The sequence below is a fragment of the Trachurus trachurus genome, assembly GCF_905171665.1.
Source record: "Trachurus trachurus genome assembly, chromosome: 19".
In the NCBI taxonomy this organism is placed as follows: Eukaryota; Metazoa; Chordata; class Actinopteri; order Carangiformes; family Carangidae; genus Trachurus; species Trachurus trachurus.
Genome location: NC_139913.1, coordinates 917,811 through 989,899, shown reverse-complemented (window position 1 = coordinate 989,899; position 72,089 = coordinate 917,811). Strand labels below are relative to the sequence as shown.

The 72,089-nt window shown below is 44.5% G+C and overlaps 3 protein-coding genes across 3 annotated transcripts; all 3 read right to left on the bottom strand.

Moving 5' to 3' along the window:
* Nucleotides 1-15,153: 15,153 nt before the first annotated feature.
* Nucleotides 15,154-25,326, bottom strand: LOC311003111 (uncharacterized protein; the record flags this gene model as incomplete). Its single annotated transcript, XM_083994796.1, has 10 exons — nucleotides 15,154-15,204; nucleotides 16,514-16,612; nucleotides 16,721-16,819; nucleotides 16,984-17,082; nucleotides 17,922-18,020; nucleotides 18,242-18,349; nucleotides 18,886-19,017; nucleotides 20,755-20,823; nucleotides 25,122-25,182; nucleotides 25,313-25,326. The coding sequence occupies 10 exons, from the start codon at nucleotides 25,324-25,326 to the stop codon at nucleotides 15,154-15,156; spliced, it is 831 nt and encodes a 276-aa protein (XP_083850922.1).
* A 5,328-nt stretch (nucleotides 25,327-30,654) lies between these two features.
* LOC311002582 (protein phosphatase 1 regulatory subunit 3C-B-like) lies at nucleotides 30,655-42,409 on the bottom strand. Its single transcript, XM_083993987.1, has 3 exons — nucleotides 42,248-42,409; nucleotides 34,775-35,184; nucleotides 30,655-32,648 (listed from the first exon to the last, which is right to left on the bottom strand). Exons 1-3 carry the CDS (start codon nucleotides 42,259-42,261, stop codon nucleotides 32,062-32,064), a joined length of 1,011 nt encoding a protein of 336 aa, XP_083850113.1. The 5' UTR covers nucleotides 42,262-42,409; the 3' UTR covers nucleotides 30,655-32,061.
* A 3,194-nt stretch (nucleotides 42,410-45,603) lies between these two features.
* Nucleotides 45,604-67,569, bottom strand: syde1 (synapse defective Rho GTPase homolog 1). Its single transcript, XM_083994444.1, has 14 exons — nucleotides 67,346-67,569; nucleotides 61,615-61,769; nucleotides 59,573-60,068; nucleotides 58,152-58,496; nucleotides 57,829-58,024; nucleotides 56,086-56,249; nucleotides 53,701-53,787; nucleotides 53,530-53,618; nucleotides 50,843-50,980; nucleotides 50,068-50,194; nucleotides 48,946-49,112; nucleotides 47,926-48,214; nucleotides 47,053-47,369; nucleotides 45,604-45,821 (listed from the first exon to the last, which is right to left on the bottom strand). The coding sequence occupies exons 1-14, from the start codon at nucleotides 67,428-67,430 to the stop codon at nucleotides 45,609-45,611; spliced, it is 2,868 nt and encodes a 955-aa protein (XP_083850570.1). The 5' UTR covers nucleotides 67,431-67,569; the 3' UTR covers nucleotides 45,604-45,608.
* Between the last annotated feature and the right edge of the window lie 4,520 nt (nucleotides 67,570-72,089).

Here is a 72,089-nt window from a genome sequence, read left to right as displayed (position 1 = left end):
TTCTACAGTCCAGGAGAGCTGACTCATGGCCTCCACACTGGAACTCTTTGGTCCACATTGGAGCCTCCACTGCTCCATAGAGCGCCCCCTGGAGGACTGAAGGAGCCCCACAGCCAAGCTCCCTACAGACCACCTCTGCATCCTGCTGGTCAAAGTCATCTTCACACACTGAGGACCACCACTGGTCAGACTGGTTGGACTTGACCTCCAGTCTGCCTGAACACACACTGGTCCCATTCACCAGCCTGACAGAGTCTGCAGAGAGAGACACAACATTTAAACTTTGATCCTGACCTTTACCATTACCATTAAAGAAACTCACAGTCCAGCTCTTGAGTCAAAGACTTGAGTCAACCAACGTCTGGACTTCAATTTAAATTTTAAAATTGTATCAAAATTCGGACTTAGCGCAGCTTCCGCATTGTTCCTTTCTGGGTCAGAGAACACAACAGTAGAGGGACTCTGAGGTGTTTGTCCTCTGACCCGGAAAGGAACAATGCGGAAGCTGTTCACCGTTAAATGGAGAGGAACGACAGTGAGAGAGTAAGATGACTCACTACAGTGAAGGCTTCCTATAGGACATAGAGCTTTCTTCATTATTTAACATACATGTGATCAGGGAGCTGCCTACACCTGTACATGCAGGAAGACCATGGTCTGTGTGTGTGTGTGTGTGTGTATGTGTGTGTGCGTGTCAAAATCGATGTCAAAACAACCGGAAAGACGCGCAGCTACGTGTGTGTGCACGCATGGTTACTTTGTTACGCGTGCGCGCGTGCGTTGTTACGCGCAGGTTGTATTTCACGCGTGATAAAAACTGCGTACGTATGAAGCAGCATGTGCACGTCTGTCAGTCACTGTTTGAGTAATTATGTTACGCGTTCACACACACGTGCGGTCGCAGATGTTGTTGTTGCGCAGCAGGAAGTTGATCTGCACCGTGTGCACCACTCCGCGTAACTTGACGTGTAGTGTTGACTAAAATGAGGCAGCAGTGAGCCAGACTTTGCCTGCCGGACCGGAAATTCAAAAGAAGAAGAAGAAGAAGCAGGAGGAGGAGGAGGAGAAGGAGAAGGAGAAAGGAAAAGACCCATGAGATAATTATATTATAGACAGGAGGAGGCTCAGTGATGTCATGTCTTTTTATGCTCCATGGTTGACACTGATTCTGTATTGATATTTCAATTTCAACCTTCCTGATGGCTCGACAGTTTTGTTACAGTATGTATATAATTATTAATAAAGTGTAAAAAAAAGTGTGTTGCAGCTATTCAGGTGCACAAACCTAACGCACATCTCCAGCTGTCCCAGCAGTTGTCAATGAACTGATTACGTGCGGGGGGCGTGGTTAACTTACAAATGTTTGTATTCATTTGTGTCTGCAGGCCATGTGTAAGCAAAGTAAAAGAAACAGAAACAGAACTCTTTCGTTTTTCCGTTTCAAAACCAAAAAAAACAAAAAAACAACGTTGTTTTTCTGTTATTCTGTTTTAAAGCAAAAACAGAATAACGTGGAAAATTAAGTCTTTGACTATTGATTGATTATGATATTTGGAAACTCCCGGAGCAACTCTCTCCACACCCCCGCTTGCGTATGCTCACCCCCACCCCCCACCCCCCAGCCGGAGCTCCGTGGTCCATATGCCATCCCTGCACCAGAGTTCCCCGGGTCACGGGCAGCTCGCAGCGGCCTCCTCCTACAGCGGATCGCTCCGTCCCGGACCGGGGAGCGACGTCGCCGCAGCCGCCACTGCTGCTGTGGAGCGCTGGAGGAGGAGGTGCAACACAAAATGATTTTAACGGCACATTAATGCGGGCCACTCCGTAGTTTTGGAAAACAGAGAGGCTGCTTCTCTCCAGACGTTGTGTGTGTGCATGCGTGCGTGTGTGTGTGTGTGTGTGAGTTACTACGGGAGGTGCGCCATCTTGTTACAGAAAACCTGCATGTTTTTTCTCCTCATGTCCTACACTAGAGAACTTGTTCTTCTCATCACCAAACGAGGCTGCTCTCTCTCTGACAGCTGATTTTTAAATACCATAAAGCATAACATGTATGGAGGAGAGACGCCCACTTGTTTATATCTGATATGCTCCGCCACTGGCTCCATCTAGTGGCCGAATTAAGAATTTGGATTTGCGTTAATGCTCCTTTAATCGACAGGAGTATCTAAAGAGTCATGTGATGTGATTTGCTGCCACAGATGAAATAAATTCATGAGGAGTCTCTGACGTCTTTACAGCAGAAATAAACCAGAGAGAAATCTGTCAAACTCTAAAGAATGAGATCTGTCAGAGATGATGAGCTCAAAGAGACTGAAGTGTTAAAACTGTTGATGTTAAAGAAAATAATGATGGAGGAACGACAGTGAGAGAGTAAGAAGACTCACTACAGTGAAGGCTTCCTATAGGACATAGAGCTTTCTTCATTATTTAACATACATGTGATCAGGGAGCTGCCTACACCTGTACATGCAGGAAGACCATGGTCTGTGTGTGTGTGTGTGTGAGTGTGTGTGTGTGTGTGTGTGTGTGTGTGTGTGTGTGGAGGAGAGGAAGGAAGACACTAAACCTGACTGTCACTGATGATGTCACTGATGGACTTACCTGAACAGGTGATCTCCACGGTGGAGGAAGAGGAATCTGATGATGATGAACACTTCCTCAGCGTAGATCCAGACTGAACACAGTTAGTGTTGATCCTCCACACAGACCTCTTTGAGGACTCCTCTCTTCTTCTTGTTGAAACAGCAGAGCCACAGTCCAGATCTCTACAGAATACAGATGCTGCCTTCAGGTTCCAGTCGTAGAAGAAGCCACCGGCCTCCACTGGTCTCCACTCTCCTAGTTTCAGCTGCAGTTCACCTCCACAGCGACTGGCTCCTCCCACCAACCTGACAGACTCTGAACACAGAGAAGAGAGTGAAGAGTAAAAGAAGTGAGTTTGATTCCAACAGAAATGAAGCAAATCCAAACTGTAGCTCCACTTGTACCTGAGCAGGTGAGTCCAACAGCTTTGCCAGGTGAGCAGCTGGTTCTAGTTGAGCCTGAGCTTCTACAGTCCAGGAGAGCTGACTCATGGCCTCCACACTGGAACTCTTTGGTCCACATTGGAGCCTCCACTGCTCCATAGAGCGCCCCCTGGAGGACTGAAGGAGCCCCACAGCCAAGCTCCCTACAGACCACCTCTGCATCCTGCTGGTCAAAGTCATCTTCACACACTGAGGACCACCACTGGTCAGACTGGTTGGACTTGACCTCCAGTCTGCCTGAACACAGACTGGTCCCATTCACCAGCCTGACAGAGTCTGCAGAGAGAGACACAACATTTAAACTTTGATCCTGACCTTTATTTACTGTCATATCAACTTTAAAGTCATCAGCATGTGTCCAGAAATGAGTTCCTTCTCTGTCCTCAACACAACCATTAAAGAAACTCACAGTCCAGCTCTTGAGTCAAAGACTCGAGTCAACCAACGGTCTGGACTTCAACATCTTCACAGAAACAACTTTAACATCATTAGTCAAGCGACCTCGTTAGTCCACTTTTTTCCACTTTTCTGTTTTACAATTAAATTAAATCAAAATTCAGACTTACCGTGGCTTCTGCATTGTTCCGTTCTGGGTCAGAGAACACAACAGTAGAGGGACTCTGAGGTGTTTGTCCTCTGACCGGAAAGGAACAATGCGGAAGCTGCGGTTAGTCCGAATTTTGATTAAATTTAATTGTAAAGCTAATTTTTTAATTCAAATGATGGTCAAAATGACATTACTTGTGACCACAGAACAATTTTAAAATTAGTCCAGAGCCCATTAACTCATTGAGTGCCGCGCTCCTTTCCAAAGTTTTAGTCAAGTGTACCGGCAATTTAGACCATTTTTGACTTTTTATGTAGAGCCACAGTGTATTCTATATTATTGCCACCAACACATACTGTAGCTCAATTGAAAGGTGTAACTTTATGCTTCAAATGGCCACAAACCGTTTGTTTCTACGTGCCTCCGTTCCTGAGAAAAGTCAAGCTAAACATGGCTGGGTTTCACCAAAATCCCTCCTTTTTTTCTAGAAAAGGAGATAGAGCGTCTTTTATGAAAGGTGCGCTGTTTGTGTCTGTCGCTCTTCTGACACTCGCATTTCTGGATCAAAGGGCTCGTATAAGATAAATATATACAACAATTGTTGTTCTATTCACAAAACCACCATCGGGGGCGGGGGGGGGCGCCACTAAACAACAATAACACAGACGCACCGTGCCGTGCCACAGCCTCTCCCCGCGGAGCGTGAGGGTCAGTCGGCCACCGCGGCTCGGGAAGACCGGTCCCGCCGGTGGTCGCGGTCCTTCTGTGGTACGGGTCGGTAATGCCGGTCTGCTTTGGCCCAGAGACCATCAGATTTTACCGCGGGAGGACTTTGGGGAGGACACGGTGTTGCTCGAGGTGAAGACCGGGCGGGACAGTCGGCTGAGAGCTTCCTGGTTCAGCTCCCAGCTGCTGCAGCAGCGCGGGTGAGTGCGGAGCAGCTGCGCTGCATCTGCGCTGCATCTGCATGCAGAACTCGTTTGCAGAAGCCGAGTTATGATAAAAACTTCCAGATCATGAGCTGTCATGTGACTTTGATCGTCATCTATTTCAGTTCTCCTCGTCGTAGAGTCCCCAAATTTACATATAATGTGTATTAAAGTGTCTATTTTCATAATTTAAAAAAAAAGCAAAAAACGTAAAATTACGTTTTTGGCACTCAACGCATGGGAACGAAAAACGAGAAATTACGTGGTTGGCACTCAATGAGTTAATGAACACTGAAAAAATGATCCTTGAACAGAAACGAATATAAACGTCCACACGCTGCAGTTGGGAGCATGGATGGTATGAAATGAACTGATCATAGGAGACCTGATATCTGAGGTAAACATTGATTACGACTGGAAATGCCCTTTAACATCATCAGTCAAGCAACCTTGTTAGTCCACTTTAAAGGAGCATTAACGCAAATACAGCAGTAATAGCATAAAATAAGCTGAAATATGCAAAAGATAGGTCGGGGGAAGCCATAACTAAATTTACAAAGAAAATAGCCAACAGTGTAGTGTTGTGATATTTACCATAAAGTCATATATTGCTATAATGTTTGGGATATTGACATTTGCCTTAGACATATGATAAGCTTGTGACAATCAGTTTAATAATGAAGCATATAATCAACTTTTATATATATAATTGGTGTAATTACTGTGTTTTGCTCTTACAGCCCAGAGAATGACACATGACAGGGGGAATCAATTTGTGGTGAATATCGCTAGTATATAGATTTTTTTTTTTTTTTGAAGACGTTAGTTTAGGCGGCGGCCCTTTTGTTGTTAAGGCAGAAACCCTGGCGTTAACACAAAATGATTTTAACGGCACATTAATGAGGGCCACTCCGTAGTTTTGGAAAACAGAGAGGCTGCTTCTCTCCAGACGGTGTGTGTGTGTGTGTGTGTGTGTGTGTGTGTGTGTGTGTGTGTGTGTGTGTGTGTGTGTGTGTGTGTGTGTGTGTGTGTGTGTGTGTGTGTGTGTGTGTGTGTGTGTGTGTGTGAGTTACTACGGGGGGTGTACCATCTTGTTACAGAAAACCTGCATGTTTTTTCTCCTCATGTCCTACACTAGAGAACTTGTTCTTCTCATCACCAAACGAGGCTGCTCTCTCTCTGACAGCTGATTTCTAAATACCATAAAGCATAACATGTATGGAGGAGAGACGCCCACTTGTTTATATCTGATATGCTCCGCCACTGGCTCCATCTAGTGGCCGAATTAAGAATTTGGATTTGCGTTAATGCTCCTTTAATCGACAGGAGTATCTAAAGAGTCATGTGATGTGATTTGCTGCCACAGATGAAATAAATTCATGAGGAGTCTCTGACGTCTTTACAGCAGAAATAAACCAGAGAGAAATCTGTCAAACTCTAAAGAATGAGATCTGTCAGAGACGATGAGCTCAAAGAGACTGAAGTGTTAAAACTGTTGATGTTAAAGAAAATAATGATGGAGGAACGACAGTGAGAGAGTAAGATGACTCACTACAGTGAAGGCTTCCTATAGGACATAGAGCTTTCTTCATTATTTAACATACATGTATCAGGGAGTTGCCTACACCTGTACATGCAGGAAGACCATGGTCTGTGTGTGTGTGTGTGTGTGTGTGTGTGTGTGTGTGTGTGTGTGTGTGTGTGTGTGTGTGTGTGTGTGTGTGTGTGTGTGTGTGTGTGTGTGTGTGTGTGTGTGTGTGTGTGTGTGTGTGTGGAGGAGAGGAAGGAAGACACTAAACCTGACTGTCACTGATGATGTCACTGATGGACTTACCTGAACAGGTGATCTCCACGGTGGAGGAAGAGGAACCTGGTGATGAACACTCCCTCAGTGTAGATCCAGACCAAACACAGACAGTGTCGATCCACCACACAGACCTCTCTGAGGACTCCTTTCTTCTTCTTGTTGAAACAGCAGAGCCACAGTCCAGCTCTCTACAGGCTACAGATGCTGCCTTCAGGTTCCAGTTCCAGTTGTCCACTGGTCTCCACTCTCCTCGTTTCAGCTGCAGTTCACCTGCACAGCGACTGGCTCCTCCCACCAACCTGACAGGCTCTGAACACAGAGAAGAGAGTGAAGAGTAAAAGAAGTGCGTTTGATTCAAACAGAAATGAAGCAAATCCAAACTGTAGCTCCACTTGTACCTGAGCAGGTGAGTCCAACAGCTTTGCCAGGTGAGCAGCTGGTTCTAGTTGAGCCTGAGCTTCTACAGTCCAGGAGAGCTGACTCGTTGCCTCCACACTGGAACTCTTTGGTCCACATTGGAGCCTCCACTGCTCCATAGAGCGCCCCCTGGAGGACTGAAGGAGCCCCACAGCCAAGCTCCCTACAGACCACCTCTGCATCCTGCTGGTCAAAGTCATCTTCACACACTGAGGACCACCACTGGTCAGACTGGTTGGACTTGACCTCCAGTCTGCCTGAACACACATTGGTCCCATTCACCAGCCTGACAGAGTCTGCAGAGAGAGACACAACATTTAAACTTTGATCCTGACCTTTATTTACTGTCATATCAACTTTAAAGTCATCAGCATGTGTCCAGAAATGAGTTCCTTCTCTGTCCCCAACACAACCATTAAAGAAACTCACAGTCCAGCTCTTGAGTCAAAGACTCGAGTCAACCAACGGTCTGGACTTCAACATGAATGAATGAATGAATGAATGAATGAATGAATGAATGAATGAATGAATGAAAATGTGTTTATTTCAGTCAGGTCATTCAAAATTTTCACAGAAACAACTTTAAAGGGCATTTCCAGTCGTAATCAATGTCTATCTCAGATATCAGGTCACCTATGATCAGTTCATTTTATACCATCCATGCTCCCAACTGCAGCGTGTGGACGTTTATATTCTATCATTTTTTCAATGTTCATTAATGGACTCCGGAGTAATTTTAAACTTGTTCTGTGGTCGCAAGTAACGTCCTTTTTGTTTAACAATTAAATTAAATCAAAATTCAGACTTGCCGTGGCTTCGGCATTGTTCTGTTCTGGGTCAGAGAACACAACAGTAGAGGGACTCTGAGGTGTTTGTCCTCTGACCCGGAAAGGAACAATGCGGAAGCTGCGGTAAGTCTGAATTTTGATTAAATTTAATTGTAAAGCTAATTTCTTAATTCAAATGATGGTCAAAATGACATTACTTGTGACCACAGAACAATTTTAAAATTAGTCCAGACTCTGGACTCCAGAGCCCATTAATGAACATTGAAAAAATGATCCTTGAACAAAAACGAATATAAACGTCCACACGCTGCAGTTGGGAGCATGGATGGTATGAAATGAACTGATCATAGGAAACCTGGTATCTGAGGTAAATATTGATTACGACTGTAAATGCCCTTTAACATCATCAGTCAAGCAACCTTGTTAGTCCACTTTAAAGGAGCATTAACGCAAATACAGCAGTAATAGCATAAAATAAGCTGAAATATGCAAAAGATAGGTCGGGGGGAGCCATAACTAAATTTACAAAGAAAATAGTCAACAGTGTAGTGTTGTGATATTTACCCCAAAGTCATATATTGCTATAATGTTTGGGATATTGACATTTGCCTTAGACATATGATAAGCTCGTGACAATCAGTTTAATAATGAAGCATCTAATCAACTTTTATATATATAATTGGTGTAATTACTGTGTTTTGCTCTTACAGCCCAGAGAATGACACATGACAGGGGGAATCGATTTGTGGTGAATATCGCTAGTATATAGATTTTTTTTTCTTTTTCTTTTTTTTGAAGACGTTTGTTTAGGCGGCGGCCCTTTTGTTGTTAAGGCAGAAACCCTGGCGTTAAAACAAAATGATTTTAACAGAGTTACTACGGGGGTGCGCCATCTTGTTACAGAAAACCTGCATGTTTTTTCTCCTCATGTCCTACACTAGAGAACTTGTTCTTCTCATCACCAAACGAGGCTGCTCTCTCTCTGACAGCTGATTTTTAAATACCATAAAGCATAACATGTATGGAGGAGAGACGCCCACTTGGGTATATCTGATATGCTCCGCCACTGGCTCCATCTAGTGGCCGAATTAAGAATTTGGATTTGCGTGAATGCTCCTTTAATCGACAGGAGTATCTAAAGAGTCATGTGATGTGATTTGCTGCCACAGATTAAATAAATGAAGTGAAGTGTTAAAACTGTTGATGTTAAAGAAAATAATGATGGAGGAACGACAGTGAGAGAGTAAGATGACTCACTACAGTGAAGGCTTCCTATAGGACATAGAGCTTTCTTCATTATTTAACATACATGTGATCAGGGAGCTGCCTACACCTGTACATGCAGGAAGACCATGGTCTGTGTGTGTGTGTGTGTGTGTGTGTGTGTGTGTGTGTGTGTGTGTGTGTGTGTGTGTGTGTGTGTGTGTGTGTGTGGAGGAGAGGAAGGAAGACACTAAACCTGACTGTCACTGATGATGTCACTGATGGACTTACCTGAACAGGTGATCTCCACGGTGAAGGAAGAGGAACCTGGTGATGATGAACACTCCCTCAGGGTAGATCCAGACAGAACACAGCCAGTCTTGATCCACCACACAGACCTCTTTGAGGACTCCTCTCTTCTTTCTCTTATTGAAACAGCAGAGCCACAGTCCAGATCTCTACAGGCTACAGATGCTGCCATCAGGTTCCAGTTGAAGCCGTTCACTGGTGTCCACTCTCCTAGTTTCATCTGCAGTTCACCTGCACAACGACTGGCTCCTCCCACCAACCTGAAAGACTCTGAACACAGAGAAGAGAGTGAAGAGTAAAAGAAGTGAGTTTGATTCAAACAGAAATGAAGCAAATCCAAACTGTAGCTCCACTTGTACCTGAGCAGGTGAAGATTAATTACTTTGGCTCCATCTTGTGGTAGCATGAAGAATGACACTGATATAAAAACATGAGAGAATGAAACCTTGATGTGCTGATGGAACAAACTCTTCGATCTGTTGGAGATGTTAATAAAGTAAATTCCACTTCCTACTCTCAAGTTCACTCTATTGCAGGACCTTCACTAACCCTAAACTATCCTCATTGAAACAGTTCTACTTTTTTACTTTTTCACTCTATAAACTAATTGTAAATATAAACAAGATTATTTGTGACCAGGGAGGTGAAGGACCATCAGCTGATGACCAGGGGACAGTGAAATCATGTAGTCATGCTCATTTCAGTGTTGAGACAAAGACACTCATCCATCCACCAGCACCTTCATGTGTCCTCATCCTCTCTGTTTACCTGTGGAGCTGTGGCTTCCTTCAGCCCAGAGTCCTGAGGAGAAAACCAGAAAGGAAACATCAGTGAGATCTGTGAAGACAGCGACGTCACTAAGAAGCAGAAACAGTCGCACCATCATACAGGTCAGGAACAATGAAATGAATCCCCAACACATCCATCACAGCAGCTTCAGCTCCCACAATCCTCTGCACTGAGCTCCATATATCTGCTCTTTATCTCCCATGATGCTCAGGGTGATGGGAGTGTTTCTGTCTGTTTCTGTTCAGTTGTTTTTATCAGTCCATCTTCTCCAGCTGGTTTGGATGAAAACCAGCTTGTAGCCCATTGTAGACGTTACTGCAGTAGTGATGAGGCGTCGCCAAAGATATTCAATAAATGGAAAGATCCTCCATGAGCGGCTGCTCCAATGATATGAAATGGTATACACTTCCTGTCTCTCTAAATGGGCGTGGCCAACCGTCACCCCACCTCGTCTGTGAACGTGTGTGTGGATTTATACAATTTTTAGGTAGATGAAAGTGAGATATTTATATTTTCTTATGATAACATTAAATATTTGCACTACTAACAGTAATATTTAGCATGACAAAAATAATTTAAATCATTTTCACGGGAGTTCGTGGCCGTTTGTTTGACGTTGCCTAGGAGATTGGTGCCAAATCTGGCGAGAGTGTGTCGTAGAGACAGAGACAGGTCTGGAACAAAGTGGATTTTCTCCGTCTGAAAATTACCATTTTGGTGTCAAACTGTTCAGAAGAGATGTGGCTTGTGAAAAATGAGTCCAAAATTTGCTTCAGTGACCGTGGGGAGAAAGGCCCGACCATAATCGGTGTTCACATTAAATTGTCCCATAGGAATCAATACACTCCAAGCTGCCTCTGGTCTCTCTAAAGGGGCGTGGCCGTGCAGAAGCCCACGTGACATGCATACAGGAAGCTGACTCTCATGAAAGGTCTTGGTTTATAAACCGTCTTTGGCGTCGCTGTGTCACTAAAGGAGAATCTGCTCGTCTCAACCCAAATATGAAGTAAAACTGGATCAAATCAAATGTAAATGAGCCACGTTCCTCAGTTTACTCTCATGTCCAGTTTACTATTCTCCACTCTCTGTTTCCTCGTTCAAACAGGAGGTTCAAGATTTCACATGTAACATGTTAGAACACTATAAATGTTCTGTTTGTAGAACATGATCAGTTTTTTAATGCAAAAATATAATGTTGTGATAGTAAAGTGAAATGTTGTACCTCAGTGTTTTTCCTCTATGGGTCTGAACCTGTCTCATGTCTATGGAGGTGTTGTGGTATCCATATCTAGATTTGCAAGTGAAGACCAATCTGCAACTGTGTGCAAAGATCTGTGAATGCATCCACAGATCTGTAAGTGCACAAATCCGTAAATGTGTATGTAAATCCATGAAGGTGTAAAGACATGTATAAATACGTAGATAGATCTGTAAGAGTCTGTCATCAGTTATGCACTTATGCACACTTCTGCTGTGGCAGATCCACAAATGCGTGCAGCGATCTGTAATAAAGATTTTTGTGTAACCGTTCGTTTGCCCTGAGCTCAGTCTCACAGGCTTGTTTACGATTTTATGTTTCGTTCATGAACATGCACTGTCCCACCTCAAATAAATTGAATTGAATTGACAAGGCGGACTATGGGATCTCGATTATTTGAGTTCATGTTTTAGTATTAACTCAGTTGAAGTGTTATTGCTGAGCTTTATCAGGGTTACACAGACACTTTAGCTTTAGAGCTAAATCTGGCATATTTACATACATACATGAAATTACATGACACAGACACCTGATGCTGTGCTGATGCCGTGTCCCCCCCCCCCCCCCCCCCCCTGCTCTAAAGGAGGGCGCTGCCTGGCTGTTATCCTCCCCCTGCTCTAAAGGAGGGGGCTGCCTGGCTGTTATCCTCCCTCTGCTCTAAAGGAGGGGGCTGCCTGGCTGTTATCCTCCCTCTGCTCTAAAGGAGGGGGCTGCCTGGCTGTTATCCTCCCTCTGCTCTAAAGGAGGGGGCTGCCTGGCTGTTATCCTCCATCTGCTCTAAAGGAGGGGGCTGCCTGGGTGTTATCCTCCCTCTGCTCTAAAGGAGGGGGCAGCCTGGCTGTTATCCTCCCTCTGCTCTAAAGGAGGGGGCTGCCTGGCTGTTATCCTCCCTGTACTTCACTGTAGTCTGCCTGGTCTTAGATGTGAGTTCTCAACAGACTGGCCGACCCGACCAACTGGCGTCCGGTCTGGTTGATTGTAGATTTGTTCAGCCTGACAGCTGAGTACCATCGGCTCCACGCTGCTTCATGTAAACAGTAACGTTACCTGCCACAGATGCAGCGAAATGTTGCAATATAGGCTAAGTGACATGTTCACCAGGAGGGAGGGTCAGTCAAAAACGCTATAGCTTTCAATCACCGTCACTACCGCAGACTTTGTATCTCACAGAGAGTTAGTGGAAGTCACATGCGCCGCCCAAGCCCCCTCCACACACACACACACACACACACACACACACACACACACACACACACACACACACACACACACACACACACACACACACACACACACACACACACACACACACACACACACACACACACACACACACACACACACACAGGCACACGGCCCGACAATCAATCCAGAACACCTAGAGATAAATGAAAAATATGAATTTGTTGCATAATGTTTGAGCCACTACAGGATAGTTTATACATGCTGAAATAATAAATCATAATTAAATACAGCTAGCTTTTTTGTTTAGGCTGCAGCTTTGTGGCAGTTTTCTTTATTGTAATTCTGCACCATAAATGATAGTTTGACTATATCATTATAATATAGCCTATACAAGCTCTATATAGTACCACTATAAACTTTATCGGCTGTATTCACAGACACCTGTCTTTCCGGGTTGTGTGTGCAATCATTAATAATATAAAATCAATCAATGTGTATCCTATGGCTGCTGTCCTCATGAGTTTTTGAGGATTCACCCATTGCTATAACATTTGAAAACAGGGTTTTCAATGAAAATCATATATTCAAATAACTTATTGGTCACTCCGAAATTTCTTTTAACTATCAAATAGTGTTAGAATACACAACTAGAGGTATGGTGGTCTGCATGAGAAGGGTGGCCTGGAATGGCATCAAATTCCCGGCCTGAATTATTGTCCCAGTCCGCCACTGATAAAGTATGTCCCTCAGTCCTACCTGAGCTCCACAGCAGCAGCAGCAGCAGCAGCAGGTGATCCATGTCCATGTAGACGTCTGTCTTCGTCTCTGTCTCCTCTCTGACTGCTGGACTCGTCCTCTGCTCCTCTGTTAAACTCAGGTTTTATCTCTTCATCTACGTGTGCTGTGTACATCCTATTTACTGTAACATGGCATGACTTGTTATTTCCTGAATGACAGTTTCGCAGAAACACATCTGTGGCTTTATCATGACACCATCTCAACTCAATGTATATATAGTTCACCTGCTGCATAGAGTCACAGATCTGACCTTTGTATGAGGATTTTAACTCAAAGAAATCCAGATGTAAATGGACTGAAGTCTGTTTTCATCTACTTAAAACCCCAGAGAGACTGCCACACAACCTGCTGCTGGTTTGTTGGGAGAGAAAACATGAAGCTGGTGCTGTTGGAGTTTCTTTGTCCCTTCTCTGGTCGGACAAATCAGCCAAGAAGAAGACATGGTCCTGGTGGACCACAGGGACACATGGATCTACCTGTTGCTGAGCCAAAGTCTGGGGCTGATCGCTGGTCTCTGCAGGTGGAGAAACCACTTTCACCCGATCGACTAAAACAGCAGGTGTGTGTTGTTACGATGCCCAGACGCTAAGGGTCCATGTTGGTTAAACACCAGCCCTGACCTCAGGTTTGATCCTCAAATACTTTTATTTTAACTCTACATGAATAATAGTGACATTGAAACAACAGTAATAAAACACCTACATGCCCCCCCCCCCCCCCCCCCTCCTCTCAGAGGTTGAGCTGCTGCCTGTTGCTGAGCGACTGACGTCAGATCTCTGTGGTTTCTGTCACTGAGACCGACCTGATAACACCTGCTGCTGAAAGGACTTTCCACGGAAATGTTTTTTCCTTCTTATTAGTTGATGTTGCAATATTGTGGCCCCTTAAACGATAAGATCAGTTTCAACTGCTTTAACGGGGGGGTGGGGGGCATGTGTAACTCTGTGTGCAGGGTTTTATAGTCCAGGTTCACTGTGGCTAACACACTGACTCAGAGGCAACATGTCACTCACTTAAATCTCTCTAAGCATCATGGGAACTGTAGTCCCAAAGCTCAGAGCATGGTCGACCCAGAGAGAAGAAAAAGGACGACAACATCCACTAATATTCACTTGTTTATTACTTGTGATGTGTTATCAACATGTGTCCAGGTGTGTGTGTGTGTGTGTGTGTGTGTGTGTGTGTGTGTGTGTGTGTGTGTGTGTGTGTGTGTGTGTGTGTGTGTGTGTGTGTGTGTGTGTGTGTGTGTGTGTGTGTGTGTGTGTGTGTGTGTGTGTGTGTGCAGAGCTGCTGGTTATAACGGGACAGGTTTGGTGCCTCGTCCTCGTCTGATCAGACAAACACAGCGGGGGCGGGACTCTCTTCTGGGTTGCCGTGGTGACGGTGTAATCTGTACTCTGGATCAGCCTCTGATCGGTTAGCGTGTCCTCAGAAGACGTCAAACTCAGACGTGTTGCGTGTGTGTGTGTGTGTGTGTGTCTGAGCCGAGGCCTCACTGCAAAAACTCAAAATCTTTCCAAGAATATTTGTCTTATTTCTAGTCAAAATGTCTCAATTTTAGTCAAAACTAACCTCTTTCCACTTAAAATAAGACTCATCACCTAAAAATTAACTTGTTTTTAGATATTTTTTACTTGTTTCAAACTAATTTTCAATTGAAATAAGTAGAAAAATCTGCCAGTGAAAGCAAGTTTTTTGTGCTTGTAATAAGAAAGAGAAACTTGCTCCACTATCAGATTTTTCTACTTATTTCAACTGAAAATATGCTTGAAAAAAGTAAAAAGTGTCTAAAAACAAGCTACTTTTAATGTGATGAGTCTGATTTTAAGTATAATTAGATTTGTTTTGACTAGAAATAAGACAAATATTCTTGGTAAGATATTTGAGTTTTTGCAGTGCAGCAAGAATAAAATGCAGTGTAAGACACAACAAAACAAAGTTAAGATACAACAACTTTCACTTCAAGAGACCAGCAACTCAAAGGAAAACCAACAAAGCCAGTCAGTCAATAATCTTTTTTTTTTTTTTTTTTCAAAACTTTATTTAAACAGTCAGTCAATAATCAATAATGATGATGATAGAGAGCTGATGACATCACTTCCTGTGGTTCTGCTCCATGAGGAGAGTCTTGGCTTCGCTCTGCCACTGGAGGACCGAGGACAGAGGACAGAGTCCAGACTGAGGGGCAGACACAGAGGGTTAGTGTGTGTGTGTGTGTGTGTGTGTGTGTGTGTGTGTGTGTGTGTGTCCGTGTCCGTGTCCGTGTGTGTGTGTTAGGGCTGGGACGATATGCTTTTCTCCCGATTCGATTCTTCTACGATTTTTTGGATGGTGATTCGATTTAAATTGTGATTCTACGATATTGCCGATTCTCTCTATGATTTTTAGTCTTCAGCATTTTTAACATTTATCTGCACACAAACACTGTAGAAGCCTATAAATGAACATATAACTCCATTATAAAGTGAACTTAAACCCTTTTCAAAACCTGGACTCTCTGGATGTAAAAAAAGGCGAACAAATGCACAGTGCACAATAGGGTTGTGCCGATCGTCCTTCCAATCGTCTATCGCCGATTGGAAGGACGATCGGCGATGTTTTGTTTTCTTGCCGATTTTACACACACACACACACTCGCTACTTTTTTTTATTGATCCAATGCGCGACCTGTTTGTTTTGTTTTAATGAAGCCGCTTCTCTGGCTGCTTCCAACAGATACTCTGTCAAATGACAGTGTTTCACCAATCAAATGCAGCCACTGGCGACGTCCAATCAGACGGAGCCAGGTAGTCATATGACCGCACACAACATCTCTGTGGTAAACAGGATGGCCACTCCGCCTCAAATTAGAGGAAACACGTTTAGCTGGTGTTGTGGCTGTGACTAGGCTGCCAACGCCAGCTCTGTGATGTCATAGCCCAACCAGGTGTTCACTGTACGCCACAAATAAATTACGTCCGCCATGAATAGATTTTTCGGCTTTCGGCAACGCAATATCGTTCCGTTCATTGATCATAGTGCTCTTTCTCTGTTATTAGCCCTCACACACACACACACACACAGAGAGAGAAGAGCGCATGCATGACAGCATGACAGCATGACAGCAGGGCACAGTAAAAGCTAAACTCATACCCACGTGGAACGACCCCCCCCCGGACCCCGGCGGATAGATAGGTCTATCGGCGATCTCCAGGGAGGGCGATTGGGACGATCTGAGAATGTCAAAATCGCCCAACACTAGTGCACAATATTTTAAAAATATTCAAAAAAGTTAAAAAAAAATAAAATCGATTTAAAAATCGTCTCCCACCCCTAGTGTGTGTGTTACCTGGTGTGTGTGTGTGTGTGTGTGTGTGTGTGTTACCTGGTGTGTGTGTGTGTGTGTGTGTGTGTGTGTGTGTGTGTGTGTGTGTGTGTGTGTGTGTGTGTGTGTGTGTGTGTGTGTGTGTGTTACCTGGTTGCTGGTGTGTGTGTTAGCTCCGTGCTGTAGCAGCAGCTGGATGATTCTGATGCTGTTGAGTCGAACGGCGTCATGAAGAGGAGTGTCTCCTTCCTGCAACACACGGTACTGCTGTAGCACTGACAGCGTGTGTGTGTGTGTGTGTGTGTGTGTGTGTGTGTGTGTGTGTGTGTGTGTGTGTGTGTGTGTGTGTTGACTCACTCTGTCCTGTGTGTTGACGTCGGCTCCACAGTGAATCAGATGTTCAGCACAGTCGATGTGTCCGATCCTCACAGAGACATGAAGAGGAGTACTGTCCAACTGACACACACACACACACACACACACACACACACACACACACACACACACACACACACACACACACACACACACACACACACACACACACACACAGTCAGTACTAGAGTCAGTACTACAGTACACTTGTGTACTTCTGTAGTACTGCTGCAGTGTTTTCCTACCTTGTCCGTTGCGGTGATGTCGGCTCCGTGGCTCAGCAGCAGCTTGAGGACGGACAGATGTCCTCCTCTACAGGCACAGTGGACACATGTGGACCACAGCTGGAGGAAGCACAACCAAGACCCATGCTGGATTAAACTGGTTCTGACTGGATTAAATTGATTAAACTGGTTCTAACTGGATTAAACTGGTTCTAACTGGATTAAACTGGTTCTGACTGGATTAAACTGGTTCTAACTGGATTAAACTGGTTCTGACTGGATTAAACTGGTTCTGACTGGATTAAACTGGTTCTAAATGGATTAATGTTGTTCTAGGTGGTTCTGACTGGATTAAACTGGTTCTAGGTGGATTAAACTGATTCTAACTGGATTAAACAGGTGTTCTGACTGGATCAGACTGGTTCTAACCGGATTAAACTGGTTCTGACTGGATCAGACTGGTTCTGACTGGATTAAACTGGTTCTGACTGGATTAAACAGGTGTTCTGACTGGATTAAACTGGTGTTCTGACTGGATTAAACTGGTTCTAACTGTATTAAACTGATTCTAATTGGATTAAACTGGTTCTAACTGGATTTAACTGGTTCGGACTCGATTAAAATGGTGTTCTGACTGGATCAGACTGGTTCTGACCGGATTAAACTGGTGTTCTGACTGGATTAAACTGGTTCTAGGGCATTAAACTGGTTCTAACTGGATTAAACTGGTGTTTTCACTGGATTAAACTGGTTCTGACTGGATTAAACTGGTGTTCTGACTGGATTAAACTAGTTCTGACTGGATTAAACTGGTGTTTTCACTGGATTAAACTGGTTCTGACTGGATTAAACTGGTTCTAACTGGATTAAACTGGTTCTGACTGGATTAAACTGGTTCTAACTGGATTAAACTGGTTCTAACTGGATTAAACTGGTTCTAACTGGATTCAACTGGTTACCTTGTCTTTGCTGTGGACGTCGGCTCCAGACTCCAACAGTTTTCCGACGACCTCGGTGTGACCGTGAGAGCTGGCTCTGTGGAGACCGGTCCTCTGAAACTACACACACATTAACACATTAACACACATTAACTCACATTAACACATTAACACACATTAACACACACCAACACACATTAACTCACATTACCACACATTAACACATTAACACACATTTACACACATTAACTCACATTAACACATTAACACACACCAACACACATTAACACATTAACACATTAACACACACCAACACACGCATCAACAAGTGTGTGACTCACGGTATCGCGGGCATCGATGTCTCCACCTGTGGACAGGTACCTGTCAATCACCAGCTGCTGGCCCTGGTCACAGGCCTTAAAGAAGTCGTCCTCATCTACATAATAAGGCTGAGACACACACACACACACACACACACACACACACACACACACACACACACACACACACACACACACACACACACACACACACACACACACACACAGCAGTGTAGGAGATGTGAGGTTTAATAATTTTTAACTGAATTTTTCTCAAGATTCTCAAGATTCTTTATTTGTCACATGCATAGTTAAAGTGTTTAAACACTTACAACAAGCAGTGAAATGAAATCCTGACTACACCCCCCAGACTGTGCTGTCCCTCGTATAAACACATGTTAAAAGAAATTGTAAATATAAATAACATTAGATAATAATAACAACAACAAGATAAGGTTAGAAAATAATTTCATTAGTGCAGCAAGTAGGCATTTCAATATAAAAACATCCAAGTTTAAAATGCAATTTGACTTGCTCTGCTTTATGATTTTTAAAGTGTAAAGTGTCTTTGAGCATTTGTAAAAGCGCTTATAAATAAAATGTATTATTATTATTATTATAGTGACGGCTCAGACGTGTGCTGTGGTGTGTGTGTGACGTGTTACCACGGTGACGGTAGCAGGGGGCGGGGCAGCTGGTCTCCTCCCTGCAGCTCGCTGCTGTCGCTTCCTCCTCAGCAGCAGCAGGTTCTCAAGGTCGGCCGGAGTCTCCAGCAGCAGACGACCTGAGCCGTCGGTCTGGACCGGGACCAGAACCGGGACCGGGACCGGGACCAGGACCAGGACCAGGACCAGAACCAGGACCAGGACCAGAACCAGGACCAGGACCAGGACCGGGACCAGGACAGAAGGACAGAACCATCAGGCCTGATATCACACTGCAAAAACTCAAAATCTTTCCAAGAATATTTGTCTTATTTCTTGTCAAAATGTCTCATTTCTAGTCCAAACTAATCTCTTTCCACTTAAAATAAGACTCATCACCTAAAAATGAACTTTTTCAAACTAGTTTTCACTTGAAATAAGTAGAAAAATCTGCCAGTGAAAGCAAGTTTTTTGTGTTTGTAATAAGAAAGAAAAACTTGCTCCACTATCAGATTTTTCTACTTATTTCAAGTGAAAATATCATTGAAAGAAGTAAAAAGTGTCTAAAAACAAGCTGCTTTTTAATGTGATGAGTCTTATTTTAAGTAGAATGAGATTTGTTTTGACTAGAAATAAGACAAATATTCTTGGTAAGATATTTGAGTTTTTGCAGTGCAGCAAGAATAAAATGCAGTGTAAGACACAACAAAACAAAGTTAAGATACAACACTAAAAAGATTGCAAGATAGTGAGCTAATGTTTGAATTTATAGTTGGTGGTGCATGATAAACGATGATTTTATCTTAGATTTAAAAGCAGTAAATGTCCAAATGTCTCTGATATCGTTTGGTGCTGAGTTGTAGTAATTAGTGGCTCTGACAGAGAAGACTCAGTACATCTGTGCTGCACAGTGACCTCTGCTGGTAGCTGCTGCCCTGCAAAAAGCTCATGGGGATCTAACTGTAATAAAAAAAAAAACTAAAAAAAAACACAATTTATTTTCTACAATCAGTTTCATAATGTTTTAACCTGTAAAGCATCAGCATCAGCATCAGCATCAGCATCAGCATCAGCATCAGCATCAGCATCAGCATCAGCCTCCACAATCCAGAACCGTTTCATCACAATTTAAGATTTCCAGATTCACTTCACTCACTCACACACAACAATCATTCATTAAAAATATTCTAGCTGACCATATTTTTAGTGAATGATTGTTGTGTGTGTGTGTGCCTTGAGTATTTATCTGTCTATTTTAATATTATGTATTTGCTTTTTATTGTTGTGTGCTGCTGGGACAAACAAATTTCCCTCCTGCGGGATTAATAAAGTTAATTCAATTCAATTCAATTCAATTAACTTCCTCCCCACTCTCCTAATCTCTCCCAATCAGGTCTTAATCAAGAACTGAATATTTAGTTTTAACTTTCCTTTCTTCATCGTTACTAATCTTTCTGTTTGCTTCATCTCCTCTCTCTGATCTTGTGCTCTGTGTGTTTTTAGATCAGTCTGTTACTGTTGTGATCATACACTTTGTTTTATCTCCTTTACTGTTGATCACATGCTCTGTGTTTTTAGAACAGCCGCCTATAGATGCTGTTGACCATTATCATGTGTGCAAGCATCTAGTCCGTCCACTAGAACAGTTTGAATATATCTCTGATGTCATATCAAATGAAATAAACATAACATAACATCTTGATGTGTTTGTGTCTGATCAGTGTGTTCAACTGTGAGTTATTCTTGAGGATGTGTGTGTCGTGTATATTATCTTACATTCCTATCCGAGCCCCTTCCTTCCATGTCTGCTGTGTATAATGTTTGTTTTATTTTATTTCATTGTATAGTTATTGTATAACCTTGACCATGTGATAACATCAAATCAGCTACCTTGACGTGGACCGGATCGGCGTCCTGCTTCTCCTCAGAGACCGACAACTCGTAGCCTCCGTCCTGCACCTGCTGGACACACATGGACACACATGGACACACATGGACACCTGGACAGGTCACATGACTGCCCCCCCCCATCCCCCCGGAACACAAATAACTTTATAGAGATGCAGCTCACAGCAGGACACACGACCTCTGGCTCCTCTATTATAAAACTTTATTAGCAGCTTTAAAATTAAATAAGTCGATATTTCAAGCTTGTTTTGTAGCGGAAGCTTCTTGAAGCTCCTCTTCCTGGTTCGTCCAAATTTGGACTTGTTAAATTTTTTTCGGGACAATTTCTCATGTTGGGGCTTCAATACAAGACGGACATTACATAGGAGCAGCATGGAGGTAAGACAGTTGGTATCCATTTGCAACCGTTATATAATAATAATAATAATAATAATACATTTTATTTGTTGGCGCCTTTCAAAAACCCAAGTTCACCTTACATGTAAGAAATGAGACAGAAACAAGAAACAAAACAGGTATAAATACAATGGCACATAAATTAAAGCAGAAGTAAGCGATATTTTTCACTTCTATAGAGTGTTTGGTCTGAAACACGGGTCTGTCAGTCACTCTGCTCTGCTCTGAGCCCAGGAGAAACTTTCCTTGTATCCTACAACCTTTATCCAATGAGGAGAGAGAACGGCATAAAGGGGCAGTCCTCCCTGTGTGTGCAGCCAAGGGATGCGCCTGAATGTGGTGACGTAGGGACGAGGACTGTTATGGTGCGTTCAAGGCAACCCGTAACTCGTGTTTTATCCGACCTGTGAAGTCGTACCAGTTCGATCTGGTACGAGTTCACGGGTCAGAAGTTACGAGTGGCCGTTATAGTGACTTTCACAGGTAAAACAGGTCGGAGAAACACGAGTGGGTTGCCTGGAACGCTACAAAGTCGTAAGTCGTGACTTGAAGCTGTAATTTACGGTTTCAAAAGCCTGCCTGGAACGCAGCATTAGCCAAAACCACCGGATCGCTTACTTCTGCTTTAACACATACAAAGAAAATACCATGTGGCTAGAAAAATAGATAAGGTGGATAAAATGGTTAGGGGACAGAGTGTTATATAGGGAGCAGGATAACTTGAAAAGGTGTGTCTTGAGGTGGGATTTGAAGGTGTCGACGGAGTTATATGGACATGCACTGCTACACCGAGACCCCCTGTAAGCCACATTTCAATTCTGGGTGAACTATCCCTTTAAGGTCAGAGCAGACAGGGTCGTTCCTGTTGACGTGGTAACTGTAATCAATTGGGATATGATATCCTGATCAGAACAGTGACCCCCCCCCACCCCCCATCCCAACTCCAACAGGCTGAACACAAATAACTTTATTGAGATGCAGCTCACAGCCGGACACACGACCTCTGGCTCCTCCATTATAAAACTTTATTAGCAGCTTAAAGAGGAACAGCAGCCTCAGCTTAAAGCCGCGCGCGCGTGTGTGTGTGTCTATGTGTGTGTGTGTGTGTGTGTTGGACATGACCTTCTCTGGTGTCACTTTATTAGCCAGTAACTCCCCAGAGTGGGGGGGTCAGAGGTCAGAGGAGGTCATGTGATCTCTGAGCGAGAAGAAGAAACAAACAGACAAACACTGATGGGTCTGTTAGAGAGAGAGAGGGGACCTGTGTGTGTGTGTGTGTGTGTGTGTGTGTGTGTGTGTGTGTGTGTGTGTGTGTGTGTGTGTGTGTGTGTGTGTGTGTGTGTGTGTGTCAGCTGACAGACTGTTACCATGACGGCGACAGGTGGACTGGAGCCAATCGTTAACCTACTTCTGATGCACTTTATTATCCACCAATCACATGTCAGAGGTCACAGAACACACACACACACACACACACACACACACACACACACACACAGACACACACACACACACACACACACGATTTAAATTGAAACTTTAAATGACTCTTTAGCTTTTGGGTTTCCATGGAAACTGTTTGTTTCCTCTTTCTGACTGAGTGATGCATGTTTTTACTGTCTCCATCTGATCTGGTGTTTACATGATCCGTGTGTCCGACGCTGCGTGTTGTTAACGGTCCGACCGGATCAACATGCAGTCAGTATTCAGGTTAAAGGGATAGTTCACCCATAATTGAAATTTCATTATCTCATTATCTCCTCCTCCCTCTCATGTGGACTAAGGGCTGGGAGAAGTTTCAGAGTCCTCCGTGGCTTCTCTGAGTTACAGGGGGTCTCGGCGTAGCAGTGCATGTCCACATGACGGTTGCAAATGGATACCAACTGTCTTTGTAACAAAAAGACACACCAAAAAACATCCAGATACCTCCATGCTGCTCGTATGTAATGTCCCTCTTGTATTGAAGCCCCGACATGAGAAATTGTCCCGAAAAAAATGTAATAAGTCTATATTTCAAGCTTGTTTGTAGCGGAAGCTCCTCTTAGATTAGATTAAATATAGACTTATTTAATTTTTTTTGGGACAATTTCTCATGTCGGGGCTTCAATACCAGAGGGACATTACATACGAGCAGCATGGAGGTATTTGGATGTTTTTTGGTGTGTCTTTTTGTTACAAAGACAGTTGGTATCCATTTGCAACCGTCATATGGACATGCACTGCTACGCCGAGACCCCCTGTAACTCAGAGAAGCCACGGAGGACTCTGAAACTTCTCCCAGCCCTTAGTCCACATGAGGGGGAGGAGATCATGAGGGAAATTTAAATTTTGGGTGAACTATCCCTTTAAGGTCAGAGCAGACAGGGTCATTCCTGGTTACGTGGTCACTGTAATCACTTGGGATATCCTGATCAAAAACAGTGACATACGGACAAACTGGAATATGAACATATTCCAGTTTTTAAAAAGGGTTCTTGGTGTTTACATGGTCGTGCACAACCTGGTTATTGGTAATATTCTGGTTATGAAAGAGTTAATGACTGCATGTGAACGTGGTCGATGACTTTGGGTCGAGTCCGGTCGGGTCAGGGCCGAGAGTCAACGCTCTGAGCCACGTCGAGTCCAGTCTGGTTTTAATGTTCAGGCCCGTGGAGAACTACATGTACAGCTGCATCGCAATGAATTAGAATCTTGGAAAAGTTCATTTATGTCAGTAATTCAATTCAGCAAGTAAAACTAATACATTATATATCATTGATTCTAATGATTATGGTTTATATTTAATGAAGACCTCAAATTCAGTATCTCAAAAAAATGTAATATTACAAAAGACCGATTAAAGAAAGCATTTGTAATATGGAAACATTGGTCTAATGAAAAGTCTGTCGATTTATATGAACTCAATACTTGGACTATTTGGGACTATTTGACTTGAACTACTGCAAATGGACTTTTACATAATATTCTAATTCATTGAGATGCACGTAAACCCAAACATCCTGTGACTGATCCCAGATCAGATCTATGACTATGGTCAGTAGTTGTTCTTTGTTTTAACTCTTTCATTCAAACATTTACAAGTGAAGAAACGTTGCTACGCATTCACGTCGACACGGAGCAGAAAGAACGGAACGAGACGACATTCAGTTTCACCGACACGATATTCATTTCTTTCAGTTTAAGAAAAGGGTCATTCCACCACTTTTATTCAGTTTTATTCAGTTATTTTATTCAGTTTGGACTCAAAACTGATTCTAATCAGGTTATTGGGCTCCATGTAAAGGAACTTTTAGATCTGGTCGATGAGGTCGTATCAGACTGAATGACGTCAGATGTTCCGTACGCTCTGCTTCGCTGTGTTCAGGTATATATTTATATAGGTGTATTATGTAGTTAGGATATCTGTGTAGTTACAAATTGAAGAGTAGTTAAAAAGGGGTTGGAAATTAAAAAAGTATTGTACTTCTTCCCACTCCTTTTTCGAACAATGTGCCGTGTTTTGTTATGTCTCAGCTCTTTATGGTAACACTTTACAACAAGGGTCCCTTAATTAATGTTAGTTAGTACATTATTAAGCATTAATATATAAGCTAATGTGTTAATTAATGCTGAGTAATGCATACATAATGATAACTAATTACATTATTCAACTTTTAAATGTATTAACTAACTTTGAGTAGTAAACATTAATTAACAGCTAATGTGTTTCCTAATTCTATAAGTAATACATAATAATGATTGTTAATATGTCTGTAAACAGTTAATTAATGCTTAATAATGTACTAAATAACGTTAATTAAGGGACCCTTATTGTAAAGTGTTACGCTCTTTATTTTATTGTATTTTTTTAATTTCTCTTTTTCTTTCTTTTGTATAAATTGTTTTTCTTTTTATACATATTTCGAAAATAAAATTCATTGATAGAACATGACCAGAACATGACGTCTGCTCACCATCGCCAGGCTGCGCTCCTCCTCATCCTCCTCTTCGTCCTCCCAGCTGATCAGCTCCGATCTGAAACTCACACGTCAGGGGACTTTTATTTTGAAGGTTCAGTGGAAACGCAAGACGATCAATAATCAATAATCAATAATCAATGATCAATGATAATCGATCCAGTGTTAAGGGAGGAGGATCGGCTCACCTCTGCAGCTCCATGTTCACAGCAGCTCACCGACGTTAGAGGGGGAGCTCCGTCCATCCTCTTATATAGACACACACACACACACACACACACACACACACACACACACACACACACACACACACAGACACACACACACACACACACACACACACACACACACACACACACACACACACACACACACACACACCGGTGAGTGACCTTTGACCCCAGTTGAACCAGCAGGAGACGACTGTCGACCTGTCTGACCCCGAAGCAACCAGAGAAGAAGTTCCTCAGGTTTAATGGTGTGTGTGTGTGTGTGTGTGTGTGTGTGTGTGTGTGTGTGTGTGTGTGTGTGTGTGTGTGTGTGTGTGTGTGTGGTAACATGTGACTGTCCAGTGTTATGAACTCTGATCCTCTCACTGATGATGAGTCGATGGAGAGATGAAGGTTTGATCCCAGCTGTTCTCCAACAGCTAATACCAATAATAACATCAATAAAAAATATTGATACTAATAATAATATCAATAATATCAATATCAATAATAACACCAATACTAATAATAATATCAATACTAATACAGTTTTTCTCGATTGTTTACACACATTTTCTGAAAGCATGCCTCATACTCTCACAACTCTACACACAAATCCAAAAACACACACAACGGGCAAAACCCCTCACTGCTCCTGCAAAATGAAACTTTACATTCAAAACAATGTTACTTCTTCTCAAAATGGTATTTTAGTCTCAAATGACACAAACCATCATATGACTAGACATTTATAAGAAGCAGTTGAACACTGATGTGCTCAGTGTAAAACACTAGGATGAATGGAAAACACTTCTACTCCATTCCTCATAATGACTCAGGCTTTTCTTTTTTTTTTTTTTTTTACAGTAACTACAGACAGTATGTAAATGTGTTGTAAAATTTTAGAATATTGTTTTTATACTCAGAACACACGGTAACAAATGAAATGCGTGAAGACGCGACCGAGGTGGTCGTGTGACGATGCAGCAGCGCTGATCTGACCACAAAAGAAAAAAGAGTTGGTCGGGGTCAGCTGGTTTACGGCCGAACAATTTTGAAAGAGTGAATACATCATTTTGACAAGATGAGACTGTAACATGTGGCTCACCTAGTAGAGCAGCTCTCTGTGTAGTTAAAGACTTTGTTCTAGTCTAGGTTCAAATCCCTCTATCAACATGCAATTTTGGTGATCAATGCATTTTCTTTTGTCATCATCATTATGATCACTGCTATATACTGTATATGTGTGTGTGTGTTTGTGTTGTGTGGCCTCTCTCTGTTTGGTTTCTCTCTGTTTGGTGTCAGTTCATCACTGCCTGTTTCCATTTTTTGCTAAAGCTCTGATTGCTAATTGTAAAACTGTGTGACAGGTGTTTACCCATGTGATGAGTCAGTGTGCATAGTAGGGATTCTAGGGAAACTAACTTTAGAGTTTTGAATAACAGTGAGTTACTCGTGAAAACAAGAGATTTTCTTCATGAAAATTGAGCCAAATGCAGAGAATTGTGTGTAGTGTTTTGAAAAAAGTGTGTTATAGAACTGCAAATTGAGTGTAAAGCAGGAATTGTGCTTGTAGTTGAGCAGACTTGGTTCAGGGGGTCGGTGCATGAGTTAGATGTTGAGGCCGTTGTGTCTCAAGAACCAGAAATTGTGTGTAAACAATCGAGAAAAACTGTAATATCAATAATAACATAAATATCAATAATAATATAATATCAATATCAATAATAATATCAGTATCAATAATGTCATTAATATCAATAATATCAATACAAATAATAATATCAATATCTATCAATATCAATAATAACATCAATATTAATAATAGCCTAATATCAAAACCAATAATAACATATTATTATTATTATTATGATTATTATATTATTATAATAACCTTTATTTAACCAGGTTTGAGATCTAAGATCTTTTGACCACAAAGTTTCAACACATTGACACATGAGTCAATAATAACATCAATACCCATAATGCCGCTGGTCTGGGATCAGACTGAACCCAGAGCTCAGTCCTGTTACACAATCACCTCCATGACGACCGTCTCCATGGCGATAATCTCTGTAATCTGCGGTGGAAACAGCAGCTGGACGGGGGGAGTCTGTCGCTGACTCGACATCTGCAGCTGACACATCTGGATGATGATAATAAATAATAATAATAATAGTGAAGCTGCTTGAACAAAACAACATCAACCAATAAAAAACTATATTTATCAAAAACATAAAACAGGTGAAAAACCATAAAAGAATAACAATCATACACATGAAAGCCAGAGTTAAAACAAGTTAAAAACAGATAGAATTTTTATTGTGTTTTAATAGTTGCCATTCTCAGATTCCTGACCAAACACTTTATTAAAATGAAAGGTTTTAAGTTTAGAGGACGATGACAGAAACAAGTGTTAATAATCATAATCTTAATTTGTGAAACAGTCTGGCTATGACCTCATAGGTTTCTGTTAACTAACAAGGTCGAACAGATTTCCTCTAAAATGCTTTTTACCCGAATAATCGTTATCTATCTACAGAGGCTCAAGAATGACGCTGATGTGAACTGAGCCCACTGTGACTCTGTTAGTCTTTATTCTGGTCTGGCCCACACACCAGTTTACTGTTATGTTAACTAAATCCAACGTTTTATTTGTATAATTTGTGAATTATTGAATCCAGATTTCACATACGTAGCCCACACAAATCTACATTTACAGACAGGAAGCCAGATTTAAAAACATATGATCTAAAAATATTCACTGAATAAGTTTTTCTTTTCTTTTTTCCTGTCTTGCTGTCAACCCCTTGGTGTGTTTATGTTTGTGTATTAATGTTGTATACACTTATCTTTGTTTGTATACATTCATGTGTATACTCCTGTGTTGTTGTCAGTAAAGAGAAGAACAGTGATTTCTGCTGTTAGTACATTTTAGTTTAGTTTTATTTTGGTGACGTGAAAGAAAACACCAACAGAAGTGGCTTTGGACACTATAAATATTAGACTTTTATTTTGAAAGGACATATAAAAAGGAACAGTACAGTAAAGGTACAGTACGGCTCTCCCTGCTTCAACACCACATCATGACATCATCTTACACTGCACTTTACATCACAGTCTCTGGCTGCCACACACACACACACACACACAAACACACACACACATTCTCTCTCTCTGTAAAGGTGTATTTCACTGTAAAATCCGACAGGATCTGAACGCATCACGAGACCAAAAACACAGTTTCAGTCAGAGCGACAGTCTGACAACAAACTCGCACATTCAGTGTCAATGTTAACACTTTAGCCTACAGTTTACTTCCATCTCCAACGTGCACACACATGCACACACACACACACACACACACACACATGCACACGCACACACACACAGACAGGGTAAGAGCACTGGAAGTGGACTTTAAAGGCTTTAGACTGGTGTGCTTACTCGGGCTGGTAGGAAGTGCAGGTTTGGTTTAGACCACACGGCAAAAACTCAAAATCTTTCCAAGAATATTTGTCTTATTTCTTGTAAAAAATGTCTCATTTCTAGTCAAAACTAAACTCTATAAGACTCGTCACCTAAAAGTTAACTTGTTTTTAGATCATTTTCACTTGTTTCAAACTAATTTTCACTTGAAATAAGTAGAAAAATCTGCCAGTGAAAGCAAGTTTTTTGTGCTTGTAATAAGAAAGAAAAACTTGCTCCACTATCAGATTTTTCTACTTATTTCAAGTGAAAATCTGCTTGAAAGAAGTAAAAAGTGTCTAAAAACAAGCTGCTTTTAATGTGATGAGTCTTATTTTAAGTAGAATGAGATTAGTTTTGACTAGAAATGAGACAAATATTCTTGGTAAGATTTTGAGTTTTTTGCAGTGCACGGCCCGTTTACAGCAGTTACCATGACAACAAGACTACAGTACAGTAGGATCATAATCTGCCTAGCAACAGCAGGAAGAACTCAGGTTGTTGTTGTGCAGCTACTTTGTACCGGTACACAAAGTTAGCGTCTCTTAGGACGATCTACAGCGGGGACAGCGTTGTGTGTCTGGTCCAACCTGTAAACAACCGTCCTGTTGTGCTCCGGTTGCCACGGCGACGACGGTGACAGGTCGTCGTCATCACGTGTGTGAATGTTCGTCGACTGAAACTCAACAGTCCAGAAACAAACTTCAGTCTTTTTGCTTCGGACCCTGAGACGGGAAACGGTCCGTTCAACTCCTCTAGTGTCTGTTCAACCCTCATACTGTCCTGCTGGGGGGAGGGAGGAGGGAGGGAGGAAGGGAGGAAGGAAGGAAGGAAGGAAGGAAGGAAGGGAGGGAGGGAGGGAGGGAGGGAGGAAGGAAGGAAGGAAGGAAGGAAGGAAGGAAGGAAGGAAGGGAAAATGGAAGGAAAGAAAGATGGAGGGAGGGAACAGATTCGTTCAAAGAAGGAAGGAAGAAGGGAAAGAAAGAAGGGAAAAGGGAAGGAAAGAAAGATGGAAGGAGGGAGGGAACAGATTTGTTCAGGGAAGGAAGAAGAAGGAAGGAAGAAGGGAAAAAAGGAAGGAAAAGGGGAAGGAAAGAAAGATGGAGGGAGGGAACAGATTGGGTCAATTGGATCAAAATAGGAAGGAAGAAGAAGTAAAGACGAAGGAAAGAAGGAAGGGAGGAAGGGAGAAAAGAAGGAAGGGAACAGAAGGACGACAGGAGGGTTTTAAGAACCTGAGAAGTCAAATATGAATCACTGCTCTCTCTCCAGAAAGCAACAAGACGACTGTCGGGGCTTACACCCGGACTGAGCCAGGCCGGGTTTCTGGGTTTCTGGGTTTCTGGGTTTCTGGGTTTGGATGTTGAAGGTCAGAGTTGGACTCAGAAGGCTGAAGGCATCGAGGTTTAACAGGAACAGGACTTTGGGACAGTATCGGCTAAATGTTGGACAGTTTCAGGCACAGTGTTTCAGGGCTCGAGTCTCCACTGACAGCTGCACTGCAAAAACCAAAAATGTCTCATTTCTAGTCAAAACAATCTCATTCTACTTAAAATAAGACTCATCACATTAAAAGCAGCTTGTTTTTAGACACTTTTTACTTCTTTCAAGCAGATTTTCACTTGAAATAAGTAGAAAAATCTGACAGTGGAGCAAGTTTTTCTTTCTTATTACAAACACAAAAAACCTGCTTTCACTGGCAGATTTTTCTACTTATTTCAAGTGAAGATTAGTTTGAAACAAGTGAAAATGATCTAAAAACAAGTTCATTTTTAGGTGACGAGTCTTATAGAGTTTAGTTTTGATTAGAAATAAGACTTTTTTTTACAAGAAATAAGACAAATATTCTTGGAAAGATTCAGAGTTTTTGCAGTGTGGTTCAGGTTTGTGTTGAGCTGGTGTGAAGGTGTGGGAGGTCTGAATGGAAGAGGCGGCTGCAGGAGCTTTAGGAACATGTCCCTTACTTCCATCAACAGAAGCTTCAATCCAACGTCTTCCACCAACATCGTGTGAAGTTTACTGAGCGCTGTGGAGCTGGTGTCAGGGTGTAAATAATAAAACCGTGTGGAGCTTTGTGAGGCACAGGTAGGAATCTTTGGGGAGTTTAAGGAGAAGTCGTACATTTAGAGGCTCATCTGAAGCCTCCAGACCGTCAGACCGACAAATCCTTCAGGGCTTTTAAAAAGTCTTTGTGACTAATTCTAATAATCTTCATTGTTGCATATTCTTTAAAAGCAGAGAAGCCTCTCTCTCTCTCTCTCTCTCTCTCTCTCTCTCTCTCTCTCTTCACGTCTTTCAGAAAGCTAAACTAAATCCCTGTGCATCTTTTCCCACGGGACCGGCCCAGCTGAGCCGCCACGGTCCAGCACCAGAACTCCAGACATGATATGAGCCGGGTCTGGTGCTGGACCAGATGATGGACCTCTGATACCTCTTTTCCACCGAGCTAGTTCTGGTGCTGGTTCCACTGGTTAGGAGCCAAGAGCCACACTCCCCATCTCTCTGCTGCTGCTACAGTTAGAAACAGACCTGTTAGCCGCTAACAGCCTAGCTAACAGCGGCTAACAGACCAGAACATTAAAACCAGGTCTGACCTGCGGGTGTTGAACACCGAACCCGACGTGGAAGCACAGACTAGGCTTTTAATTAACGATAACTCTCATTCTAAACCCGGCTAAAACAAAAGAAGCAGCCGTCTTCGCCGTAATCGCAGCGACCGGCGACTACGTTTTGACGGCGTTATGTTTTGATCTGAGCGTTAGCTGCTGTTAGCCACCGCCTGTAGCTCAGCTAGTTAGCTTCAACTGTGTTTACATTGATAAACTAATTTGATACGTAGCGATAACGTGTCTGTATATCTTAGCGCTGGTCTTGTTGCTAAGGTAACCCTGCTGGTCTTGTTGCTAAGGTAACCCTGCTGCCAGGTGGCCCAGAAAGGAGTTGGTGCTGGTCTGGAACCAGTTTTTTAAGAACAAAGAACCGGTGCTAAGCAGGAACTAGCTCTGAACCAGCACCGGAACCAGTTTGGTGGAAAAGAGGTATCAGAGGGTTCCAGAAACGGATTCTGGTTCGGCTCCAACTCGGCCGGTCCTGGTACTTCATTCAACCTGAGTCTGGGAGGAACCCAGGAGATAAAATCTGTCTTTCATGAAGTCATAAAGTGATTTTGTTTTTGGTCGCTAAAGTGACTCGAGTAGAAGCGGTCCAGCACAGTGCATCTGGATCAGCTGGTAGGTAGGTGCTGGTCCTGCTGCTGCGTCTCACCAGTAGGGGGCAGCAGTTTCCACGCGGCTCCAGCTCTGCCACTCGGGGAAGATCCCTGCTGAAGTCCTGGGACTCCCAAACGGACCGAACTCCGTCTGGCTCGGCTCTCCTCCACCTCCACCGCCGCCGTGGTCTCCCTGGATCTCCGTGTTGTTCTCCGAGCCGTCGGCCGCCACCAGCCGGTAGTTGTTCCCGCGGTTGTTGTCCCAGAAGACCCGGTCCTCGGTCTGGAACTGAACGCAGAACTCGACTCCGCTGCTGACGGAGGATTCGAGACGCTCCTCCTCCTCGGGCAGCGACACGGAGAAGGAGAAGGTGTCGGTGTCGGTGCAGCCGTACACGTTGTTCAGGTAGCGACACGGAGCGTCGTGGAAGGAGCGCCAGCGGTCGAAGGTGATCCGGACGGACACGGACTTCCTGAAGCAGACGTTCCGGACCTGCACGGTGCCGGAGAGCAGGCGGTCCCGGAGCGAACAGGTCTCCAGACACACCTGCTGCGCTTTCAGCCGGTTCCTCAGGTCCAGGTAGTCTGCAGCCGGCTGGGGGAAGTCCAGAACCAGAGCCGGACCGCAGTCTGTGAGATCTGACAGAAGAGCAGAAACAACGGCACAGACGATCGGTCAAAACCAGTTTGTATCATCGATTATTACCAAGGCTGTGACGATGCACTCAGACGATATTTTCACTTTACTTTCAAAGGGATAGCTCAACACTTTGTCAAACTAGAGCTCTGTAAAAGAGAGTAAGGACAGCATTGGTCCAATGGCAGCGCCTCCTGGTGGAGGAATATGGGTTTTACAAAAGCGCCCAAGAACTGACATCTCTGCATTGTTGGTGAATGAGCAGTGTGGTGTTTTCAATAATTTAAGGACATTTATAGATCACCCACGTTAATAGCATCATTGAGGATCCTTTACAGATAAATATTAACACATAGGCCAGTAAAAAAACAAAAAAAACAACAAAAAAACTGTTTTCTACATGAATGTTAAAAAACACACGGCCGTTTTCATCAATTTACAAGCAAGTGGGCAACACACATACATTGGAGTGAATGGGTTTTCTGGGCGCTTTTGCAATACCCATATCCTGCCACTAGGGGCGCAAAACCCTTATTACCACGGGAGTCAATGGTGGTGTCGTTACTCTCTTTTCCAGTGCTCTATGTCAAATTGGCCCATTGCCATAATCCCTATAGTCATAGCAGTAGGTTCGTTACCTTTAACTCATTGAGTGCCAGACCTTTTATAAAATGGTCAGTGCCAGGTGCCAGCGTTTTGGGGCATTTTGAGTAATATGTCAAGACCCAGAGAATATTTTGTACTATGACTCTGAAAACACCAAACAGCTCAAAGGAAAGAGGAGACTCTCTATATAACTAGGGAAAAACCATTTGTTTGTACCTTGTTCCATTCTTGATTTATCTTAAGTTGAATAGAGCCTGTTTGCACCAAAAAGACCACTTTTTTTCTAGAAAGCTGAGAAAAAAGCATTTTTGTGAAAAAGAGTCTCTCAAGAAAAATAGTGATTTATCCGTTTTAATTTTGGCTTCAAAAACATGTAAGACATTTGAAAATTTAATTTCACATGTTTTTTCATTGACCCCCCCCCCCCCCCCCCCAAAAAAAAAAAATGACAAAACAAAACAACAACAACAACTAAAATACAACAAGTACGAGCGGTTGCTGCCCCCTCAGCCTCTCCTACGCCCCCCTCCCCCTCCCCCCCCTCTCCCTCCCCTCTCCTCTCCTCCTTCCCCTCCTGCTGCATCGTCTCTGAAGTAGAGAGGGAGACGTCGTGGCGTCTTCAGCCTCTGTGCTGGACGCGGCCGCGGCAGCGACGCACCGCGCTGATCTCTCGGTTCGTCGTCACGTCGGTTAGACAGCAACTGGTGAAACTGACTCCGCAATCCGCTTTCTGGTGCTGATCATCTAGATGAGTTTACCTTTCCTGCCTCCTCTGATCACTTCATGCTGGAGCTATGCTAATAGCATCCGTGGCTAAGCTTTCCTCCAGCTCCACGTTACACTTGTTCCAGGCTCTGCCCGTCGTTTTTCTCTAGAAATAGAAACTTTTTCCGACTTTTTTATCTCTGTACCGATCGCGCTCGTCTTCTCCCCCGTCTTCACTTCTTGCTCTGATCTACAGTCTTCTTCGTTCTACACATCCCAGAAGTCCCAAAATCACTCACAGTATGCGCAACAGCGTCCCCATTTACCAGCCGCAGAAAAGTGCATTTGACGTCTATGGACGTCAATGGCACTCAAGCGTTGGATTTTGATTGACGTCCATAGACGTCAATGGCACTCAATGAGTTAATTGTCGGTGCAAGCTATTTTTAGAACAGCGGAGCAGAGCCGTGAGCTGCTCAGAGCTACGCTACGGAGGCTCATTATTGGATTTCTTGGTTTCCCTCATCAAACTCATCAAATACACAATCCAACAACTCCACAACGCTCTGGTGGACAAGTTGTGAGCTGCACATTCACCACGCTATGAGATAATAACACAACGTTACCACACAGAGTTGTTTTAGAGGGAAATACAGAGACTGTTGATGAAAAACTGTCCCTGAAGGCAACGTGCATCAGAGGTTTTACATGAATTTCCCTCTAAAACAACTCTGTGTGGTAACGTTGTGTTATTATCTCATAGCGTGGTGAATGTGTCATCAGTCTGAATCTCGTCACTCTCTCTCTTGTTCCTCACCGTTGTTTCCTCCCAGCTGCAGCGCGGCGGTGGCGCCCTCTATCTCCGTCAGGTGGAACTGCAGCTCGCTCAGCGCGTCGTCCTCTGATTGGTCGAAGACGTGGACGGCAGTGAGCGCCAAACCCTGCGAGTCTGCAAACACCACCTTCTTCTTCTTCTTCCTCCTCCTCATCCTCCCCGAGCCGCCGTCGATCTCTGGGGCAGCTGACGGAGAGGTTTTGGTTTCCATGGTGACGTGGCTGCTGAGGCACGGCCGCAGCAGCTCGCAGCGTCGCAGCAGAGCGGCCGCCGATGATGGAGAGCAGCGGTCGTCGTAGTTACCGAGGAAGGAGCGCAGCGGAGGAGAGCCGCTCAGGCAGATCCTCACGGCCATGTCGACGGGCATGATGGGAGCAAGCAGCTGGAGAACCCTGAGGACACACAACAACACAACGCTTCATGCATTAGAGACAAGCAGCTGTCCGTTAGGGATGCACATGATTAACCGTTTAACCGTTAACCGATAACAAGAACTTTGACCGATTAATACTATCGGTTATTTTTTATTATTATTAGGTCCTTATGTCGTCAACTCATGGGGGCGTGTCGACACGTGCAGAGTTCACTGCCTTCAGTCATATTTCGCAGCAACAAGTTACACAGGAGGACTGACATTATGTGCAGCAGCCCCCATGAAGGAAGGTCAGACAATAAATGTAGCTACACACATGGACGAAATTTTGATTTTAGAAGTGGGGGGGACATATTTTTAATAAAACCCAAACTCTTTCAGTTTCTTACAGTTTTCTAGCAGTTCTTTTAGTTTTCTACTAGGGATGCACAGATACCATAAAACAATGACTGAACAATGACTATGGCTGTGACTATGAACACTAGAACCGCCAACTGCCGTTCATTGGACGACTTTGATTTTCATTTGTGCATAACTTTATTTAAAAAATACATTGAAGTCCACCAGTCTGTGACTTTTCCTAAAATGATGTTGGGCAGCACCCCGTTTTGTTAAATACAATCAATATTACTCACACAAAAAAATATCGATCATGTTTTCTCATTTTTACCTATAACCGCCACGTTCGTTCATTGGACGACCAGAGAATTCACCGATTTGCGCCGGCATTATTGGGCTTATGCGCTCCCCCCCCCCCCCCCCCCCCCCCCCCCCTCTCTCTGTGTGTGTGTGTGTGTGTGTGTGTGTGTGTGTGTGTGTGCGTGCGTGCGTGCGTGCGTGCGTGCGTGTTAATGTGTATCTCTGTGTGTACACGTGCGCAGGCTGCGCAGATGCACACTCACGTCCACACACACGCACGGTGCAGAAATTATTTTCCAGACTGGACAGACTAGTTGTAGAAGAGGTGTAGCCACATTCAGGGGGGAAATATCAATATGATATCAAAAGAAAACGAAATTCGTTTTATAAAGCCAGTATTTAGGAGCAAACTAGTGTAAAAACAGAGTCGCTGTGCTCTTCATGTAAAGCGCCGACGTGAGCGCACGCGGGGGGGGGGCAATCTTGCGTCGGTATGATGGGCAGCTCCACCTGACATATCAAACAAAGAACACTAAGGACTATGGATGTTGCCGTAAAAGAGAGAGAGAGAAAAAAAAAAGGTTGTTTATACGGTGGAAACCTGGCTTTACAGGCGGGGGCGGGGTTCCTACGGTATGCCCCCCCCCCGCCCCCCCTGCCTCGCGGAGGCTGCGGGGTGCAGCCTACTTCATGGCCCAGAGTAGCTGTTAAAAGACTACGACAAATGTAACACCTATACAGCTCTAATTAACGCTTTATTACAGTTCGTCCAATGAACTACTCATGGCGGTTATAGGTATATAGTGTGCAATGGCGGTGCTAGTGTTAATACAGTGTAACATTGTTTGTGGACGGTAAAAACAGCGGGGGACAAAAACGGCGTTTTGAAAAAGTGGGGGGGACATGTCCCCTGCGTCCCCCCCTAAAATTACGTCCGTGGCTACACAGACATAGATGTGAATCACCTGTAACTACGGCGCTGAGAAAAAAAAAAGCCGGTTCACCTGCAGCTCTCCTGCAGCTCCACAGAGGAGCTGTCAGAGGAGCTCTGCTGCTCCTTCAGCCTGGTGTTTGGCTGCACTCTGTATAAAAACAGTTCTACATTGGACGATCTAACCTCCATATGAGCGCGATCAGCTGAGACAGAGAACAGTGGATGTGGCGCTGCTCTGTCGCAGCGCACGTGTGTATTTAACGGCCAAAAAAATAAATAAAAAAATGGAGCGATATTTTTTTTTTTTTTTGCCGTGCGCCGCAAGCATCTTAATCTTATCGGTTAACGGTTAATAATCGGTTAACGAGCGTCGGTTATCGGTCAGAAAAAAAAATCTAAATGTGCATCCCTACTGTCAATCAAACAAACACATCAACACAATCTGTCCATCCTGACCCCAAGTGTCCACGGGACCCGTCTCCGCTCCGTTACGACTAGAGATGCACCGATTGCAAAATTCTTGGCCGATACCGATTTCCGGTTTCTAAGGAGGTCTGACCTGCCAAAACCGTTTTTTCCGATACCGATTTTCTATCTAAGAAATAATTATAATCATACATCAGACACCATATTTGTTTGGCTTGAGTACCCTTTCCCAAATTTAATACAAGTATCCCAAGATTTTGCTTATATAACTGCAATTAAAACCACAACTAGTGGTAGGATATGATGCTATCATAACCCCCCTTTTCAAGAATAAAAAGAGAGAAACAAGCACTTTTGCCCCTCAGCTCTGTGTGTGTGTGTGTGTGTTCGTTCATCTCTCGCGCTCTGTTTAGATTAAGTCAGTGAGAATTAGAGGTAGAACAGTTTGCGGTCTTGGCTACTCATTTTTACACCAGCAGCAGACATGACGAGACGTATGAGTGTCGGGGAGGCTCTTGCTGTAATTTTACATCATGAAGAGAGTGAGGAGGACACTACCCTGGAAGATGACAATGGGGAAGATTCCAGTGACAGCCAGGAGGAATCAGATGAGGAACTAGAAGGCAGCACAGAGGAGGAGGAGGAGGAGGAGGAAGAAGAAGATGCAGAAAATGAAGTGGATTCGGAGAGTCCATGGATGTCAAGGAATGGGAAACTCCAGTGGTTTCCCACACATGAAAACACTGTGCAATACCTCCCACGTCCAGTGTTGACCCCAGGACCAACTCATTTCGCCAATGCCAGGACTAACAGCCCTGAGTCAGCATTTCACCTTTTTTTCTCCAAGGAAATTCTGCAGCTGATCCGGCATTTTTCAAACCTGCACGGGAGGAGGTTTCTGCCCGGGTGGAGAGATATTGAAGAGGAGGAGTTGCAGCCATACTTGGGGCTTCTGATTCTGGCAGGAATGTACCGGTCCCAGCACGAGTCCACCAAGAGCCTGTGGAACGGAGAAACCGGGCGTCCTTTGTTCATCGGCACCATGTCGCAGAAGCAATTCCTGCAAATAAATCTGGCCATTCGGTTTGACGATAAACTCAAACGGCCAGAGCGCCACAGGAGAGACAAGCTGTGGCCAATCAAAGAGCTCTGGAGCCTGTGGAGCAGCCGTCCCCCGAAAATGTTCAACCCTGGGAGAGAGATACTGTATGTGTTGATGAACAGCTGGTCCCTTTTCGGGGCCGCTGTTCTTTCAAGCAATACATGCCCTCCAAGCCAGGGAAATATGGTGTCAAAGTCTGGGCCCTTTGTGACGTGAAGACTTCATACGCATGGCGGCTGCAAGTCTACACCGGGAAGTCTGCCACAGTCCCAAAAGAGAAAAATCAAGGGATGCGCGTGGTGCTCGAGCTCACCGCTGAGCTTGAAGGGCACACGTTAAACCACCGACAACTTCTTCACGTCCTTTCCTCTGGCAGAGGATTTACAGAAGAGGAGGATAGCGTTGGTGGGAACGCTCCGGAAAAATAAACCGGAGCTCCCACCGCAGCTGCTAAATGTCAAACATAGAGAGATAACCTCCTCTATGTTTGCTTTCACACACAACAGGGCCATGGTGTCCTACGTCCCTAAGAAGGGAAGAAATGTTCTTCTCATGAGCTCGAAGCATCGGGAGCCCAGCGTCCAGGCATCTGAAAAAAGAAAACCCCAGATGGTTCTCGATTACAATGCCTGAAGGCGCTGTGGATCATCTCGACCAGGTAAACATTGTATTCAATTTTGTCTCAATTTTTATAATTGTCTGATATAGTATTACACTATCTGATTAATTGTATTCTTTATTTTTGTATTCATCAAAATAACAAGACAGATACATTTATTTATTGACTTATTTATGTGATGTTATGTGACTTTTTCATTCTTCAGGTTTGTACCACCTAAGGCTCCATCTTAGGACCTATTTTATTCTTTTTATACATGCTTCCTCTGGGCTCGATAAGAAAATACAATATCTCTTACCACTGTTATGCCGATGATTCACAGTTACATCTCCCGTTGAAAATATCTGACTTGGGTCGTATCAGTGCACTACTAGTATGCATAAAGGACATCAAATCTTGGATAGCTCAAAGTTTCCTTCAGCTCAATCAAAATAAAACTGAGCCCCTAGTTTTTGGCCCCACAGAGACTTCCTCCTCCATCATGGTAAATGGTAAATGGTCTTGTATTTATATAGCGCTTTTCCATCTTAACGATACCCAAAGCGCTTTACAGTACATCACATTCACCCATTCACGCACACATTCACACACTGATGGCGGAAGCTGCCATGCAAGGCGCGAACCACGACCCATCAGGAGCAAGGTGGGTAAGGTGTCTTGCCCAAGGACACTACGGCAGCAACCGGGACAGAGCGGGATTCGAACCGCCAACCCTCTGATCATTGGACGACCCGCTCTACCACCTGATCATCAGTGCTCTTTGGTCCTCTGTCTTCACATTTAAAACCACATGCAAAAAACCTTGGTGTCATCTTTGACTCTGGATTTAAATTCGACAAACACATAAATTCAGTAGTCAGCACAAGCTTCTTCCGTCTAAGATCCATTGCAAAAGTCAAATCATTCCTGTGAGCCAAAGATTTGGAATGGTTCACGTCTTCATTTCCTCCTGACTAGACTACTGTAATTCTCTCTACTCCGGAATCACCCAATCAGCCCTATCCCGTTTACAGTTAAAGCAGTACTAAAGAACTTTCAGTTTTGGTTGAGTTTGGCGGCGCCTGTGGACCAAAGCGGTAGTGTTTTGCCTGAAGGAAGACTCCATTTCCCATGAACACTAGCATGAAGCCCTGTAAATACCCTGCATTAAAATTAACAAAAGACATCAAAACTAAGTTTCTGTTTCCAGTGGATCATTTCAAAGTGAAAACACAAACATAATCCATTGCTAAAGTGCCGTTTTGCCTGTTCCCTCCTTGTTGTGACTCGCAAAAGTGAAAGTGAAGGAAGACTCCATTTCCCATGAACACTAGCGTGAGAGCAGGGTTCCTACCATGCTCCTCAAAGCTGCTTAGTGCCAGAGAAAGAGATACAGACACCCTCAGGCCATGACAGAGGTGTCATTCAACTTGTTGTAAGTCGATGTATCATCACAAAAGTTATGAAAATATTTTATGAAGGTTGAAAAGTTCCTTAGTGCTGCTTTAATCCAAAATGCAGCAGCAAGACTCATCACTGGTACCAGAAAGATCAACCATATCTCTCCTATATTGGCCACACTTTACTGGTTACCTATAGGATTCATTTTAAGATACTTTTATTTGTTTTTAAAGCACTACATGGATTAGCACCTGATTATATTTCAGAACTCCTCACCCCCTACTCCACCTCTCGTCTGCTCAGATCCACTGACAAGTCATTGCTGTTCATCCCACCTACAAAACTAAAAACAAGAGGTGACAGAGTCTTTTCAGTTATTGGTCCCAAACTATGGAATAGTCTCCCACAAACAATCAGATCTTCACCCTCCACAGACATCTAAAACTCAGCTAAAAGCTTATCTCTTCTCTCTGGCTTTTAATTCAGTCTCATTGGAACCTCCCATACCATCATACCATCATTCCCCCTCACTTGTTGTTTTTAATGTTTCTTTGTGTCTGTCCCGTCTTTGTTTGAATTAATCTTGTATACAGCACTTTGGTCAACACCTGTTGTTTTTAAATGTGCTCTAGAAATAAAATTGACTTGACTTGTCTAATAGCGACGGGGGATCACTCTTTGTCTAGTCTGACCTGTTCGGCTTGGGTAACCCTGCCAGGAGTAGGCTACAAGACTCCCCCCAACATTTTTTAATTCAGATTCTACATAGTGAAAAATGTATTATTTGACACCAAGATCATTCAAATAGGACAAGTCTTTGCAATTGTATTCCGAAATGCAATATTACTGTATTCGCTTTGGGTCTGCATTGAGTCCGCGGAGTCTAGTTTGTGGTGGCCTACACACACATACACACCTAATTGTGTCATATCCAGCTTGGAAGCCTAGTACAGGAATATGCTACACATACTAAACCTCTAACATTACTACGATATACACTACCGTGCATTTTAGCCGAGTCAGGCATAATTAACCTCTAATTAAGCATAATATTAGGATTCCAGGACTGATATATGGTACAAGGAAGCCAGTGAGTAAGTCCATGGGTCCAAATTTGGATTCTGCATAGTGAAAAATGTATTATTTGATACCGAGATCATTAAAATAGGACAAGTCTTTGCGATTGTATTCCGAAATGCAATTTTACTGTACATTCAATGGTGGCCATCTTGAAAAATGGCCGCCATCTTTAATTTTTAGGTGGCTAACGGGTTTTATCAAAAGAGCAATCCCTAAGGAGTATGTGTGCCAATTTTGGTGCTTGTTTCCAGAAGTGAACGATTATTACAGTTATCTGCCCCACTAGTAGAGTGGGGCAGATAACAGAGACAGAGACAGTAGAGACAGTAAGATGGAGACAGAATGAGAGTTTCTCAACTGAAACACAGACTTCCTGTCCAACTAGAATAAAGACAGAGACACTAGAAACAGAGCAGAGACAGTAAACTACAGAGACAGTAGAGAATAGAGACAGTAGAGACAGACAGTAGGGGAGACCGGGGTTGGTTGTCACACTTTTTCACTTTTTACTCCTAACCTAACCCTAACCCTAAAGACAGAGACAGTGGAGATGGAGACACACTGAAACAGAGACAGTAGAAACATGAAGAGAGACAATAGAGACAGAAACAGTAGAGATGGAGACAGAATGAGAGTTTCTCAACACAGACTTCCTGTCAAACTAGAATAAAGACAGAGACACTAGAATAGAGACAATAGAAACGGAGTAGAGACAGTAGAGACATGAACAGACAGTAGAGAATAGAGACACAGACAGTAGAGACAAACAGAGACAATAGACACTGAGGAGCAGAGGCAGTAAACTACAGACACAGTAGAGACAGTAGAGTGGTGGAGTGTGACACCGGAAGGACGTGACGTCTCCGCTGCTGTGGCGCAGTTTCATATCAGCTGAGTCTCACCTGGTGCAGTTCATGGAGGAGGATCAGTCCCGGTCCCGGTCCCAGTAGAACCGGTAGAAACCAGTCCAACCCGGTAGATGTCCCGAGCCGCGGACACACCGAGCAGCTGGTGGAGTTTCTATTTCACATTCTACTGGTTTCTACTGCTGCTGCTGCTGCTGCTGCAGCCATGTTAACGAGGAAACCTCCGCTGCTGCTGCTGCTGGGACACGCCCCCAGAGAGACAGAGAGGCTCAGCCAATAGGAGAGGAGACCAAAAAGGCAAGTGACGCTGATTACGTCAGAGCCAAAAAAAGGAGCCTCGAGTTATTATTATGAATAATAATAATAATAATAATAATAATAATAATAATAATAATAATAATAATAATAATAATAATAATAATAATAATAATAATAATAATAATAACTATTGCCATTATTATTGTTGTTTAAAAAGGGGTGGGAAATTAAAAACGTTTTGTATGCTACTTCTTCCCACTCTTTTTTCCAACAATGTGCAGTGTTTTGTAATGTCTTGGCTCTATTTTTAATTTTTTCAATTCTTCTTTTTTTTTTCTTTTGTAGGTACAAATAGTTACATACTTTTTTTTATATATATACATGTTCAAAAATAAACATTCATTCATTCATTCATTTATAATAACAATCATTATCATAATACATAAGATAAAGTAGGCTACATAGTGAACAAAAACTGACTCTACATAGTGAACTGTTCCCTCATACTGCCTTACCTGACATATTGTGTTGAGGTTTATGGGGAAACACATATAAAACTATTACCAATCCAATCTTCATACTGCAAAAGAAAGACATTAGAATAAGGATTACCTAGCTAAACACTGCTGTAATACCTTATAAGGCATTAAACTACCTACTTCCTGCAACAAGAGCAGTTCTCAATAGAGAGTCCCAGTATGACCTCATTCTAAACAAACCTAAAGCAAAGACAAACACTAAAGGCAAATGCATTTCTGAATTAAAATCATGTACAACTAGTAGCCTACCCAATTTAAAAGGATGTTTAAAATCAATGTATCAATGGTGTCCACTGCTATTTTGTTTGTTTTCTTGTCACTACTATGTTTCATCATCTTTAATATTCTGAAACAGAGAATAATATTGGTGTTGATAGTAAGCCGATGTAATTATAACAGAAAGGAGCAGCTACTATACGTTTTCTTCATCCTGCTTCTTTTCATTCATGGTGACAATGGTGTGTGCAACCATGTGTAGAATGTATGTATGTAAAATGAATGTATGAATGTATGTAAACCATGAATGGAATAAATCTAAATGAATGAATGAATGTATTGAATAAATATTTAACACTAGGATAAAGTAAGTTAATTATTATTATTAAATCGATGGTTCTGCTTCTTTCGTTTTGATACTATTACTTTACTTACCGTACTCTACTTTCCTGGTGTAATCTTCTTTTGTTATTGTCATCTTTCTTCCTGTAAACAGGGTAGGCATTAACACGATCTGCTTCTGCCTTCGTCCTTTTGCGTATATTGATCATGAATTACTGATTTGTGTATATGTTTTGTCAAATAGATGAATAAATCAATCAATCAATCAATAATGAATGATTTCTATATTTTTTTTAGCACCATCTAAGCTTTATTTCTGTATTTATTCTGATACTGTGCTGATTGATTATTGGTAATAATGATCAATAAGAGTCAGTAATAAGAACAATAATACTGTGTTTAATAGTTGTGGGTTATAAGACATACAGACAGGTGCTGTGGTCTGTTCCAACAGGAACTGTGCTTCAACACTTTGGTTACATCGTCGTCTCCATAGAAACATCATCTTCATCATCATGGCCTTCATCATCAATAACAAACAGAAGTGCTTACTGAGGTTTGTGCAAAACAAAATAATACTGTTATAAAACAACGTGACTCTGAGCTCACATCAATAACTCTGTACCGACAAGACCTGCTGCTCTGCTCTGCTGCTCTGCTCTGCTGCTGCTGCTGCACCTGAACACAGCTGCAGGGGGCGCTGCAGAGCCACAGTCTGTCTCTAACCACATCTCCATCCACACGGTTTTATTCTCACTAACGACATCGAATTAACAATGTTTTATGGATTAAATGTCATGTATATCCATTAAAGGTTGAAAGGATAGTTCAACAACATTTAGTCAAATTGGCCCATCACCATAATCCCTATAGTCATAGCAGTAGGTTTGTTACCTTTAATTGTCGGTGCAAGCTGTTTTTAGAACGGCGGAGCAGAGCCGTGAGCTGCTCAGAGCTACGCTACGGAGGCTCATTATGGGATTTCTTGGTTTCCCTCATCAAACTCATCAAATACACAATCCAACAACTCCACAACGCTCTGGTGGACAAGTTGTGAGCTGCACATTCACCACGCTATGAGATAATAACACAACGTTACCACACAGAGTTGTTTTAGAGGGAAATACAGAGACTGTTGATGAAAAACTGTCCCTGAAGGCAACGTGCATCAGTGGTTTTGCATGAATTTCCCTCTAAAACAACTCTGTGTGGTAACGTTGTGTTATTATCTCATAGCGTGGTGAATGTGCAGCTCACAACTTGTCCACCAGAGCGTTGTGGAGTTGTTGGATTGTGTATTTGATGAGTCTGATGTTAATATATTTCAAGCTTGTTTTGTAGCGGAAGCTCCTCTTCCCGGTTCGTCCAAATTTGACGAACTGGGAAGAGGAGCTTCCGCTACAAACAAGCTTGAAATATAGACTTATTTAATTTTTTTCGGGACAATTTCGCATTTCGGGGCTTCAATACAAGACGGACATTACATACGAGCAGCATGGAGGTATTTGGATGTTTCTTGGTGTGTCTTTTTGAGGGAAATTTCAATTTTGGGTGAACTATCCCTTTAAAGGTGTGTGATGGAAACGCTATTGAACCGGCGTTATTCACATTAATACTTTGGATCGACATGTGGATGGAAACACGGTCAGTGACATCACGCCCTGCTGAACCAGCTCAGCCAATCAGCAGAGGCGGTGAGCTGGGCGGAGCAGCAGAGCAGCGACAGGTTATGGAAGTTATGGCTTCGACAGTGCAAACGGCGCCGAGCGAGCGAGCGACCGGACCGACCCTGATAAACCGCTGAGAGCTGCGTCAGAGCTTCATCTTTGGATCAGAAATAAATTAATGTGGTTTCTCCGTCCGGGACCTTCACTCCTCCCGACAGAGAGACCTTCACTGCTTCTCTAAATAAATCTGATGAAAATACGCAGTTTCACATTTTCATGAAGTTCAGATTTAAGCAAAGGCTTTATATTCCAAGAGAACCACTGCTCCTCCTGCTCCTTCTCCTCTCCTTCTCCTCCTCCTCCTCTCCTCCTCCTCTACAGACAGATGTTGATCTGCTTGGCCAGCTCTCGGTCCAGGTCGTGGATCAGAGTGTCAAAGTCCTTCAGGCTGAGACGACAGTTAAACGGAGCATCGAAGTCCATGAAGTCGTCCATGTAGAGACCTCCTTTAGCTCCTCCTGCTCCTCCCGCTCCTCCAGCTGCTGCCGGCCACGACGCCTTCTTCTCCTCCTCTTCCTCATCCTCCTCCTCCTCTTCATCTGAAACAACAACCACAGGGTTAAACTGACCCACTCACTTCTACTGTATTTAATTCAGCGGACCGGTCAGTTTACACCGTCGTACTTTCAGAGAGCTGTCAGTTAAAGAGCAACTAAACCCCTAAACCACTTTTTTCTGCTAAAAACAAATGTATTTGGGTGTGAAGTAGTGTTGTTGATTGATTCTGGTCCAACTTTTGACATTTTAGTCAAAATATTTCGTGGTCAATTTGGTGTATTTTGTAGTAAAAATGTAGAGTGACTGCCCTCTATGGGTTGAAACACGGCTATTACAATCACATTTTTCTATTGGCTGAGATGGAGGCAGATGACGTTTTGGAGGCAGCTTTCGTCACCGGCCACCAGCTCCCCGACCAATCAGCACCGGCTGCTGCCTGCCGCTAACGGTTGCTAGGCACTCTAGCTGCTCTGCTGCAGCTAACGGCTCTGCTGCGGCTAACGGCTGCTAGGCGCTCTAGCTGCTCTGCTGCTGCTAACGGTTGCTAGGCGCTCTAGCTGCTCTGCTGCGGCTAACGGCTGCTAGGCGCTCTAGCTGCTCTGCTGCAGCTAACGGCTCTGCTGCGGCTAACGGCTGCTAGGCGCTCTAGCTGCTCTGCTGCAGCTAACGGCTCTGCTGCGGCTAACGGCTGCTAGGCGCTCTAGCTGCTCTGCTGCAGCTAACGGCTCTGCTGCGGCTAACGGCTGCTAGGCACTCTAGCTGCTCTGCTGCGGCTAACGGCTGCTAGGCGCTCTAGCTGCTCTGCTGCAGCTAACGGCTCTGCTGCGGCTAACGGCTGCTAGGCACTCTAGCTGCTCTGCTGCGGCTAACGGCTGCTAGGCACTCTAGCTGCTCTGCTGCAGCTAACGGCTCTGCTGCGGCTAACGGCTGCTAGGCACTCTAGCTGCTCTGCTGCGGCTAACGGCTGCTAGGCACTCTAGCTGCTCTGCTGTGGCTAACGGTTGCTAGGCACTCTAGCTGCTCTGCTGCAGCTAACGGCTCTGCTGCGGCTAACGGCTGCTAGGTGCTCTAGCTGCTCTGCTGCGGCTAACGGCTGCTATTCATCAAACTCCACTCCATGTTTATGACAGCTGTTATGTCATGGTTATGACAGTTTTATGTCAATCTTATGAATACCTATTCAAGTAAAGTGTTACCTAAAGTGTAAAGTTTTTCTACAGAGTAAAACTGTTCCAGAGTCCCACCCGCCCAGTGAAGTGACCGACAGCCGTTTACCTGCGTCGCTGTCGCTTCCCGCCACCTCGTCGTAGTCGGCCTCGTGTCCCGACAGCAGCTCCCGCCCACAGACGCTCCAGTCGCCGGCGTAGCGGTTGATGGGCGGTGGACTCTCCAGCCGGGCCAGACCGCCGCGGCCCCGACGGGAAACCACCGCCTTCTCCTCAGAGCTGTGAGGCAGCGCTAGGTGGAGCGCAGGACGCCGCTGCTGCTGCTGCTGCTGCTGCTGCTGCAGGGGATTCTGGGTAAGCGTGTTGGAGGAAGGAGCGGCGGGGGCATCTGTTGGGATTCGATGTGTCGGAACTGAGGAAGAAGACACACAGGACATGATGATGACAAGTTTTAAAGGGGAAAGTTCAACATTTAGTCAGATCGGAAGTGCATTGGTCACAACAGCTAGCTTGAGTAGCTCCGAATTTGTCCCAACAAAATTGTAAACAGCTGGTATTTAGACAAATTAACAACACTGCTGATCTAAACGGCTACTTTCTCACCTAAACATGTTTGAAATGTTGATAAAGTGATATATTTACAGAGTTTAGAGCTAAAATGAAATCAGCTTCTGACTGCTGATTTCAGCTCAGGTAGGAGGCAGGCTAACACTACCCATACACTTCCAGTGTTTGAGCTAAGCTAATTTGCGACTTTAGGTGGAGGCAGGCTAACACTACCTATACACTTCCAGTGTTTGAGCTAAGCTAATTACGGCGATATGGCTCTATCTCCCTTGTTACTGCACGCACAGTGGAAAGGATGGTGTCTATCTGCTGGTCATGGACTCAGGAGTGAGGCAAGACACGAAAAAAAATCGTAAATGTTGGCGTATCCCTTTAACCCCCCCCCCCCCCCCGTTCCTCACCTGGCCACTGCTGCAGCAGGTAGTGCAAGGCCTCGATGTGTCGTTTAAAATCCACAGCACTCGCGATCTCCTCACTGTGACCGAGCCCCTTCCCTCCTCTTGCCCCCCTCCCTCCTCCTCCTCCTCCTCCTCCTCCTCCTCCTCCCCCCCCTCCCCCCCTCCACGCCTCATGGGTGGGGGTGAGCAGCACGGGGCCAAAGCAGACGGCGAGGTTCTGGTGGGTCATCCTGTTGCAGGGGCTGAAGGACGCCACCAGGCTGAGGTGGTCCAGCAGGAGGGACAGCGTGGCCTAGGGGGGTCAGAGGTCAAAGGTCAGAGAGGTCATGACATCATCAGACTGTAACATGGACAGCCCCCCCCCCCCCCACCACCCAGGTCTGAACTAGAGCACTGTAAAAGAGAGTAAGGACAGCATCGGTCCCATGGCAGCGCCTCCTGGTGGAGGAATAAAGAACTGACATCTCTGCATTGTTGGTGAATGAGCAGTGTGGTGTTTTCAATCATTTAAGGACATTTATAGATCACCCACGTTAATAGCATCATTAAGGACCCTTTACAGATAAACATTAACACATAGGCTAGTAAAAAAAACAGTTTGTTTCAATCTACATTTTGTAATAAACAAATTATAAGTATAATCTGATATGACCAAGACACCTAAAAACAAAAACACGGCCGTTTTCATCAATTTACCAGCAAGTGGGCAACACACATACATTGGAGTGAATGGGTTTTCTGGGCGCTTTTGCAATACCCATATCCTGCCACTAGGGGGCATGAGGCTTTAACCACGGGAGTCAATGGTGGTGTCCTTACTCTCTTTTACAGTGCTCTAGGTCATACGTCGCCACATGGAGAGAAGTGGGCGGGGCCGCAGTGGAAAAGGTACACTGCAAAAACTCAACACAGAAATGTTTATTAATGTGCATTGTCTCTGTACATTTAAACCAATAAACTAAACTAAACTAAACTAAACTAAACTAAACTCAACCAGCTGCTGGCTCGGCGCTGCAGCCTCACCTTCTCCGGCGGCGGCAGACAGGACAGCAGCTCCACGGTGCTCGGGGCCGGCTGGGGGTCAGAGGTCACGGCCGAGGGCCGGAGGGTCATGGCCTCCCTCACCACCTGGTACAGAGTCCTGGTGATGAGCGGAGACGGCAGCTCTCTCAGGTAGTCCTTCAGAATCCCTGAGCAAACACACACACACACACACACACACACACACACACACACACACACACACACACACACACACACACACACACACACACACGCACACACACACGCGCACACACGCGCACACACACACACACACACACACACACACACACACACACACACACACACACACACAGGTCATCAAGGAATCCAGGTTTGAAAACGTTCAGGTGAAGAATTCTGACTTAATTTGGATGTCTGAGTGCGACATGATGAGATATACTGTATATCCTAGCATGATGACACTGAGACAGAAAACACTGTATCCTACATAAGACCACTTACTATTATTGTTTTGTATATTTACACTGCAAAAATTCAAAATCTTACCAAGAATATTTGTCTTATTTCTAGTCAAAATGTCATTTCTAGTCAAATAAATAAATAAATAAATAAATCTCATTCTACTTAAAATAAGACTCATCACATTAAAAGCAGCTTGTTTTTAGACACTTTTTACTTTTTTCAAGCAGATTTTCACTTGAAATAAGTAGAAAAATCTGATAGTGGAGCAAGTTTTTCTTTCTTATTACAACCACAAAAAACTTGCTTTCACTGGCAGATTTTTCTACTTATTTCAATTGAAAATTAGTTTGAAACAAGTGAAAATGATCTAAAAACAAGTAGATTTTTAGGTGATGAGTCTTATTTTAAGTGGAAAGAGATTAGTTTTGACTAGAAATAACACATTTTGACAAGAAATAAGACAAATATTCTTGGAAAGATGTAGAGTTTTTGCAGCGTAAACAAAAACCTGCCTGTAAACTCATACATTTTCATCAAAAAGTTTGTTGCATGAGTGTATAAACCCATTCTCACCAGTAGACCTGTTAGCCATCCTTACATGTCTGGTTTCACAGTAATATACGTAAATGACACTCAAATAAACGACTCAGTGGATGAATAACCTAGACCTTGACGGACCTGTGATGACGTTGATGTCGGGGTAGAGCTCCTCGCTGAGACACACAGCTGAACTGTTCCTCTCAAACCCGTCTCTCAGCTCCTTCTTCACCGCAGCAGAACCACACAGCCGGTACAGACCCACAACCTGAGGAGGAGCAACACAACCGCTGCTCATCTGCTCATCTACAACCTCTCCATGTCCACTCATTCTTTTCTTTTTCTTTTTTTAGAAATTAATAACAATGGAAATAGAAACAGAGAGGGATAGAGAGCAGTGTGAACACCATCTAATATAGCAGGCTATAATAGTATATGCTATGTGACTAAGTTAGAGGACAAAGAAAGAAATAAAATAAATAAAATAAAATAAAATCATATATATAATATAAAATAATAATACTAATAATAAATAAATAGAAATGATAATAATAGTTTATCAGAAGAAAAGGAAGGAAGCAGAGAGAGGAAAAACAAGAAAGAAAATTATGTATACAGTATAAGGAAAAAAAGAAAAAAAAAGATTGCCATAATGATAATCATATTACCACAAAAGAAAAGTCGTGAATGGTATGTATGTGTTTGTGCGTGAGTGTGTTTGCATATGTGTAGGATGTTTGGATGATTGCTTAAATGAATGATTAGCTACTGTACATAAAAGAGTAAAGAGTTTCAGCTGAGGGGGGTTGGAAGTGGGGAAAATGTCCCTTCATTCTGGACCTGGGGTCAACAACCTGCTGGTTCTGGACTGTTATGATCCAGACTGGTCCAGATATACACATATCACAGGTCCTACCTTCAGTCCTCGTCGCTCGATCTCGGTCACAGACTTCTGGATGAGCAGCGGGACGGGAGCTGCAGAGCCTTCTTTCTCCACCAGGTGGTGCAGTTCCACCCCGAACACGTTGGCTGGAGCTGAGGTGTCGGTGTTGTGCTGAGGAGGACGGGGACAAGCTGCACGTCAAGTCAGGAGTTATTTTATTTAAAACGACAGCATCGACCAAAGTGCTGCAGATCGACGGGAATGAATGAGTTAAAATAACATCCAATAATAACACTGAATGAATGTGGAAACACGACAGTAGGAGAACAGAGCAATCAGACAAACAAACATTAAAGGGACAACAAGGAGTTTCTCCGTCGGCAGAATGAAAAATTCCGCGACAATAACAAAGTCTGATATTAATGTGGATGAATCTACGTTACCACTTGTTAATGGTCCATTTTAGATAAATCTATGGTTTTGTCTCTATGGTTATTTTGTTATTATTAGTGGTGGTGGAAATGCTGGGCGAGCCGACCAGCGTTTCTTTACTTTCGGTTTCGTGGCGAGTCATGAGAATAACGCCGCAGAATCTCCGTTTATGGTGGGAACTACGACGGTATGTGATCGTCTTCCAACCTCTGACTTTAATTCTTGATGAATGAAAACATGAGTCTGTCTTGCGCCGGTCAAAGAATTTCACGGTGCGGAGGCTCATAAATGTAGTGTGGAAACACTTCGCTTTAACAAAACTCCTCATTGTCCCTTTAAAATAACAACTTAAAGCTGTACAGAAATATGAATTTGATTCCACCCTGGGTCATAAAATTAGTGTAATCAGACGATGTAGCCCAAACTTTGTGCAAAATTCTATTTTTGAGTAAATCCGGGATGAAAGTGGGGTATTTTTTTTCACATTGGATAATGCAGGCGCACGGATTATCAATTAAACGTCTGAGACACACACACGGAGCTCGGTCTCGCCCCAAGCTTTGAATATCCCGCTCGCTCGATAACGACCAATCAAATTTGTTTTCCTTACTCGGGTAAACTCGTGCAGCAACTCGTGACAACTCGGCGCGACAAACAGGACAAACGGACATTTCTGTACACCTTTAAAAACTAGAGATCTTTATGCCTACGTAGTAAGTGAATGACTACATTATAAAAGTAACTAATAGGCTCTTTGCACATAGCGACTTGACGTCATATCCGGAATCCAGTAATACGGCTCTCACACAGTAAGTGATAATGAGTCTCAGTAAAGAGAGAGTCTTCTTCCAGAGACAAGAAAAACATTACAACGAACATTGTTGTGTTCCGCATGTACGGCCTCTGCTAAGTACAACGGCACGATAAGTTTTCATGGCTTCCTGAGCGACGTGGAGCTGCGAAAACGATGGCTAGTGCTAATTAGTCACACAAAGGTCTGCAGTCGTAACTTTACTGACGACCACCGTATCCCTCCTAAGACTTTAGGGGGAAGGAGACGACTACAGAAAGGAGCTGTGCCTGTTCTGTTTAACTGGAATGATTACTCCCTCCCCCCACGAAGATCAAGTGTATAGGATCGAGTAGATCGCCCTGTGCCGGCGGACAACACTAGGTGTGTTTCCATTACCCATTGAAATGCGCAAAACCTAAATATGGAAATTAAAAACTGGTAATGGAAACACCTACATTTCGAAAAAACTGTCAAATATCGCAACAAAGTTTTTACGCTCTCATGAGGTGGTTTTTGAGACGTATCGATGTATCGCAAAAGTGTAATGGAAACACTTTTTTCGCTTTTCTACACGTCACCGGCGTCACCGGAGTTGTGTGTGTCCCATAGACTGTAAAAAACTGTGTCCACGCTGTGTTGGTTTATGTAACTTGAGCGGACAAATGAACCACATGTTTATTGTCATGCATTGCTGACCTGGGCATTGTTTCTCATTAAATTAGAAAAACCTTTCCTATCCCCTTTTCCGTGCATGGTTGAAGGAGATTGGCTCGCAACCACACTCCCACTCCCTCCTGCGCGGAAATGTCACCTTTAGTCACATAAACCAGTAAGGGTGTGTGGACACAACTACCTATATTGTCAGCGCCTCATCGCCGCTGGTGTTAAAAGGCTCCGTTCTTTCTGCAGTCAGGTTAAAGCGCACATCCACCGTGTTGGTAAACAAATAATCCCTCTATATCAACGGAGGCAACCGTGCTTGAGCAGCTTGGGTTGGAGGGTTTCAGTAGGTCAAGCGCTGTTTTTGTCTTTGTTAAAAACAATAACAGCAACAGCAAGGTAGGCTTAAATTTATGTTTATCAGGTCTCAAGTCTCTGCAAACATGCTGAAATGTAATAAATAGGCTACGTAATAAATACGTTGTATGTGGTTGAACCGTCAGTGCCATGTGTCATCCTTTATTCTGCAAGTCTGAGCAATTATTACAACACAAATAATATTATTATGTAAACACTATTATTAATATTACTAATTATTATAATTTAGCAGATGATTTGGCTATACGATGTACATCATTTACAGTCAACTTCGGTAGCTCCGTCAGACACCGAGAGAAGAGCGCCATCACTAGAGTGGCGCCGGAAGTGGGGGAGCCGTATTACGTGAATGCGGAAGTAGATGTGCAAAGAGCCCATTACCAGGAAAAGTAACAACTACATTACTTTTTTATAAAATGCTCAAATGTTTTTGTTGTGTTGTGAGTGTTGACGGTACCTGCGTGTCCCACTTCTCCTGCAGCGACAGCTTGACGTAGAGAAGTCCTCGGGGCTCCAGCTTCACACACAGCTGCTGACTGCGACTCCCTGTCACCATGACAACATGTTACTGTAACAGCCAGCAGGGGGCGGAGCAACAACATCACCATGACAACAACACGGCCTATACCTTTAAACAGCGGGGGGATGGACACCCCGCCCAGACAGCACACCCTGTTCCTGGTGGGATTGGCCCCGCCCACCGGCTGCTGATTGGCTGCAGAGACGTAGACACACAGGAAGTCACACCGCAGTCGCAGTAGTGGTAGTAGTATTACAGTAATAGTATCAGTAGTATCAGTAGTATCAGTGGTAATAGTACCAGTAACCACAGTAGCAGTAGTAGTATTAATAGTAGGCCTATCAGTCGACTCTGAAACTCTTTCACATCAACGACCCAAAACTGACACAAATTACATTACATTTAAATTTCACAAACATACACAATAACTACACAAATATTTGTTCTGAGACTATCTGAGACTATGAATAAAGTTAATTTCTTGATCAATGTACCGGTATGTTCAAATTAGAGCCAACAGCGTGAATTTTTGGAAAAAAAATTCCAGAAACGTTTTTTTTTTTATAGATAGATAGACGGACGGACGGACGGATGATGGATAGATAGATAGACAGATCTATCTATCTATCTATCTATCTATCTATCTATCTATCTATCTATCTATCTATCTATCTATCTATCTATCTATCTATCTATCTATCTATCTATCTATCTATCTATCTATCTATCTATGTTCTTTATTCTTTTCTTGTTTCCTGTCATTTTTATTCCGAGTGTTAGTGTGTTTATCTCTCCGTTTTACTTTTATGCCTTTTTCTGTTTGAACTCTTTTATCCCACCTTTTCTTATCTTCTCCTATCTCATCTTTTTACCATGTATTCCCTCTCCTTTATTTATCTATTAATATTTTACTAATCTAATTACCAGCGTCCTGCATTTGTAATCTAAGTGCTGGTCTCAGTGAGTTGTTGGTTCTCTTGGTGCGTGTGTTGCTGTGCTGCTTCGGCGGTCACTTGTCTGTGACTTGTCTCTTTTTCTGTTGTTTTGACAAACACTTTGTAAACTTATGTTTTTAAAGGTGCAATATAAATGAAGTACCGTAAAACTTCAAATAATGGCCGAGTCCCAATTAACCGCCGGGTGTAGCAAAATATTTTTTATATTAAACGCCCATCCGAAATAAACCCCGGGCAAACATTGTTTTTCTGGTTGCCAAAAAATATTCTATGCAAATATAGCGGGTGTCTCTAGACATTACAGTCGGCCGAGGACCGACGAGACGTCAGCTGGTTGCTCCTGCCCGGTCTGTCCACTCCTCTCAGCCGCACTTCAGCACCTGTCCTGGGCGGCACCGTGTCAGCTCGGCTCGGCTCGGCTCGCTCCTCGTTAAATGACTTTACTCCTTTTAAAAGTAGCGTAAACAGCCTACTGTTCTCTGATTACTCATATACCTATTAGGTAGGCTATAGGCTACGTTGCATCATCTACTTCATTCCCTCAAAAACAAAAAAAAAGGACGGTGGTGCGAACCAACACAGGTGCTGAAGTGTGGGAGAGGAGCGGGGCTCTTGCAACTTGCGGCGGATCAGAGAGGCGGAGGACCGACATGACGGGGTCTCGGTCTCCTGGAGACCGAGAACGAATGTTTAATGTCTCGAGACACGCGTATCGTTTCACCGCCGCCTGCGGCCACGGAGTGAAGCCTCTTTCCCCAGAAAGAGATCCAGTTGTTCTATCTGGTGAGGTCCAGGTTGAACACTATTAATAAACGCAGGTCCCAAATAAACGCCTGTTGATTTGAGCGATTTAAGCAAATAAACGCCCGGGCCTTTATTTGGTGTTTTACGGTAGTTCTAGTTCCATGTGCAGCAGTATTGTGTAGTGTTGTGTAGCGGTCAGAGCAGCAGTGTTGTGTAGTGTTGTGTAGCGGAGCAGCACCTGGAGTGAGCACCACCATGCGGAGCAGCAGTGTAGTGTAGTGTAGTGTAGTGTAGTGTAGCAGCACCTGGGGTGAGCACCACCACACGCAGCTGCCTGGCCCTCTCCAGCTCCAGGTGGAAGGTGTGGTGTAGTGTAGTGTAGTGTAGTGTTGTGTAGTGTTGTGTAGTGTAGTGTAGTGTAGTGTAGTGTTGTGTAGCAGAGCAGCAGTGTTGTGTAGTGTTGTGTAGCAGCACCTGGGGTGAGCACCACCACACGCAGCTGCCTGGCTCTCTCCAGCTCCAGGTGGAAGGTGTAGTGTAGTGTAGTGTAGTGTTGTGTTGTGTAGTGTTGTGTAGTGTTGTGTAGCAGCCCCTGGAGTGAGCACCACCATGCGGAGCTGTAGTGTTGTGTAGTGTAGTGTAGTGTTGTGTAGCAGCACCTGGAGTGAGCACCACCACGCGGAGCTGTAGTGTTGTGTAGTGTAGTGTAGTGTTGTGTAGCAGCACCTGGAGTGAGCACCACCATGCGGAGCTGTAGTGTTGTGTAGTGTAGTGTAGTGTTGTGTAGCAGCACCTGGAGTGAGCACCACCACGCGGAGCTGCCTCGCCCTCTCCAGCTCCAGGTGGAAGGTGTGGTTGAGAGAGAGGGCGGAGCCTCGCAGGTGGAGCAGCGCCGTCCTCGCTCGGGTCACACCGTCGATCTGGATGGCCAGGAAGACGTCCTTACTGCCCTCACACCTGAGACACCACACACACACACACACAGACACACACACAACATGTTGTCAAAACATGTTATCAGTCCAAGGATGTTTAGAAAGGAACAAGCTACACATTATTATTAGAGAGTGTCTGACTGTTAGGACCTTTAAAGTAACATTGCGGAGTTTTTCGGCCTTAAAATAATGTTTCCAGACACATTGCAATGGTAGAAAAATGGTTAATAGGATGAATGGTGCTGCCGCTGCAGCCTGAGCCGGGTCGCGTCGGCTGAAACTGCACTATGTAACTTCCCTGCACAGGTACGAAACACTGCCCCCCCTCCTCCCCCCTCCCCTCTGCGTCGAGGGAGAGACGTGGTGGGTAAAGCGAAACTAGGTTCTCCTCCGGTCATCGTCGCCGTTGTCGCCGCCCCCCCACCCTGGACCACCCACCACACAGTCTCCTTGCAAACATGTGGGAAATACTGTCGTTTATTAATGGGAATAAACGCTGGATGCGCTCGCTGTTAAGTTTCGTTTTTCCCCCCCAAAGAGAACATGTTGAGCTGCAGTTCCTCCGGTGGCCACCAGGGGCTGCTGACTTCCTGCTAGCCGTGTGGCTACTGCAGTTCCTCCGGTGGCCACCAGAGGCTGCTGACTTCCTGCTAGCCGTGTGGCTACTACAGTTCCTCCGGTGGCCACCAGGGGCTGCTGACTTCCTGCTAGCCGTGTGGCTACTGCAGTTCCTCCGGTGGCCACCAGAGGCTGCTGACTTCCTGCTAGCCGTGTGGCTACTGCAGTTCCTCCGGTGGCCACCAGAGGCTGCTGACTTCCTGCTAGCCGTGTGGCTACTGCAGTTCCTCCGGTGGCCACCAGAGGCTGCTGACTTCCTGCTAGCCGTGTGGCTACTGCAGTTCCTCTGTTGGCCACCAGAGGCTGCTGACTTCCTGCTAGCCGTGTGGCTACTGCAGTTCCTCTGGCGGCCACCAGAGGCCGCTGACTTCCTGCTAGCCGTGTGGCTACTGCAGTTCCTCTAGTGGCCACCAGAGGCTGCTGTGCTTCCTGCTAGCCGTGTGGCTACTGCAGTTCCTCCGGTGGCCACCAGAGGCTGCTGACTTCCTGCTAGCCGTGTGGCTACTGCAGTTCCTCTGGTGGCCACCAGAGGCTGCTGACTTCCTGCTAGCCGTGTGGCTACTGCAGTTCCTCTAGTGGCCACCAGAGGCTGCTGACTTCCTGCTAGCCGTGTGGCTACTGCAGTTCCTCCGGTGGCCACTAGAGGCTGCTGACTTCCTGCTAGCCGTGTGGCTACTGCAGTTCCTCTAGTGGCCACCAGAGGCTGCTGACTTCCTGCTAGCCGTGTGGCTACTGCAGTTCCTCTAGTGGCCACCAGAGGCTGCTGACTTGCTGCTAGCCGTGTGGCTACTGCAGTTCCTCTAGTGGCCACCAGAGGCTGCTGACTTGCTGCTAGCCGTGTGGCTACTGCAGTTCCTCTAGTGGCCACCAGAGGCTGCTGACTTCCTGCTAGCCGTGTGGCTACTGCAGTTCCTCTGGTGGCCACTAGAGGCTGCTGACTTCCTGCTAGCCGTGTGGCTACTTCCTGCTAGCCGTGTGGCTACCTGCTGCTCTTCATCTCCTCCAGCCCCAGCAGGTGGATGGTCAGTAATCCCGTCACGCGCTGGCTGCACCGCGGGGGGTCTGAGCCCACGTACAGCTGGAACGAACTCATGTCGCACGCCGTCTCCTGAGACCCAGTTGGCTGAGGGCCTTGTTGCCGCGGCAGCAGCTCAGGGGAGTCGCCATCACTAAGGTAACCTGACAAGAAAACAGACTTGATTTACAGATTTTTACGCTTGTCGACACTTTAAACACTTTTTAAAAACTCTTAATGCACATCACACCTAAAACACACAACTCCCTACACAGTGGACAGATGTTTCACCTCCTTTGCTCCCGGAGCGTCCTCTAGACGATCTGCGTAGCGGCCGGGCTGGAGGGGCGGAGCTGTCCAGGTGATACCTGCTGATCACGTTCTGGTTGGACGCTGCCACGTTGGACGCCGCGCTCTTATTGGTCGCCTCGTCGCCGGCCCTGCTGCTGTCGTTGCCCTGGCGATGGAGGCGGGAGGACGAGCGCAGGCTGAGTTTGCGTCGCAGCTCTGGAAGTTTCTTCATCTTCATTGAAAGTTTCCTCACGGTCCCCGGCGACCGCAGCTTGTCCATCACGCTGCCGGAGGACACGCCCCCTTTCTTCTGGGAGGCGGGGCTTGAGTCTGAGGGGGGCGGCTCTGGGGGGGAGGGGGGGGGGAGGTTAGAGCTGCACGATTCTGGAAAAACTTAGATCTTTTTGCTTAGAATTGAGATTTGTTCGTTTGTTATGTGAATGCAGCCGGACCTCAATTGTGGATATATTATATTAATTTTATCAGCTCCAACTGCCTGGTCTTTCACTCTTTCGCAACCTTTGACAAGTTTTCTCGTCATTGCATGCCCAAACGTTGCCGACCTTTGACCTTTGAGAAAACTCGCCAAAATCGTTATTTTTTACAGATTTGATATTGATACAGATACAGCCTATATGTAGAATAGAGAAGCCCACAATATCAGATCTCAGATCAGAGATGAGATTGAGACACAACAAGCATGCAACCGGTGGGCAACGAAACAGCGAAGACGCGCGCAGTTTTTTCGAACCGTTAAAGCAGAAGTAAGGTGAATATTTGTGTTAATATAAGTCTTAAATAGTTGTATCTTCCGACAGCAATCACTTCTATAGAGTGTTTGGTCTGAAACACGGGTCTGTCAGTCACTCTGCTCTGCTCTGAGCCCAGGAGAAAACTTTCCTTGTATCCTACAACCTTTATCCAATGAGGAGAGAGAACGGCATAAAGTGCAGAGAAATCAGCAGTTTGTTGTAAACCTATTGTAAAATAAAATTCCGAAGAGTCCGTAACCATAGAGACTCCAGGTGGCGTAGTGACGTCACCATGGCGACCAAATGCCGCCCTTTCCCGTGACGTATTTTTAGTGGGACACAGATCTGTAGTCCGCAGAGCGTCGTCACACAAAATACATTCTTCTGTTGCCGTTTTACGATAAACTGCTGATTTCTCTTCATGAAACGTGATGTTTTAAACAGGTAGAGGACAGAGTTTTTTCTCATGACACAATTCAAACGGATCACGAAATAAATCTTGGACTGCTGTTCATTTGTATGGAGACTTTTTTTTCGAATTGAGGACCCATGGGGCTGCTTCCGCTTCGGCTCTCTATTGGGACACCCCTGCCCCTACACGTGAACGTGTAAAACGGAGGGGTAGGGGTAAGTGGTGGGGCCAAGGGGGGAAATGGGATTGGGCCTTACCCGTGAGCTCTGTTGTGATGTCATCATGGCGGTGGCTGACGCTGACGCTGGGGGCGGCGCCCTCTGCTGGACAATCGCTGCTACGACCCTCCGGCTCCTCCCCCCTCCTCGTTCCTCCTCCTCCTCCTCCTCCTCCTCCTCCTCCTCCTCCCTCCTCCCCGTCGTCCCTCCTCCTCCAGATCTCCTCCTCCTCCTGGCGGCGAGGCGTAGCGTCCTCCTCCTCGGGGATGGGGTTGTACCAGATGTTGTTGCTGCCGCCTCCACCGGCCTCCCGGGGGCCACCGGCCTCCTCCGCAGCCTGGGACTTTCCTGAGGACAGAAGCCAGGCTCGGCTGCTGCGCTCCAGGCTCTGCAGGTAGGAGCGCTGGCCGCCCGACAGGGAGGCGCCGGGGAGGAGCTCGCTGCCGCCCGCGCCTCCTGCTGGAGAGGAGGAGGAGGAGGAGGCGTCCTGCTGCACCGACGGAACAACGACTGGAACAACAACGCTCTGGTCCACCTGCACACAGAAGAGGAGGAGGAGGAGTTAGAGGAGGAGGAGGAGGAGTTAGAGGAGGAGGAGGCAGCAAGTGAGGCCACGCCCCCATTCCGGTGAAAACAAATTGCTGGTTTTGACCGGCGGTAAATACAAATCCTGCTGTAGTCCGTCTTGATTTGGCCTATGTAATGTTAACCGGCCTGGAAACCTCCTGCAATAGACCGAATCGCCTTGTTGTTTACATTCTACTTCCGGGTAGAAAACCAGCACATAATTTGAATGAGATCAATAGTAACAAACGAGAGTTTAGCTATATACTATACTATATCGTATTTTTCACGCCCTATCACCGTTTAGACAAATTTAAAATGATTGAAGAAACATTACTATTTCTGTGTGTGTGTTTTGTGTTGCTATGTGTTGTATTTATTCAGTTTGGGGGAATCACAGTGTCTAGAAAGCATCAGTGGCTCAGCTGACAGGGACAGCTAACGGTAGCTAAGCTAACGGTAGCTAAGCTAACAGCAGGACGTCAGCTGTTAAAACCCTCCCGTTGTGGGACACGACATGAAACTACTCCAGTTAGCTCAGTCATGTTGGAACTCAGATATCCGCTGGAGAAAATATTTTTTCATGGAGCGTTTATTGAGTCACTGAGTTATTAAAGTTAAACAGGTAGCTAACCGTTAGCCCGGCTAATCTATGATAACCATGACTAATTACAAAAATGTGCACACGTAAATAGTAATGTTTGTCCAATCATTGGTTTTATAAACTTTACAAACATCAGATTAGTCTAAACGGTGAAATAGTGACATGAAAAAGTAGATATATAGGGAAACTCTCGTCCGTCACTATTGTTCGAATGCTGGTTTTCTACCAGGAAGTAGTTGTAAACAACAAGGAGATTCGTCCTATAGCTAACGTTTGTCAGCCAGACAGCTATATCACCTCGTTTTACTGAAAAAAATAAAGATTTAGGGAATGTATGTCCATAAACCCTACCGGAGAATGAGCCCACTCAGCGGCGAGAGGTGCAGTATATAATGCTGAGTGAAACATCATCAACTGCCACCGTAGTGCAGCGGTTAGAGCAGTTACCTCTAGTGCGGGCGGCCAGTGATCGAAACTTGTAACATAACGGGCCTCGGAAAATTTCGGAATAACGTTAGCGGACCTTCGGAATAGCAGTCGCCCCCCCTGAAATGGTTTACCACACAAGCACATGTGGACTAGCCATGCTAGCCATGCTGCTTGCCATTTTTGTCCATTCTTCATAAGGCCTGAAGCCATAAATCTCTTCTTTTCCTGTCCCACTCTCTAAGGGGAGGAGGGAAAATCTGATGTTAGGTTTTTTAAAGTTGTTAAACGAACAATATACCACACAACAACTCTTTGGCATTGTGGTTTTTTGTATTAGCGCCTATGGAACTTCAACTTTGTTTTCACTGGCAAGGGGGCGTGGCCTTTTACGTGACGTAGGGTTACTGTCTTCTATTAGAGGAGGAGGAGGAGGAGGAGGAGCAGGAGTTAAAGGAGGAGGAGCAAAGCCGCAGCTGCCCTGTACCTTGTCCTGAGGCCTCGGCCCCGGTGCATCCTGGGATATCGGGGACGTGGGCGGAGCTACAGAGCCCTGTTTCGCCCACTGCTGTTTCTTAGCAACAGTGATGTGGTTCCGGGGCGGCGAGGGGGGGTCGGGGTCTGAGGACGTCTGGACAACATCTGCAGAGACACACACACACACACACACAGAGAGACTTTAAAGGGACACATCAACATTTTTTTTTCGTGTCTTGCCTCACTCCCGAGTCCATGACCAGCAGATAGACACCATCCTTTCAACTGTGCGTGCAGTAACCATGGAGATAGAGCCGTATCGCCCGTAATTAGCTTAGCTCAAACACTGGAAGTGTATGGGTAGTGTTAGCCTGCCTCCACCTAAAGTCGCTAATTAGCTTAGCTCAAACACTGGAAGTGTATGGGTAGTGTTAGCCTGCCTCCACCTAAAGTCGCTAATTAGCTTAGCTCAAACGCTGGAAGTGTATAGGTGGTGTTAGCCTGCCTCCACCTAAAGTCGCTAATTAGCTTAGCTCAAACGCTGGAAGTGTATAGGTAGTGTTAGCCTGCCTCCACCTAAAGTCGCTAATTAGCTTAGCTCAAACGCTGGAAGTGTATTGAGAGTGAGGAGTTGTCGTCACAGCTCAGAGCCCTAATACATCCATGTCAGAGCCCCGCCCCCCTTCTCCGCCATGATGGAAGGATTCCGGTGGCAAAAGCCTTACTAGTCTATGGGCAAAACAAAATCGTCTACTCCGTAATTTACTGTTTTACAATACCGGAAATCACTGCTGTGTTAAAAACTGCTCCAGTGATTTACTTTCTCCTTATTCTTTCTAGTAATTTGTTGATCTGTTGGCGCAAAAAAGAGCTAGAATTTAGTCCGTCTCTGTGCTGTTCTGATGACGTTGCCCCTGGCAACCGATAGCGTCTCCTTCCATCATGGCCTACCATAGGCACGTGACTCCTCACTCTCAATAGGTAGTGTTAGCCTGCCTCCGCCTAAAGTCGCTAATTAGCTTAGCTCAAACGCTGGAAGTGTATAGGTAGTGTTAGCCTGCCTCCACCTAAAGTCGCTAATTAGCTTAGCTCAAACGCTGGAAGTGTATAGGTAGTGTTAGCCTGCGTCCGCCTAAAGTCGCTAATTAGCTTAGCTCAAACGCTGGAAGTGTATGGGTAGTGTTAGCCTGCCTCCTACCTAAAGTCGCTAATTAGCTTAGCTCAAACGCTGGAAGTGTATGGGTAGTGTTAGCCTGCCTCCTACCTAAAGTCGCTAATTAGCTTAGCTCAAACGCTGGAAGTGTATGGGTAGTGTTAGCCTGCCTCCTACCTAAAGTCGCTAATTAGCTTAGCTCAAACGCTGGAAGTGTATGGGTAGTGTTAGCCTGCCTCCGCCTAAAGTCGCTAATTAGCTTAGCTCAAACGCTGGAAGTGTATAGGTAGTGTTAGCCTGCGTCCGCCTAAAGTCGCTAATTAGCTTAGCTCAAACGCTGGAAGTGTATGGGTAGTGTTAGCCTGCCTCCTACCTAAAGTCGCTAATTAGCTTAGCTCAAACGCTGGAAGTGTATGGGTAGTGTTAGCCTGCCTCCTACCTAAAGTCGCTAATTAGCTTAGCTCAAACGCTGGAAGTGTATGGGTAGTGTTAGCCTCCCTCCACCTAAAGTCTGCCTGATTGGCCGGCCCTGGCGTTCCTGTCATGGTTTTAAACATTGTTGTTCAACACACACCCATCTAGAATATGTCGACCTCTAATTTATTTGTTATTACATTTTTTGTTGACTGATTTACAGTCAAGTTGGTATTGGGGCAGGATTTTCATTTTTCATTTTCTCTTTGTATTACCCGTCATGTTGCCCAAGAGCCGAGGACACTGACAGAGATGTAGAGAGACCTGCATGTTCAAAACAATGAGTAATGCACTGCAGCTCATGGCCTCTGCTCTCCATGCCAGTCTGTTGATTGATCCGCTGTGTTTAGCTTCATATCCACATGTTGAGTTATTTAAAGTTGAGTTGAAGGGACATTGTGTAGGAATTCCTCCATCTAGCGTTGTGGTTGTATATCACAAGCAACTCAATCGTATTTTTCATGCTGCATTCAGGTGAAATTGGGCAGACGGACGACAGCCGCTGCACGTAACGGCATAAACAAGCCTCTACTGTAATAGAAGTAGTTGATTAAGCTGCTTTTTTAGCTGTGGTTTTACTAACTACATTTCTCCAATAGTAGAAGTGTAGTTAGTTCAGACTCAGGATCAACTAGCCCACATGGAGGTTCACAGAGGAGCTTCATCAACTCTGATGTTATTGATCCTCTCTAATCGATCAGCTGTAAACGCTCCACTGAGACGAGGAGGAACATTTAACAGCTGCACGGAGACACGTCACATGACCAACATCTGGATTCCTGCTACGGCTCTGTGTGTGTGTGTGTGTGTGTGTGTGTGTGTGTGTGTGTGTGTGTGTGTGTGTGTGTGTGTGTGTGTGTGTGAGATCCTCGTGACAACCAGTTCACAGAGAATCTGTCAGAGCTGCATGAATAAGTCCTGTGTGTGTGTGTGTGTGTGTGTGTGTGTGTGTGTGTGTGTGTGTGTGTGTGTGTGTGTGTGTGTGTGTGTGTGTGTGTGTGTGTGTGTGTGTGTGTGTGTGTGTGTGTGTCTCTGTGTGTATGTGTGTGAGACAGGGGGAGAGAATCCTGCTCTCTGATTGGCCGTTGAAGTCGATCAAACTGTCAATCAGCTGTTTACTTGAACCTGTCGATCATCATCTCACTGTGACACAACCTGACAGGAAGTGACGCGTTCCAGAGGTCGGCCTCCACTTCCTGTCATCTGAGTGTGTGTGTGTGTGTGTGTGTGTGTGTGTGTCTGTGTGTGTGTGTGCTAATAATAGTCCATCTGTTTTTAATTTGAAGCCTGAGAAACGCTGATCAGTGAGAAAACAGGAGGGTAGCATGGTGGCGGTGTGTGTGCGTTTGTGTGTGACTGTGTGTGTTCGGGGTGTGTGTGTGTTTGGGGTGTGTGTGTGTCTGTGTGTGTGTGTGTGTGTGAGGGGGGGCTGGGGGTGGTAATGGGGTGAATAAACAGCTGTGTGCAGATGTCAATGACGGCTCTGTGTGTGTGAGACTAAACACACTGCTGTCTATTCACTATTCATTAGAGTCTTAAAAATACACAGACACACAAAGACTGCAGTCACACACACACACACACACACACACACACACACACACACACACACACACACACACACACACACACACACACACACACACACACAGACACACACATAGACAAGGCTCTATGTGTGTGTGTGTGTGTGTGTGTGTTGAACTGTGGACTCACTGAGGATCTGATGTCTGAATAATGTTGGTGTGTGTCTGAGAAAACAACATCTACACAGTCAGAGACAATAACACAACAACAACACACGTCCCCCTGTTACTGTAACTAGTTCCAGTTACAGTAAAGTTTTACGTCCAAAATCTAAAATCTGACTGAAGCATCACAGCAGAGATAAACAGGAAGTCACACACACACACACACACACACACACACACACACACACACACACACACACACACACACACACACACACACACACACACACACACACACACACACACACACACACACACACACACACACACACACAGTCTAATGACAGGAAGTGGTCGGCTGACCCAGTTTGTCTGCAGGAAGTTCAACATTAACGTGTGTAGATGAGCTGATTCAGTTCTAGTCCAGAACCAGATTCACAAAACCTTCTTAAGAGAAAAAATCTTCTAAAGTGTCATTTCATTTTTTTCTTAAAGCAGAAGTAAGGTGAATGTTTGTGTTAATCTAAGTCTTAAATAGTTGTATCTTCCGACAGCAATCACTTCTATAGAGTGTTTGGTCTGAAACACGGGTCTGTCAGTCTCTCTGCTCTGCTCTGAGCCCAGGAGAAAACTTTCCTTGTATCCTACAACCTTTATCCAATGAGGAGAGAGAACGGCATAAAGGGGCAGTCCTCTCTGTGTGTGCAGCCAAGGGATGCGCCTGAATGTGGTGACGTAGGGACGAGGACCAATAGATCCATGACGAGGGCGGGGGCTGCTAACCGGATCGCTGACTTCTGCTTTAATGCTTTGAGTACATAAGTGCAGTTTCAGATAGGACCACATGTGAACCGCTCTGCCTGGTCGCAGTGCGCAGCTGCAGCGCTTCAGATCGGTTCAGTTCTATTTCTCACGCGAGCGCCGAGAGCACCGAGCGCACCGAGAGCACCGAGAGCACCGAGAGCACCGAGAGCTCCGAGAGCACCGAGAGCACCGTCTGTCAAGCTGGATAGACCAGATCGTACCAGACAGGAAGTCGGGCACAGAAAAGGTCAGATCCCAGACCAGCTCCACAGACCGTGAGTGGTTATAACAACGTGATGAAACATGGCGCTGCATGGCGACTGGCCACGCCCCCTTTTCATCTCCTCCTCCGTTCTGAACAGACCTGAGGAGTCCACTACTCACTGGACCGGGTCCGTGACATCACAGTGACATCACAGTGACATCACAGTGACATCACAGTGACATCACGCCTCATGCCTCATGTGCTCTTCACTTCTCCTTCTTCTTCCTTTTTCCCTGTTTCTCCAACAACACTTCAGCCTCACGGAGTCCTGAGTCCTGATCCACAACGGCCCGGCTCTAAAAATAACCACACCAATGTGCACATACACACACACACACACACACACACACACACACACACACACACACACACACACACACACACACACACACACCTCCAGTCTGGGTCCAGATGTAACGTGGTTCAGTTAGTCAGTATCACCAAACAGTGGACAGAGGAAAACTCTCTGAGAGTCCAAGTCTGAGTCTAAGGTTCTAGTCCTAGTCCAGGTCTAGTCCTGGTCTAGTCCTGTTCTAGTCCTGGTCTAGTCCTGGTCTAGTCCTGTTCTAGTCCTGGTCCAGGTCTAGTCCTGTTCTAGTCCTGTTCTAGTCCTGGTCTAGTCCTGTTCTGGTCCAGGTCTAGTCCTGGTCCAGGTCTAGTCCTGTTCTAGTCCTGTTCTAGTCCAGGTCTAGTCCAGGTCTAGTCCTGGTCCAGGTCTAGTCCTAGTCCAGGTCTAGTAGACGATACAGAGTCCCTCGCTGTAAACTCAACCGTTTTAAGAATTATTTTATCCCAACTTCTATCAAATTTCTTAACGAGTCTGCAATAATTCTCATAGTGCTGTTACCATGGTGAGTTTATGAGGTGTATGTATGTGCTATGTTGTGGGATGTGTGCAATATGTGTTATGTTATGGGATGTGTGCAATGCTGTTGGATTAATATGGATGAGGTGTATTGTTCTTTCTGTGTTTTGTTTCTGTCATTGTGGTCATTAAGGCATTTATGGCGCAGCTACAGTGTCCAAGACAAATTTCCCTGAACGGGACAATAAAGTTTATCGTATCGTATCGTAGTCCAGGTCTAGTCCTAGTCCTGGTCCTGGTCTAGTCCTAGTCCAGGTCTAGTCCAGGTCTAGTCCTAGTCCAGGTCTAGTCCTAGTCCTAGTCCTGGTCTAGTCCAGGTCTAGTCCTAGTCCTGGTCTAGTCCAGGTCTAGTCCTAGTCCAGGTCTAGTCCTAGTCCTGGTCCTGGTCTAGTCCAGGTCTAGTCCAGGTCCAGGTCTAGTCCAGGTCTAGTCCTAGTCCAGGTCTAGTGGGTCTGAGCAGCAGCAGCAGACTGAACAAAGCTTCCTCACCGCTCAGTTTGGGGTCGGTCTTCCTGCGGGATCTGTCTTTGCCTCTGAGTCTGGAGAAAGTTCTCTTCAGCAGCGGCTCGGCCATGCTGCTGCTCCTCCTGCTCCTCCTCCTGCTCCTCCTGCTCCTCCTCCTGCTCCTCCTGCTCCTCCTGGAGAGGAGAACCACAGTGACCCAGCAGCAGGAGAAGAGGAGTCTGTCAGCGCTGCGTCTCGGCCATGACTCGTCTCCGTCGCTCCGACTCTGACTCTGAGCGGCTCAACAGGAAATGAATTCCTCACATTCTTTCCCAAACTCCCCCCTCTCCTCCTCCTCCTCCTCCTCCTCCTCCTCCTCCAAACCTCCTCCTCCCCTTCCCTCCTCCCACTCTCCTCCTCCTCCACGGGACAGGGACAGACTGGCTCATGGGAAATGTAGTTCCTTCTACAGGTTTCACTGCAAAAACTCAAAATCTTTCCAAGAATATTTGTCTTATTTCTAGTCAAAACTAATCTCATTCTCCCTAAAATAAGACTCATCACATTAAAAAGCAGCTTGTTTTTAGACACTTTTTACTTCTTTCAAGCAGATTTTCACTTGAAATAAGTAGAAAAATCTGATAGTGGAGCAAGTTTTTCTTTCTTATTACAAGCACAAAAAACTTGCTTTCACTGGCAGATTTTTCTACTTATTTGAAGTGAAAATTAGTTTGAAACAAATGAAAATTATCTGAAAACAAGCAAATTTTTAGGTGATGAGTCTTATAGAGTTTAGTTTTGACTAGAAATTAGACATTTTTACAAGAAATAAGACAAATATTCTTGGAAAGATTTGGAGTTTTTGCAGTGTTCAGACCAGGATCAGGATCAGGATGTTCCTGTTGTTTCCTGTCTCCATGTGACTGTGACCTGTGTTTACTGGACTGTTCTGGTACTAGAACCAGAGCCAGAACCAGAACCAGAAACAAAAGGTTCATTCAAAGGTCCCATATTATGAAAAACACATTTTTTCTGGTCTCTCTATATATAAACTGGTCCTCCCTGAGCCTACCAACTCCTAGAATGAGGAAAGCAGACAATTCCTGCATCCACTCTGCAGCCCAGCAACTGGTAAAACTGTTCCTAGTACGGCTGCAGTGCACAGCAGGAAACTCCTGAGCTAAGTTGATGAAATACCGACCAATTTTAAGTCATAAAGTGGTAATGCTTTTTGCCGTGTACAGTAAACCATGTTACTTAACAAAATAAAATTTATTGTAGACTGATCGGTTCATTGTAAAACATTTATTTATTTACGTAAATGTGGTGATTTCAGTCCGTAGCCCAGAGGCAGCCCTGCTCACTTTTCATTCAAACAAACTAATGCCACTGCCACAGTTGTTAAATTTCAACAATGAGACCAACATTAAAGGACAATTCCAGGCGAATTCAACTCTGGGGTGTATTTACCTATCATTTTAGGTCTAAAAGAATGAATCTGAAGATTTTCAGTTTAATTGCTCCTGTTTAGCGGTAGTTGCATCTGTCCCCGCATCCCCACGGCAGCAATGAATGGGAGTGGATGTAAGTTCCGCTGTTTAGGCTGTTTCCAGCCCTCAAAGCCGCAATTTTTTTCCACAGACAGCGTCAGATGGCGACTCAAACATGCACCGAGAAGTTTATTTACTTCAAGCAAGCCGACATGTTTGTAAAACTAGATCTAATTCAAAGTCTCCCGGAGTCTCGCGCGAGACCCAGTTGCAGTGCTGGTGTATTCAGGCGCAGTTGGAGCTCCCGCTTGTATCATAAACACAGGAATATCAACTCTTTACTTGCTTGAAGTGTACATTTTTTTCCACAGACAGCGTCAGATGGCTACTTAAACATGCGCCGAGAAGTTTTTTTTACTTGAAGCAAGTCAAGAGTTGATATTCCTGTGTTTATGACACAAACGGTAGCTTTTCCCACTGTGCCCGAATGCACCGCGCACTGCAACTGGGTCTCGCGCGAGACTCCGGGAGACTTTGAATTAGATCTAGTTTTACAAACATACTGGCTTGCTTGAAGTAAATAAACTTCTCGGTGCATGTTTGAGTAGCCATCTGACGCTGTCTGTGGAAAAAATTGCGGCTTTGAGGGCTGGAAACGGCCTAAACAGCGGAACTTACATCCACTCCCATTCATTGCTGCCGTGGGGATGCGGGGACAGATGCAACTACCGCTAAACAGGAGCAATTAAACTGAAAATCTTCAGATTCATTCTTTTAGACCTAAAATGATAGGTAAATACACCCCAGAGTTGAATTCGCCTGGAATTGTCCTTTAATCTCCTAAAAACAGTTTAACCAGCCAGCGGTTCTGAGGAGGACTGAGGAGGAGTAAAGAGTCCGGTCCTGTCCTCCCTGCTCCTGGTTTCCTGTGCTGTGATCCAGGATGAGGTTCAGCTGCAGTTTGTCCACCAGGTGGAGCCAGAGTCCAGGAGATAGTCTGATCCGGTCCAGACTGGAACCTCCTGCTGCATCGGTCGGGGTTTGAAGAGCAGACGGAGAACTGGAGGTTCACGTTTCTGCATCCACTCATCCATTCATTCATTCATGTGTTTTCTGTTGATAAAAACATTGAGCAGCTCTTAGTTCTCTCTCTCTGCTTCCTTCATTAAGTCCATGATAAAACTCCATCACATCCAGGCTTCAGGAGCTCTGCAAACGTTTTATTTGGGTGCAAATGTTTTGACTAATCTTGTGAATTATTTTAACTAATCTTGAAAATTCAGTTGTTAATTGGATTTTTTTTTTTTTAGGGCTGGTGACAGTATTTTCTCATTTACAGAGTGATAAAAAGAGATATCCAAAATCCTCCTCTGTAAAAACCTCTGACTGTAATATGTCAACAAAATAAAACTATTTACACAATGTAGGTAGGCTATTTTGTGTTTAGTTTTTTTTGTTTTTCCTTTTTTACTCTTATTCTGTCTTTCTTTTATTACTTTATTGTGCTTTTATGGCGATATGGATCCCCTTGGGTCTGAAATAAAGAAATTAATGAATGAATGAATTTGAAAAGTGGCTTTATCCATTTTTCAGATTTCGGTTCTGGAAATACTAGTATGCAAATTAGCGCATACTTCATCAGATATTGCCTCATTTACATACTTCAACATAAAATTTGACAAAACTTGTAATACAAAAAATATTTGTCTTAATGTGAGTGATAAACTTGGGGAAGTTTCATAGTGAAATCTGTTATTTAAATGTTTTTTACCCTATTCACCTGTAGTGTCTCCCCTTAAACAAACAGACAAACTAACATAATAACTTGGTGTGTGCTTGTTGGGAGTGTTTTGTTTTTATTTTTTCCCTCATTTATCACTTTTTTGTGTGTTTTTTTTGCTTTTCTGACACCTAAAGGGCAGAATGGACCTCTCACTTTCTTTGTGCTTGTTGCAAAGACAATAAAGACATTCAGTCTATTCTGTTCTATTCTAATAACAGTCGTCGTGCGTTGACATGGTGTCATCGTGGTGCTGCAGCTGTTTCCACGCTCTGTGGCGTCCTGACGGAGACCGAGACGACTGGAGGACGAGTCAGCAGATTAAAAACCAGAGGACGCGCCGGGTTTGGACATCTGGAGCCGCCAGTCAAACCTGAATTCATTAACCTCCTCTGTTAATTAATTAAAGACACGTCGGGTTCAATTAACAGCAATTAAAGGGCCGGAATCACTTTAATCGACCCTGATCAGCCGCTCTGCTGGTGGTCCTGCTGTCTGCCGCCTGTCAGACCAGACTGAGGGCAGAACCGCCTGTCAGACCAGACTGAGGGTGAAGTGCCACATGGACAAAGTACAAGTTAAACAACACATCCAAACAATCAGACATTTCAAATTGCAAAACACAAATGAGACGAACATGAAATAAAAGATGAAAAAGAATAGTAACTAACAAAACGAAATTAAAATAAAGGTAATGAAATATATAAATAGAATTAAATAAGTAAATAGGAATAAGAGAAGTTATATAAAGAGGCAGACAAACTAGAATTCATGGGCTGATAAACATTTCTTATTATTATCATCGATATATTTCAGAGACTGAAAATAAAGTTTCAGTTTAGTTAAAACAACATAAATAATGTGGTTGTTGGACGTCTTATCGTTGTGGATGTGAGATTTTCCTGCTTGTATTAAAGCAGAAGTAAGTGATATATTTGTGTTAATATAAGTCTTAAATAGTTATATCTTCCGACAGCAATCACTTACATAGAGTGTTTGGTCTGAAACACGGGTCTGTCAGTCACTCTGCTCTGCTCTGAGCCGAAGAGAAAACATTTATCGTATCCTACAGTTTTTATCCAATGAGGAGAGAGAACGGCATGCAGGGCTGTGTGTGCAGCCAAGGGATGCGCCTGAATGTGGTGACGTAGGGACGAGGACTGTTATGGTGCGTTCAAGGAAACTCGTTTTTTTCCGACCTGTGAAGTCGTACCAGTTCGATCTGTACAAAAAGACGTACTGGTACGAGTTCACCGGTCAGAAGTTACGAGTGGCCGTTATAGTGACTTTCACCGGTAAAACAGGTCGGAAAAACACGAGTGGGTTGCCTGGAACGCTACAAAGTCGTAAGTTGTGACTTGAAGCTGTAATTTACGATTTCAAAAGCCTGCCTGGAACGCAGCATTAGCGAAAACGACCGGATCACTCACTTCTGCTTTAATGTAAAGTATATTTTCGGTGTGAACACGGTCCAGTTTTGTTTTATTACATTTATTTAACACTGAGCTTTAAAAGAATA

Bases quoted from the DNA above. Each gene is read 5' to 3' on its own strand.
- LOC311002582 (XM_083993987.1), bottom strand. The intron at 32,649-34,774 runs GTGAGGAACAAG...CTCTTCTGTCAG, and splicing joins GCAGCTGGGAGGAAACAACG to ATCTCACAGACTGCGGTCCG.
- syde1 (XM_083994444.1), bottom strand. From the start codon at position 67,430: ATGGCCGAGCCGCTGCTGAAGAGAACTTTCTCCAGACTCAGAGGCAAA. The intron at 50,195-50,842 runs GTAGGACCTGTG...GCTCCTCCTCAG, and splicing joins TCGAGCGACGAGGACTGAAG to GTTGTGGGTCTGTACCGGCT. The intron at 45,822-47,052 runs GTCACTTCACTG...GATGAAGAGGAG, and splicing joins ACGCAGGTAAACGGCTGTCG to GAGGAGGATGAGGAAGAGGA.